This window comes from Zea mays, chromosome 4, assembly GCF_902167145.1.
Source record: "Zea mays cultivar B73 chromosome 4, Zm-B73-REFERENCE-NAM-5.0, whole genome shotgun sequence".
NCBI lineage: Eukaryota > Viridiplantae > Streptophyta > Magnoliopsida > Poales > Poaceae > Zea > Zea mays.
This window is the reverse complement of record NC_050099.1, coordinates 168951700-169023788: the sequence shown is the minus strand read 5'-3', so window position 1 is coordinate 169023788 and position 72089 is coordinate 168951700. Positions and strand designations below refer to the sequence as shown.

The 72089-nt window shown below is 48.9% G+C and overlaps 2 protein-coding genes across 8 annotated transcripts; both read right to left on the bottom strand.

The window, feature by feature from the left end:
• Positions 1-44495: 44495 nt before the first annotated feature.
• Positions 44496-45977, bottom strand: LOC100384163 (DUF506 family protein). The gene is given in 2 exon segments (NM_001176741.1): positions 44496-45329; positions 45436-45977. Coding segments are annotated over 2 exon segments (945 nt in total). The 5' UTR covers positions 45854-45977; the 3' UTR covers positions 44496-44802.
• A 1352-nt stretch (positions 45978-47329) lies between these two features.
• LOC100285969 (uncharacterized) lies at positions 47330-52051 on the bottom strand. 7 transcript variants are annotated; one of them, XR_002268620.3, is made up of 5 exons: positions 51388-52042; positions 50476-50785; positions 48274-49952; positions 47792-47964; positions 47330-47715 (listed from the first exon to the last, which is right to left on the bottom strand). XR_002268620.3 is itself a non-coding variant. In NM_001348351.1 (3 exons), the coding sequence occupies exons 1-3, from the start codon at positions 51760-51762 to the stop codon at positions 48310-48312; spliced, it is 2328 nt and encodes a 775-aa protein (NP_001335280.1). In that variant the 5' UTR covers positions 51763-52009; the 3' UTR covers positions 48306-48309. The 7 variants fall into 7 exon arrangements, 1 of the variants encoding a protein (NP_001335280.1); XR_002268621.3 differs by having other exon boundaries at positions 47342-47715; positions 47851-47964; positions 51388-52051; XR_002268623.3 differs by having other exon boundaries at positions 47342-47715; positions 47792-47889; positions 51388-52043.
• Positions 52052-72089: the final 20038 nt, after the last annotated feature.

Sequence of the window (72089 nt, the reverse complement as noted above, 5' to 3'; positions counted from 1 at the left end):
CGCCGCCCCTGCGCACGCGCGGACCGTCCGGCCTGTAGGCGCGGACCGTCCGGCCGTCAGGCAGGGAACGCCAGCCCCTATACCAGGTCGCGGACTGTCCGGCCCCTGGCCGCGGACCGTCCGCGCCTCTGCAGGGGGCACCGCCACCGGTTCTCACATAGTGTTTGGCGCCCGAAAAGGTGTCAACAGTCTGACTAGGGGTAGAGAGTTTCCCCCACCTGAACAATCCATTAACCATTCGCCAACGACGTAAAAGCGGTTTTTACATATGAGTTACATAGCTCAAAGTTCATGGGGCAGCAGTGAGGGGGAACGAGGGTATAGTGTACGGGGGACAGCAAGGGGATTATGTGATCAATATAGTGCACCATGCCTCCATCTGTGGCGTTTGTGGGTGGGGGGGGGGGGCGAATGCGGTGAGCCCATAGTCGGGTGTCCACTTTACGACGCACATGACATGTCGTGGGGAGTTTGGTTCATCCCTTAGACGTCGTTCGTTTCGGCCGAAACGGCCTATTCCCGGCCTCTTTCCGGGCGGGATGAATCAACCCGGTTTAGAATCTGGTCCAGTTTACTAGAGCCGTTCGTTTTAATCTGGATCAGAAACAGAACCACCTGATTTGAATTCCCTTCACTCAATTTTTGGTCTGGAACAAGTCCTGGTGAGCTACCTTCCGGATTGGTTCCTGGGCTAGTGACTAGGAATTAGTGACAACATATGTATCACTTGATCCTGGGCTGCTTTCGATCCAGACCTGGTTTGGACGCTGGTCTGCCGAACGGGGCCTTAAGACCTTTGCGTTCCGACGCTTTCATAGGTGCCAGCAGTAGAGCGGGACGAAGTCGTTGAAGCCCCTATCATGGAGGGCCGAAGGGCAGACGGGGTGGCGGAGGCGAGAGCAGTGCATATCGGGGATGTTGACGCCAACAGCTACCTAGAAAGCCCTGGCAAAGCTACAGTAGAATAGGATGTGGGAGTTAGTTTTCAGAGGCCAGGGCACAGACTTTACATGTTTGATCTTCGAGGATATTTTTCTTGCGCAAATTCACTCCGATTTGGAGTTTGTCTTTTGTAACAAGCCAAGTGAAGAATCAAATCTGGGGGATTATTTTTCCTGACAAATGTCGATATAGGGGAGCTCCTCCTGATTCTTCAGGAGTTTATAGAGGAGCCCAGAATGGAGCGAGCCGTCTGGCTAAATTGAATTTAATATTGGCTGAAATCCAGAATCAACACCTGATGCGAGCGTGTCGCGAGGCTGACATGCGCGCTCCTCGCGATTTGTTTTGCTGCTGCCATCGATCCGGTCAGTCTGCGGTCTGCATATGGTGGAGCAGGGCCAAACATATATGACGCACTTGAGCGTGGTTACTGGCCCTAAAACATCTGACGTGCTTAAGCCCAAAGTGGAGCGAGCACTAGCTAAGCATTCAGGTACGCACCCACGTTCGCCGTTTTGTTTGGTGCAGACAAGTGGTCTACTATCCGTCTATAGAGACTAGAGTCGTTAAGAGTCCAATTAACCAAATGTGTACTCGTGGTTGTCCGTTTCAGAGTGGACCAGTAAATTAAGCTTAACGCCCTCCAAAATGTGTGCATGCTAAAAACGGAGAGACAAGATTTAGACATCACTTGTTACGCTCCAACATGTGATGCTAGTGGTAGAAGAACCAGAGCAAGAAGCCCATGTGCCTATTTATCAAGGAAAAAGTATGAAAGAGTAGAGTGTGAGCAGCCCCGGTCCTATGATTTTTTAGGGCCCCCATACAAGCTCATTGTGATAGGCCTTCTATATTGTATAATTTTTTATGATATATAAATAATATGTGTTAATTTTATTTGCAAAAACATAAACGAATATATTTATATATATTTAATTTAATATGTCTGATAATTATCGAGAAATAAAGTCGACCAAAATAACAATATATTTTGTGTTAGTTTGGCAACCTCATTTTTCTAAGGGATTTCTATTTTTCCATTTGACCATTTGTTTCGTTGGAATTGAATTGCATTCTAATAATTATAATTTCGATAAAACTAATTAAGCTGCGAGCCTGTGACATGCGATCGACGACGACAGTGAGGACGAGACTGGTTCCATGCAGTGGTGTAGTAGGCATTCAACCGACGCTTTAGCCTGACGTATGCGCCATCTCTTTTGTTCCTATGTGATTCAACAAGACAATTATTTAACATCAACTCTACTATCCTACTAGATATTAGGCCCCTTTATTCGTAGGCCCCCGGCGGTCGCCTCCGCTGCATGGCCCTAGGGCCAGCCCTGAGTGTGAGGCTAGTTTGGAGCATTTGACCCTTATTATAGACCATCACATCTAGTGGTAGGTCCATGAATGGACCAAAGGAGAGGCTACTAAGCCAACCAACTGTAACATTAGTGGCCTCTTGACGATAGACGGTTGGTATCTTGCAGTGGGAACCTGGCTGATTAGCCACTTCTACCTGTCGATCTAGAGGGCAACCTTGCTGATTAGCCACTTCTCCTTGTCGATCTAGAGCCTGGACGCTGGCGCGGGTGTCCATTGGTCATGGTGCCATGGAGAAGATGGACGGCAACCACTACAGATACAACGACGAGCCAATGACTCACGAGTAGCACAGACGCCAAACGTCGGATGGCTAGGGTTAGGACACAAACTGATATAGAGACATTTAATCTTTTATCGTCTTTACTGCCAGTTGAGTCATTAAGATGGCATTTTATATGACATACATCCAAAAAAGATGACAAAAGATTAGATTGTCCTGTTAGATGCGATTGTGATGGAAAATAGTGGGTCACTGAGTGAGACATTTGGGATGGTCTGAATACCTACTACTATATCCACTAATCACAACAGCCCGAGCAGAATCTAGTCTATATTTATATTTTATTTATGAATTATGTAATTTCATTTATAAATTATGTATTTTTATTCTATGTTTGACTTATGTGATTTTTTTACTGATTTTATAAACTATATAATTTTATTTGCTAAATTACATATTTGTCGGGAACCATAATTAGGGGTACCCCCAAGGCTCCTAATCTCATCTGGTAACCCCCATCAGCACAAAGCTGCAAAGGCCTGATGGGTGCGATTAAGTCAAGGCTCGGTCCACTCAAGGGACACGATCTCGTCTCGCCCGAGCTTAGCCTCGGGCGAGTGCAGCCGACCCCGGAGGAATTACGTCTCGCCCGAGGACCCCCTCCAGCAACGGACACACCTTCGGTTCGCCCGAGGCCCAGTCTTCGCCAAGAAGCAACCTTGGCCAAGTCGCCACGCCGACCGACCGTATCGCAGGAGCATTTAATGCAAAGGTGGCCTGACACCTTATCCTGACGCGCGCCCTTCAGTCGACAGAGCCGAAGTGACCGCAGTCACTTCGCCGCTCCACTGACCGGCCTGACAAGAGGACAGCGCCGCCTGCGCCGCTCCGACTGCTGTGCCACTCGACAGAGTGAGGCTAGAGATGGCAATGGGTACCCGAAACCCGAATACCCGACGGGTTTTACCCGATATGAAGGCGGGTACGGGATGATTTCTCTACCCGCGGGTATGTTAATGGGTAAAAAACTCTACCCGTTGGGTAGACGGGTACGGGTATGGGTTGGTACTACCCATACCCGTCTACCCGTGGGTAAAATATACCCGCATCAATAGCACTATAAACATCTAATAGAGTCCAACTTAGCTAGAATAAAACCCTTCTCTAGTTATCATTTGTCTAGATACCAAGTTATGTAATCATATGATTTGTTATATGTGAAATTGAAGTTGTATTTATATGTTTATTTAATATTTTGAGTGATTGGTATATTGGAATTTAATTCTTTCCTAGCGGGTACGGGTTACCCGACGGGTAAAAATACCCGCGCGGGTACGGGTATGGGTAAGATTTTATACCCGCGGGTATATATGGGTAACCCGACGGGTAGAATTTTTTTTGATGGATACGGGTATGGAATGGTACTACCCGACGGGTATGTACCCGTTGACATCCCTAAGTGAGGCTGACAGCGGCCAAGCCCGGCCTCAGGCGCCATAAGAGACTCCGCCTCGCCCGACCCAGGGCTCGGACTCGGGCTCGGCTCTGGAAGACGACGAACTCCGCCTCGCCCGACCTAGGGCTCGGACTCGGGCTCGGCCCCGGAAGACGACGAACTCCGCCTCGCCCGACCCAGGGCTCGGACTCGGGCTCGGCCCCGGAAGACAACGAACTCCGCCTCGCCCGACCCAGGGCTCGGACTCGACCTCGGCCTCAACCGACGGTCTCCGTCTCGCCTGACCCAAGGGCTCGGACTCGACCTCGACCTCGGAAGACAGACTCGACCTCGACCTCGGAGGAGCCTCTGCCTCGCCCAACCCAGGGCTCGGACCGACCACGTCACGGGAGGGGCCATCATTACCCTACCCCTAGCTAGCTCAGGCTACGGGGAACAAGACCGGCGTCCCATCTAGCTCACCCCGGTAAACAAGTAATGATGGTGCCCCGCATGCTCCATGACGACGGTGGCTCTCAGCCCTCATACGGAAGCAAGGAGACATCAGCAAGGACTCGACAGCCCCGACAGTTGTCCTTCCGCCAGGCTCCAGCGCTCCTCCGACGGCCACGACATCACACGAACAGGGTGCCAAAACCTCTCCGGCTGCCACGACGGCATGTACTTAGGGCACTAGCTCCTCTCTGCTAGACACGTTAGCACATTGCTACATCTCCCAATTGTACACCTGGACCCCCTCCTTACGCCTATAAAAGGAAGGTCCAGGGCCCTCTTACATAGGGTTGGCCGCGCGCGGAAGGACGGGACGGCGCGCATAAGCCTCTCGCTCTCTCCCACGCGGACGCTTGTAACCCCCTACTACAAGCGCACCCGACCTGGGCGCGGGACAAACACGAAGGCCGCGGGTTTCCCCTTTTACGCCTGTCTCCCTCCGGCTCCATTTCCCCCCTTCGCGCTCCGTCTCGCGCCGACCCATCTGGGCTGGGGCACGCGGCGACAATTTACTCGTCGGTCCAGGGACCCCCCCAGTGTAACACCCGTGGTGTTACTATAACTAAAACTTGAGCATGGCATCATAAGCATTGGCATTGCATATGTTTGATACACCTAGAGTGCATTCACTAGGCAAAAATTTCAAACAAGTTGTATTGTTTTAATGTTTTGCAAATAGAACCCTGAATAGGAAGCTTTACCCTAAATAGGGATTAAAGGGATAAACCTAACCCAAATTGAGAAAACCTAAAGGCTTTAGGGAAATAGTTATAAAATATCCTCAAAAATAAAGTTGAACCACAATTATACCCCTGGGATACTAAAAACCCTAATTGGAACCCGTGAAAACCCTAAAACCAAACCCTAGGGACCTATGTGCAAAATTAGCCCACTTTTGGGCTAAAGTGCAAAAACCAAGTCAAATAAGTTTCTTAAGTCCTTTGGTTCACAAATGTGTGGACTTGAAAGCCAAACCCTAAGTTTTGGACTCATTTGCAAAATGGACCTCATTTGAGTTCTATACTAAGTCTGAAATTCAGTGTTGAAGGCTCAACTTTGGGGCTTTGTAACTTTCAAATTATAAGATCTTTGCCCTTGGTCACCACATCAAAATTGTAACCTGATTATAGAAGAACAACTTTGCTTAAGGTGGTAAGCTCACTTATTAAGAAAAATCCAGAGATAAGTAAGCCCAAAGTTGGACTGTCAGGCTGGTGGAATTCTGAAATTCAGAACTTCAGTGAAACAGAGCTAACTTTGGACTTGGATTTAAACATGATCCAGTGCAAGTTTGGGTATGATTCCCATAACAAATTTGTAGATGGTATATTACTCTACAAATTTGCTGCAGAGTGTGGATCACGTTGCCGTAGAAAATCTGGAGAAAAAGAGTTCTGAAGTTGCCCTGTCAGACATGTAGCAAGAAACTGAAACTGAACTTTTGATGGTACAGTAACCCGAGTGGATCAGGCCGCCAGCGCGGCAACTTCACCGCCGGCGACCGATTGCCGCCGTGATTCGTGCGGCAGCCGGTCCACGTTGTTCTCGGGTAAGTGGGTAACACTGGTGTACGCCGCCGTGGATAAGCTTCAACCGATAAAGAACTCCGGCCACCGTACTGTGTCACCACGGTAGAAGCCGATAAGAACGCCGATGATAGCCGTCGTCCGGCCTTGCGCCGCGTGTCTTAACCGCGCCATCGTGTCGCCGTGACTTCCTACCACTGTCTTGTCAACACCGGTGAGCTTGCCACGGCGTTAGCCACGAATTCACTGCGCCGCCTTCTTCTTCATCTCCGGCCGCCAGCACGGCTCGACCAAATTGGTCACCACCGCTCGCGGGCTCTATAAATTGACCGTGCCCCCAGCTCCGCCATGTATCCAAGCACCTACTGCACCCACCTGCATCTCAAATCCCTCACTAGCAAGCACGAATTTCGGATTCTCCCCAATCCGGTTCTAAAACACCGTGAACTCAACCCCGCCATGGTCAGCCCAACTCCGGTTAGCTCTTCCCCTCTGCTCCCTTGTTTAAGCATTCTTATGCGTCTGTGATGCTTGCCGACCCACACAATTGAGCTAGGAGCCCTTTGGTCGCCGGGAACGCGACTGTCTTGCCGCGATGCTCACGGCCACCGTGGCCAGAGCTCGGTAGTTGGTTAATTGTGCAATTAAGTTAGGGGAAACGTTCTCCAGGTAGTGAATTTGGTTTAGGCTGAAGCTGAGCGCCGGTCATAGCCCCAATCGGCCGGTCCAGGACCTCGCTGGAGCCTCTCCGCGCGTGAACGCCGTCGTGGACTTTGGTCTGCAAAGAGATAGAAGGTGGAGGGCTTATCTGCAAACTGTCAGTGACACGGTGAAACAGTAATAGGACTTATCTCCAATTAGCCGAGAACACGGGGGTCTCTGTGCAAAGCCGCCAGGGCGCGGGCGCGAGCGAGCGCTTTCTCCCTCTGAGCTGGGCCACTGGGCTGAAATCAGCCCAGTACTATTCATAAGTTTTTCTTTTTCTTTTTACTCCAGAGCTAAAACAATTTTAGAAATTGGTAGAAAAATGATAAAATTGTGAAACCAATTTTCCTAGGCTTGTTATTTTCCCTAGAATTTAATAAAAATAGTTTTGTGATTTTTAGTAGAAATAAGAAATTTTAGGGCATTTAAAGTAGTTAAAAGTATTAGTTAGAGATTTTTAGAAAATAATTGGTAAGTCCAAAAATGCCCAAACTTTTTATGGGAACTTAAAACAATATTTAGAAGCTTTGGGTAGAGTTTGAATTGGTTTGGACCTTGTTTGATCACCAAACCCCAAAACACCCCCCTGCCCTATGAACTCCTTTACCGACTCCAGAAACCCTAAGTTCTCGGAGTTCCGTGAAGGAAAGTTGTATTCAAGACTTAGATAATAAATCTTTATTATCTTCGCACTCTCATGCACATTACATGGCATTCATTCTTATATATGTATATATATGGTTATGTTAGAACGTGAAGAAGAAATAGAAGTCACCGAAGAAAGGACACCACCACCTTCGGATTCTCAAGCAGACAACTGCTTCTACTTCGATATTTGTGGATCCAAACCCGACTCACCTGTAAACGAAGGCAAGCCCCGGTGCATTTGCCACCTCCCTTGATGTTTTTAAAAATTCTTTCTCACTTGCTTGCTGCATTAGGTGATAGGAGTTGCTTGATAAAAACAATTCTTGCATTACCTTCCTTGATCTTGATTACCCTCCTTGAAACCCTGTTTTTACAAAAAGGTTTTACTATGCTTAGTATTGCTTTAGAAAAACAAAAGGATTTGTTTTACAAAAGATGTTTGGCAAAGTGGGAGGGTTGTTTTCGAAAATAAAACTTGATGGTGAATCCATCATGGCCATGATGGATTCAACATCGGAAAAGATGTACCTCTGCCAGGTACCAAGTTTTTGGGTTAAAAGATTAAGCTGAGACCGGGCGGGTGACTTGCACGAGAAAAGAGTCTCGGTGTAGTGTCTCCGTCTGGGTCGATTAAGGACCTTGTCGATGTAGGATTGATGATCGAGGACCCTTTAACTGGTCACATGCCTCGTCATGGGTAAGCCTTGCCTCGGGCAGACTAAGGCCAGAATAAGATAACACGAAATGGGCGTGGAGCGGTGGCGAGAGTAGCGTGTACCCTCCGTGGCAAGAGGCTGGACGGTGGTGTATCTGTGCTCTCGGTTTGCGTGAACCTGATCTGGTCTTAAGAACCCCGGTGGCGGGTTGACATATGCAAGGGTTAAGTGCTACATATGTCGTGTGATTGGAGATCCTCAGTTGAGTATAATCGATTCGGATCGCCGTACCTTCGCGGTTATGAAGACTTGGTCACTGACCTACACGTAGCATCCCACTAAAGATGACGGGTTTTTGTTAAGAAATTGGCTAATGCAGGACCAGTGATTGAACTAGGGTAGAAAGAACTCTAGTTGCAGGTAATTGTACTTAACTTGACAAATAAAATTGGATTTTTAAGGATCCACTTTAGTAAGCATTTCTGCAAAACAGAGTCTTTGATCATTGAAAAGCCTTACCTTGACTCCCATATAACCAGCATACCCTTGAGAGTCTTTTCTTTAGTCGGGTAAGACTTGCTGAGTAATTCCATACTCAGGGTTTATCCCTTCGTTGTTTTAGGTGAGGAAGTAGCAGATTTCTGCTGCTTCTGTGCCAAGGTGGTTCCCCATGATGAAAAACAAGACTGAAGTGCGGGAGGACTTGGTCCTCCACATAGGTTCTTTTGCTTAAAGCTTATCGGGAGGAGTTTGTGCCCCCCTTGGTTTGTATAATATTACTTTTCAGCACTCGCTTTTAGTACTGGTCTATAATAAAACAACTTGAGCTGTTTTTTTTAATAAATGTAAGTTATGTAATCGCTTCCGCAATTCTTTATCTCCGATGTTCTGTAATGTCTGCAAGACGGGTGAATCGTTCCTGGTAAGGTAAGGAAAGATACCGAACTTGTCAAGTGACTTAGGAACATCTACAGGGTGTCTGATGTCTGTTGGACAAGGACAACTGTAGGTGGGCCTAATTACTTGGGAGGTTCCGTCACAGCTGGTATCGGAGCGTAGCCCTTCTTTGCAGATATTATGAGGCATCTTCAAAAGGATTTTCAAAAGTCTTACCTAAAAACTCTTTTCTCTTCTTACCTAAGTATTCTGAAGAGTCTATCTTAAAGACCAGATAGGAAGAGTGCAATGTATAGAAGGTTGAATCGACTAAGGTTGATTCTGTACTTACACATGCATCATGCTAAGAATCATACTAATAACATTTTCCCCCTTAGAAAGATGCCGCCACGCACAAGGCTAACGGCACGCAAGTCAACTGGACCGATTGGTGTGCCCCGGCGTCAACTGGCCCCTCGACATGAAAGCAGCAGCAGTGGAAGTAATGACCCCATAGGAGATCTTGAAGCCCGAGTGAGTCGACTTCAAGCAGCGCTGCAACACAGGACCGATGCTTGGGTCGCAGACGGAGATAGAATAAATGAACTAAGAAGGGACATCCGTCACCTGCAGGATCAGCTTGCTGATCGGGACTTAGCACTTGACTGGGCAGTACAGTCCCGTTTGCTGGCATGTGCTAAGGAAGCAAGGGCTCAGGCCCGAATTAAGGAACTTAGCTCAACTGTCGATGACCTGCAGATCTATTGCAATACGTTGCATGAGGAAGTCCATGTACTATACTCGCAATTACACCCTAGTGCACCTGCACACCCTGCTGAGGCGGAAGCCGGACCCTCTCACCTTGCGGGACGCGCGCTGGGTGGGGAGTTAGACCTTTTTGAGCCCCCTCCTTCCTTGAGGTTGGTTGATGTCTGGACTCCCACACCTGACGATGAGGCCGCCAAGAGTAATGGGCAGCAGGACTAATGGTGTAATAGAAGTAGAGTAGTGTATTGTAGATTGTACTGTTGTATAATAGGTTGGACTTTTGTATAATGGGTAATGTATCCTGTTATGTAGTATCGAGTCTGTATCATTACTTTTTATAGTAATGTAAAATGGAAGGTTTCTCTGGCATATTATGTTTACTTCAAATGTTCTTTGCCACAAATGCCGACCAGGACTCGAGGACAGGACGCAGCAGGAACTTCTGGGGGAAGGGATGTTACCCCAAACCCACCTCCGGTTCCTCCCACATTGGCCGAGGCGATTGCCGCCTTGGTGAATGCCACCGCAGACAATACCCGCTTTCTTAGGGAAATGGCGGGTCAACAGCAATTCTAGCAGCAGGCAGGAAGGGGTTATCAGCAAGGCCCCCGTGAAACCACCTATCTAGACTTCTCTGAAACCCGTCCACCCCTATTCGTCAAAGCTGAAGATCCACTAGAAGCCGATGAGTGGATACGGGTTATTGAACAAAAGTTTGGTCTTCTCTGCTGTTCAGAAACGCAGAAGCCGTTATTCGCAGCACAACAACTACGTGGTCCTGCCAGTACCTGGTGGGGAAATTTTGTGGCTATTCAACCTGTCAACCATCAAGTCACCTGGGAAGAGTTTAAAGCAGCCTTCTGTGAGCACTACATACCCGAAGGAGTGCTGCATATGAAACAAGAAGAATTCATGAAGTTAAAACAAGGGGGAGATATTGTCAATCAGTATCTCAACAAGTTTAATCACCTGTCACAGTATGCCATCGACCAGGTGAATACTGATTTAAAGAAAAAGAACTGTTTTATGAGAGGACTAAATGATCGGCTACAGAGGAAAATGGCCACATGCATAGATCTCACGTATGGAAAGGCTGTCAGCACAGCCTTATCTGTTGAAGCAAAGTACGCAAGTTCTGGGAAAAACAAGGGATTCGGTGGTGAGAGGCCTAATCAGGGCCAGGCGAAGAAGCAACGGTTTGTGCTCCGGCCCTCAAGCCAAAATCGCACTTTTTCTCGTCCACCCTCATTCCCTTTCAAACAGCCAATCATTATTCGCCCCAACAATACCCCCACTACCCCAAATCAGCCGGGTGCCCCAGGCACTCGATTCCCTGCCTTGCCCAGCTCTTCAACTGGGTGTTTCAATTGCGGCAAGTCGGGACATTTCATCAAAGACTGCCCATATCCTAAGCAAAATCAATCAAATGCTCCGCAAGGATCTGGGAGATCAGTTCAGCCCAAAGGAAATGCTGTGGGGAAAAGTACAAAGAAGACGGGGCGTGTATACTACACCCAAGTGGCCACTACACCGGAAGGAGAGCCGGTGATGATGGGTACGTTTCCCGTGGCCAGTCACCCTGCAATTATTCTGTTTGATTCTGGTGCTTCGCATACGTTCATTAGCAAGAAATTTGTGGAGCAACATCATATTGCATGCCATGAATCAAAAGAGGGATTTAAAATTCATTCACCTGGGGGACACATTTTTACTAGAGAAGTGGCCTATGAAGTGCCAGTAACAATGGCCGGACGGAACTTTCCTGCTAACATGATTGTTCTGAAAGGCCAGGATATAGATGTAATTTTGGGTATGAATTGGTTAACCCAACACAAGGCAATTCTCAACACTGAACTCAGAACCGTCAGGTTGAGCTATAATCAAGAAGAGATTCTTTTGTCTCTCCCCGTAACCAATCCAGCCAAAGCTTCTGGTAGAGTATATGAAGCCATTGTACCGGAGATCAAGAACATTTTGGTAGTATGTGAGTTTCCAGATGTATTTCCGGAAGATTTGCCTGGACTGCCCCCTGAAAGAGATGTAGAATTCGTAATTGAGCTAAAGCCCGGTACGGCTCCCATCTCCCGAAGATCGTACCGTATGCCCCCTAATGAGTTGGCGGAATTGAAGATTCAATTACAAGATCTACTGAATAAGAAATTCATCCGGCCAAGCTCGTCCCCATGGGGTTGCCCCGCCATTTTTGTTAAGAAGAAGGATCAAACCTTGCGAATGTGCGTGGATTATCGACCCCTAAATGAGGTAACCATCAAGAATAAGTACCCTCTTCCAAGGATCGACATCTTATTTGATCAACTGACTGGGGCGAGGGTATTTTCCAAAATTGATCTCAGGTCGGGCTATCACCAAATCCGTATTCGGCCCGAGGATATACCGAAGACCGCGTTTACTACGCGGTACGGATTGTTTGAATACCTGGTAATGTCTTTCGGGCTCACAAATGCTCCTGCCCATTTCACCTATTTGATGAACTCGGTGTTCATGCCCGAGTTGGACAAGTTCGTGGTAGTCTTTATCGACGATATCTTGATATATTCTAAAAATGAAGAGGACCATGCTCAGCATCTATGGATCGTATTGACGCGCCTGAGGGAACATCAGCTGTATGCCAAGTTCAGCAAGTGCGCGTTCTGGCTGGAGGAAATTCAATTTCTGGGGCACGTGTTATCAGCTAAAGGAATTGCGGTAGATCCTAGCAAGGTCAAAGATATTCTGGAGTGGAAACCCCCAACCACTGTTCACCAAGTCCGGAGTTTTCTTGGACTAGCTGGATATTATCGCAGATTCATACCAGATTTTTCTAAGCTTGTGAAGCCAATCACAAGTTTATTGAAGAATGACATTAAGTTCAATTGGTCTTCTAAGTGTAATGAAGCCTTTGAGCAATTGAAGACATTATTAACCACTGCTCCGGTATTAGCTCAACCGGACATCACTAAGCCTTTTGATGTATATTGTGATGCGTCAGGCAGTGGACTCGGCTGTGTATTAATGCAAGAGGGCCGAGTAATTGCATATGCTTCAAGGCAGTTGCGCCGACATGAGGAGCATTACCCAACTCATGATCTGGAGCTAGCTGCTGTGGTTCATGCCCTGAAAGTTTGGCGTCACTATCTGCTGGGAAATATCTGTCACATATATACAGATCATAAAAGTTTGAAGTACATCTTCACCCAGTCAGAATTAAATATGAGGCAAAGACGATGGCTTGAACTTATTAAGGACTATGAACTGGAGATCCATTATCACCCAGGCAAAGCCAATGTGGTGGCAGATGCACTGAGCCGTAAGGCTTCCTGCCACTGTCTTATGGTGAAGACCTCTGACAACACTTTGTGTCAAGAGATGGAAAAGCTAAACCTGGGGATAATCCAACAAGGGACTCTAAATCAGCTAAAGCTTGAGTCAATCATTTTGCAAAGGATAATTGATGCTCAAAAAGATAATCTGGGTATGAAGCACATACGAGAGAAGATAAGGGCTGGAGTAGCCAAATGTTTCAAGGAAGACGATCAAGGTGTGATATGGTTTAAAAACCGCATAGTAGTGCCAAAGAACGAAGAACTCCGCCAGCAAATTCTTGATGAAGCACATCTTAGTCGTTATTCTATTCATCCCAGAAGCACTAAGATGTACCAAGACTTAAAGCAACATTACTGGTGGACAAAGATGAAGATCGAAATTGCACGCTATGTGGCTAAGTGTGACACTTGCAGACGTGTCAAGACCATACACATGAAAATTGCTGGTCCATTACAGTCGCTACCAATACCAACATGGAAATGGGAAGACATAAGTATGGACTTCATTGTGGGATTGCCCAGGACCGCGAAAGGGTATGACTCTATCTGGGTGATTGTTGATCGACTTACAAAGGTTGCTCATTTTCTGCCGGTCAAGACATATTACCCGGTACTTACCTATGCGGAATTATATATTGCTCGTATTCTCAGTTTGCATGGTGTTCCGAAGACTATAGTGTCGGATCGTGGACCACAATTTGTATCCAAATTCTAGGAAGAACTCCATAAATCCCTGGGTACTAAGCTGCTCCACAGTTCGGCCTATCATCCACAAACCAGTGGTCAGACTGAGAGGGTTAATCAGATACTTGAAGATATGTTGCGAGCATGTGTTCTGGACTTCTCACAGAAATGGGATGAATGTTTACCCTTGGCGGAGTTTTCATATAATAATAGCTATCAAGAAAGTATCAAGATGGCACCCTTCGAAGCTTTATATGGGCGACGATGTCGTACTCCGCTAAATTGGTCTGAACCTGGAGAAAGGCATTTCTTTAGGCCTGATATGGTGAAAGAGGCCGAGGATAAGATTCAGAAAATTATTTATAATATGAAGAAGGCACAAACTCGTCAGAAGAGTTATGCAGACACACGGCGAATGCCCTTATATTTCCTGGAAGGAGACTATGTTTACCTGAAAGTTTCACCAATGAAGGGAGTATCGCGTTTCGGGGTTAAAGGGAAGCTTGCACCTAGGTATATTGGTCCATTCTTGGTACTTGAGCAATGTGGACCAGTGGCATATCGACTTCAGTTACCCGAAACATTGTCTGCCGTGCATAATGTGTTCCACGTGTCACAATTGAAGAAGTGTCTTCGGGTTCCCAATCGAACCATTGAAGTAACAGATGTTGTCCTTGAACCGGACTTGACATACTCTGAGCACCCTATTCGAGTCTTGGATCAAAAGGACAGTATTACCCGGAGAAAAACTCTCAAGTTTTATAAGATACAGTGGAACCAGCATTCTGAAGATGAAGCTACTTGGGAAACTCAAGACTTCTTGAATAAGAATTTCCCAGGCTTTCTAGCCTCATGTAATTTGTAAAGTGTATATAGTTATTGCAATAAAGGAATGAACCCCCACATCACCCCTGCCTTGTACCAGAAATAAGGAAATAAAAGTATTCCGCGTTTCCTTTTCCATTACTTACCCTAGGACTTTTAATCTCGGGACGAGATTCTTTTATGGGGGGAAGGATGTAACACCCCTGGTGTTACTATAACTAAAACTTGAGCATGGCATCATAAGCATTGGCATTGCATATGTTTGATACACCTAGAGTGCATTCACTAGGCAAAAATTTCAAACAAGTTGTATTGTTTTAATGTTTTGCAAATAGAACCCTGAATAGGAAGCTTTACCCTAAATAGGGATTAAAGGGGTAAAACCTAACCCAAATTGAGAAAACCTAAAGGCTTTAGGGAAATAGTTATAAAATATCCTCAAAAATAAAGTTGAACCACAATTATACCCCTGGGATACTAAAAACCCTAATTGGAACCCGTGAAAACCCTAAAACCAAACCCTAGGGACCTATGTGCAAAATTAGCCCACTTTTGGGCTAAAGTGCAAAAACCAAGTCAAATAAGTTTCTTAAGTCCTTTGGTTCACAAATGTGTGGACTTGAAAGCCAAACCCTAAGTTTTGGACTCATTTGCAAAATGGACCTCATTTGAGTTCTATACTAAGTCTGAAATTCAGTGTTGAAGGCTCAACTTTGGGGCTTTGTAACTTTCAAATTATAAGATCTTTGCCCTTGGTCACCACATCAAAATTGTAACCTGATTATAGAAGAACAACTTTGCTTAAGGTGGTAAGCTCACTTGTTAAGAAAAATCCAGAGATAAGTAAGCCCAAAGTTGGACTGTCAGGCTGGTGGAATTCTGAAATTCAGAACTTCAGGGAAACAGAGCTAACTTTGGACTTGGATTTAAACATGATCCAGTGCAAGTTTGGGTATGATTCCCATAACAAATTTGTAGATGGTATATTACTCTACAAATTTGCTGCAGAGTGTGGATCACGTTGCCGTAGAAAATCTGGAGAAAAAGAGTTCTGAAGTTGCCCTGTCAGACATGTAGCAAGAAACTGAAACTGAACTTTTGATGGTACAGTAACCCGAGTGGATCAGGCCGCCAGCGCGGCAACTTCACCGCCGGCGACCGATTGCCGCCGTGATTCGTGCGGCAGCCGGTCCACGTTGTTCTCGGGTAAGTGGGTAACACTGGTGTACGCCGCCGTGGATAAGCTTCAACCGATAAAGAACTCCGGCCACCGTACTGTTCTAAAACACCGTGAACTCAACCCCGCCGTGGTCAGCCCAACTCCGGTTAGCTCTTCCCCTCTGCTCCCTTGTTTAAGCATTCTTATGCGTCTGTGATGCTTGCCGACCCACACAATTGAGCTAGGAGCCCTTTGGTCGCCGGGAACGCGACTGTCTTGCCGCGATGCTCACGGCCACCGTGGCCAGAGCTCGGTAGTTGGTTAATTGTGCAATTAAGTTAGGGGAAACGTTCTCCAGGTAGTGAATTTGGTTTAGGCTGAAGCTGAGCGCCGGTCATAGCCCCAATCGGCCGGTCCAGGACCTCGTCGGAGCCTCTCCGCGCGTGAACGCCGTCGTGGACTTTGGTCTGCGAAGAGATAGAAGGTGGAGGGCTTATCTGCAAACTGTCAGTGACACGGTGAAACAGTAATAGGACTTATCTCCAGTTAGCCGAGAACACGGGGGTCTCTGTGCAAAGCCGCCAGGGCGCGGGCGCGCGCGAGCGCTTTCTCCCTCTGAGCTGGGCCACTGGGCTGAAATCAGCCCAGTACTATTCATAAGTTTTTCTTTTTCTTTTTACTCCAGAGCTAAAACAATTTTAGAAATTGGTAGAAAAATGATAAAATTGTGAAACCAATTTTCCTAGGCTTATTATTTTCCCTAGAATTTAATAAAAATAGTTTTGTGATTTTTAGTAGAAATAAGAAATTTTAGGGCATTTAAAGTAGTTAAAAGTATTAGTTAGAGATTTTTAGAAAATAATTGGTAAGTCCAAAAATGCCCAAACTTTTTATGGGAACTTAAAACAATATTTAGAAGCTTTGGGTAGAGTTTGAATTGATTTGGACCTTGTTTGATCACCAAACCCCAAAACACCCCCCCTGCCCTATGAACTCCTTTACCGACTCCAGAAACCCTAAGTTCTCGGAGTTCCGTGAAGGAAAGTTGTATTCAAGACTTAGATAATAAATCTTTATTATCTTCGCACTCTCATGCACATTACATGGCATTCATTCTTATATATGTATATATATGGTTATGTTAGAACGTGAAGAAGAAATAGAAGTCACCGAAGAAAGGACACCACCACCTTCGGATTCTCAAGCAGGCAACTGCTTCTACTTCGATATTTGTGGATCCGAACCCGACTCACCTGTAAACGAAGGCAAGCCCCGGTGCATTTGCCACCTCCCTTGATGTTTTTAAAAATTCTTTCTCACTTGCTTGCTGCATTAGGTGATAGGAGTTGCTTGATAAAACAATTCTTGCATTACCTTCCTTGATCTTGATTACCCTCCTTGAAACCCTGTTTTTACAAAAAGGTTTTACTATGCTTAGTATTGCTTTAGAAAAACAAAAGGATTTGTTTTACAAAAGATGTTTGGCAAAGTGGGAGGGTTGTTTTCGAAAATAAAACTTGATGGTGAATCCATCATGGCCATGATGGATTCAACATCGGAAAAGATGTACCTCTGCCAGGTACCAAGTTTTTGGGTTAAAAGATTAAGCTGAGACCGGGCGGGTGACTTGCACGAGAAAAGAGTCTCGGTGTAGTGTCTCCGTCTGAGTCGATTAAGGACCTTGTCGATGTAGGCTTGATGATCGAGGACCCTTTAACTGGTCACATGCCTCGTCATGGGTAAGCCTTGCCTCGGGCAGACTAAGGCCAGAATAAGATAACACGAAATGGGCGTGGAGCGGTGGCGAGAGTAGCGTGTACCCTCCGTGGCAAGAGGCTGGACGGTGGTGTATCTGTGCTCTCGGTTTGCGTGAACCTGATCTGGTCTTAAGAACCCCGGTGGCGGGTTGACATATGCAAGGGTTAAGTGCTACATATGTCGTGTGATTGGAGATCCTCAGCTGAGTATAATCGATTCGGATCGCCGTACCTTCGCGGTTATGAAGACTTGGTCACTGACCTACACGTAGCATCCCACTAAAGATGACGGGTTTTTGTTAAGAAATTGGCTAGTGCAGGACCAGTGATTGAACTAGGGTAGAAAGAACTCTAGTTGCAGGTAATTGTACTTAACTTGACAAATAAAATTGGATTTTTAAGGATCCACTTTAGTAAGCATTTCTGCAAAACAGAGTCTTTGATCATTGAAAAGCCTTACCTTGACTCCCATATAACCAGCATACCCTTGAGAGTCTTTTCTTTAGTCGGGTAAGACTTGCTGAGTAATTCCATACTCAGGGTTTATCCCTTCGTTGTTTTAGGTGAGGAAGTAGCAGATTTCTGCTGCTTCTGTGCCAAGGTGGTTCCCCATGATGAAAAACAAGACTAAAGTGCGGGAGGACTTGGTCCTCCACATAGGTTCTTTTGCTTAAAGCTTTTCGGGAGGAGTTTGTGCCCCCCTTGGTTTGTATAATATTACTTTTCAGCACTCGCTTTTTGTACTGGTCTGTAATAAAACAACTTGAGCTGTTTTTTTGATAAATGTAAGTTATGTAATCTCTTCCGCAATTCTTTATCTCCGATGTTCTGTAATGTCTGCAAGACGGGTGAATCGTTCCTGGTAAGGTAAGGAAAGATACCGAACTTGTCAAGTGACTTAGGAACATCTACAGGGTGTCTGATGTCTGTTGGACAAGGACAACTGTAGGTGGGCCTAATTACTTGGGAGGTTCCGTCACACCCGGGGTCAAAATGCCGACAGTTGGCGCGCCAGGTAGGGGCCTGCTGCGTGTTGACGAACAGCTTCCCATCAAGCTCCAGATGGGTAGTCTCCAGCAACCTTTCCAGCCCGGGACGGTGCTCCGTTTCGGGAGTCTTCAGTTCATGTCCCTCGACGGTAGCTACGACATGATACTCCTTCCCCCGCCGCGCGACGGCAACGATGGCGGCCGACAACCCGCCCGCCGGCGGCGGAATCGACGACGTCTTCCTCACGTGGCGGAAGAACAACATTCGGGTTTATCACGTCGCCTCCCCCGCCGACGGAGGAGGAGGTGGGGCAACCAGGGCCAAGCAGGAGGTGGCACCTCGTCGGCTGTCGAGCGAGTCGACGGCGCCGGCGCCCTAATGGGGGACAAGCCGGGCATCGACCTCGCGTCTGAGATGAAGACGAGCGCAGTTTCCCCGCAACACGCCAACTCCAAGCAAATGAGCGACACCAGCATGCTCGCAAGGGACCTGATGGGCGTCACCCTTGTACCTGAGACGACGGTGCAGTCTACCCCTGACGTGACTTCGTCACCGCCCGTCGACCAAGAGGTACCGACCGATTCCCATCTCGTGCCTTTTGGATTCAGCCTCAACCCGCCAAGCAACTTTGCTTTGGTGGACGCTTTCATAGAGGCGAGTCCAAACCCTCCGGGGTATCGTATGCGGTCGCCGTGGGACCGGCTGACAGCCGTCTCGACCTACGGGCCCTCGGGTTCCGAGGAAGATGATGAGCCCGACTTTTGTTGGGATTTCTCCGGACTTGGTAACCCCAGTGCCATGCGGGACTTCATGACCGCATGTGACTACTGCCTCTCCGATTGTTCCGACGGTAGCCGCAGCTTCGGCGACGAGGACCGCGGCCCAAGTCGTGAATGTTTCCACGTCGATCTAGGGGGTCCCGGCGAAGGCAACCATCTTGGTATACTGGAAAACGGTGATCCCCCTAGGCCTACGCCTCGCGTTGACATCCTACGGGAGCTAGCTGTGATCCCCGTCCCGGCGGGGGGTCATGACTCACAGCTCGAGCAAATCCGCGAGATGCAGGTCAGGCTCGACGAGGGAGCAGGAACGCTTGAGCCGTTCCGCCGGGACATCGGGCAGGAATCGACGGGCCGACCTCCGGCCGGAGAAGCGCGTCATCTACCCTAGGGCATCCAGCACCGCATCACCGACGATGTCAGGGCAAGGCCGCCACCGGTTTCCAGTGGGGTCGGCCAGAACCTGGCTGCAGCGGCAATACTTCTCCGCGCGATGCCGGAGCCATCAACCACCGAAGGGAGGCGTATCCAGGGAGAGCTCAAGAACCTCCTGGAGAATGTCGCGGTCCGACGGGCCGAAAGCTCTGCCTCCCGAAGGCAGGGCTACCCCTCGGAGCATCGCGCCGCGACTTCCCGATTCACGCGGGAAGCCTCGGTCCATACCGGGCGCACACGCAACATAGTGCCTGCGGCTCCAGGTCGCCTCGGCAACGAGCACCATCACCGCAACCGTCGAACCCACCTCGACGAGAAGGTGCGCCGAGGCTACCACCCCAGGCGTGGGGGACGCTACGACAGCGGGGAGGATCGGATTCCCTCGCCCGAACCACCCGGTCCGCAGGCTTTCAGCCGGGCCATACGACGGGCGCCGTTCCCGACCCGATTCCGAACCCCGACTACTATCACAAAGTACTCGAGGGAGACGAGACCGGAACTGTGGCACACGGACTACCGGCTGGCCTGCCACCTGGGTGGAATGGACGATGACAACCTCATCATCCGCAACCTCCCCCTGTTCCTCTCCGACACCGCTCGAGCCTGGCTGGAGCACCTGCCTCTGGGGCAGATCTCCAACTGGGACGACCTGGTCCAAGCCTTCACCGGCAACTTCCAGGGCACGTACGTGCGCCCTGGGAACTCCTGGGATCTCCGAAGTTGCCGCCAGCAGCTGGGAGAGTCTCTCCGGGACTACATCCGGCGATTCTCGAAGCAGCGCACCGAGCTACCCAACATCACCAACTCGGATGTCATCGGCGCGTTCCTCGCCGACACCACCTGCCATGACCTGGTGAGCAAGCTGGGTCGCAAGACCCCCACCAGGGCGAGCGAGCTGATGGACATCACCACCAAGTTCGCCTCTGGCCAGGAGGCAGTTGAGGCCATCTTCTGGAAGGATAAGCAGCCCCAGGGCCGCCAGCCGGAAGATGTCCCCGAGGCGTCTACTCAGCGCGGCACCAAGAAGAAAGGCAAGAAGAAGTCGCAAGCGAAACGCGACGCCGCCGACGCGGACCTTGTCGCCGCCGCCGAGTATAAGAACCCTCGGAAACCTCCCGGAGGTGCCAACCTCTTCGACAAGATGCTCAAGGAGCCGTGCCCCTACCATCAGGGGTCCGTCAAGCACACCCTTGAGGAGTGCGCCATGCTTCGGCGCCACTTTCACAAGGCTGGGCCACCTGTAGAAGGTGGCAGGGCCCACGACGACGATAAGAAGGAGGATCACAAGGCAGGAGAGTTCCCCGAGGTCCACGACTGCTTCATGATCTACGGTGGGCAAGTGGCGAACGCCTCGGCTCGGCACCGCAAGCAAGAGCGTCGGGAGCTCTGAGCCGTTTCATCTCGCGCCTCGGCGAAAGAGGCCTGCCTCTGTACCGCCTCTTAAGAAAGGCCGAGTGCTTCACTTGGACCCCTGAGGCCGAGGAAGCCCTCGGGAACCTGAAGGCGCTCCTCACGAACGCGCCCATCTTGGTGCCCCCCGCTGCCGGAGAAGCCCTCTTGATCTACGTCGCCGCTACCACTCAGGTGGTCAGCGCCGCGATCATGGTTGAGAGACGAGAAGAGGGGCATGCATTGCCTGTCCAGAGGCCAGTCTACTTCATCAGTGAGGTACTGCCCGAGACCAACATCCGCTACCCACAAATTTAGAAGTTGTTGTACGCGGTGATCCTGACGCGGCGGAAGTTGCGACACTACTTCGAGTCTCATCCGGTAACTGTGGTGTCATCCTTCCCCCTGGGGGAGATCATCCAGTGCCGAGAGGCCTCGGGTAGGATTGCAAAGTGGGCGGTGGAAATCATGGGCGAGACAATCTCGTTCGCCCCTCGGAAGGCCATCAAGTCCCAAGTCTTGGCGGACTTTGTGGTTGAATGGGTCGATACCCAGCTCCCAACAGCTCCGATCCAACCGGAACTCTGGACCATGTTTTTCGACGGGTCGCTGATGAAGACAGGGGCAGGCGCGGGCCTGCTCTTCATCTCGCCCCTCGGGAAGCACCTACGCTACGTGCTACGCCTCCACTTCCCGGCGTCCAACGATGTGGCTGAGTACGAGGCTCTGGTCAACGGGTTGCGCATCGCCATCGAGCTAGGGGTTCGACGCCTCGACGCTCGTGGTGACTCGCAGCTCGTCATCGACCAAGTCATGAAGAACTCCCACTGTCGCGACCCGAAGATGGAAGCCTACTGCGATGAGGTTCGGCGCCTGGAAGACAAGTTCTACGGGCTCGAGCTCAACCACACCGCCTGACGATACAACGAGACTGTGGACGAGCTGGCTAAGATAGCCTCGGGGCGGATAACGGTTCCCCCGGACGTCTTCTCCCGAGACCTACATCAGCCCTCAATCAAGACCGACGACACGCCCGAGGCACCCTCGGCTCGGCCCGAGGCACCCTTGGCCCCCGAGGGTGAGGCACTGCGCGTCGAGAAGGAGCAGAGCGGGGTCACGCCTAATCAAAACTGGCAGACCCCGTACCTGCAATATCTCCATCGAGGAGAGCTACCCCTCGACCGAGCCGAAGCTCGACAGTTGGCGCGGCGCGCCAAGTCGTTCGTCTTGCTGGGGGACGGGAAGGAGCTCTACCACCGCAGCCCCTCAGGCATCCTCCAGCGATGCATATCCATCGCCGAAGGCCAGGAGCTCTTACAAGAAATACACTCGGGGGCTTGTGGCCACCACGCAGCGCCCCGAGCCCTTGTTGGAAACGCCTTCCGGCAAGGTTTCTACTGGCCGACCGCGGTGGCCGACGCCACTAGAATTGTCCGCACCTGCGAAGGGTGTCAGTTCTATGCGAAGCAGACACACCTGCCCGCTTAGGCTCTGCAGACCATACCCATCACCTGGCCGTTTTCTGTGTGGGGTCTGGACCTCGTTGGCCCTTTGCAGAAGGCACCCGGGGGCTACACGCACCTACTGGTCGCCATCGAATAATTCTCGAAGTGGATCGAGGTTCGACCCCTAAGCAGCATCAGGTCCGAACAGGCAGTGGCGTTCTTCACCAACATCATCCACCGCTTTGGGGTTCCGAACTCTATCATCACCGACAACGGCACCCAGTTCACCGATAGAAAGTTCCTGGACTTCTGCGAGGATCACCACATCCGGGTGGACTGGGCCGTCGTGGCTCACCCCATGACGAATGGGCAAGTAGAGCGTGCCAATGGCATGATTCTGCAAGGACTCAAGCCGCGGATCCACAACGACCTCAACAAGTTCGGCAGGCGATGGATGAAGGAAATCCCCTCGGTGGTCTGGAGTCTGAGGACAACGCCAAGCCGAGCCACGGGCTTCACACCGTTCTTTCTAGTCTATGGGGCCGAGGCTATCTTGCCCACAGACTTAGAATACGGTTCCCCGAGGACGAGGGCCTACGACGACCAAAGCAATCGAGCTAACCGAGAAGACTCACTGGACCAGCTGGAAGAGGCTCGGGACATGGCCTTACTACACTCGGCGCGGTACCAGCAGTCCCTGCGACGCTACCACGCCCGAGGGGTTCGGTCCCGAGACCTCCAGGTGGGCGACTTGGTGCTTCGGCTACGGCAAGACGCTCGAGGGCGGCACAAGCTCACGCCTCCCTGGGAGGGGCCGTTCGTCATCCCCAAGGTTCTGAAGCCCGGGACGTACAAGCTGGCCAACAGTCAAGGCGAGGTCTACAGCAACGCTTGGAACATCCGACAGCTACGTCGCTTCTACCCTTAAGATGCTTTCAAGTCGTTCATACACCTCGTTCACACACAAAGTCTAACCATCAAGGAAGGGTCAGCCTTGCCTCGGCAAAGCCCGACCCTCCCTCGGGGGCTAGAAGGGGGGAACCCCCTCTGCGTCAAAAATTTTCCTCGGAAAAGATCTTTTCTGCCGGAACGTCTTTCGTGCTTTTCGACTGCTTCGAAAGTGGGATCCTAAAAACGACGGAGTACACGTAAGCAGCCAAGGCTGACCGAGCCGAGGGATTCCTACGCCTCCGGGATACGGATACCTCACTCATCACCTTCTGCGATAAGTAACTCACGCTCGGATAGGTGACTCCGCGGACCGAACAAGTCTTCACGCTCGAAAACTCTTCTGCCGAAACGATTTTTCGGGCCTTCTAAACTATATCGATAACAGAATCCTACGGACGAGTAAGAGTACACGTAAGCGGCAAGGCCGACCGAGCCGAGGGACTCCTATGCTGTGGGGGATAGATATCCCCCGGGTCCACTAAAGAAATAAAAGATCTCCCGAAAGGCCCAAGGGCCCAATAAATCGTAAGATCGTTCTTTCGTGGGCCTGGGGAAAAACGATCAACAAAGCAGAGAAGACGTAAGGCTGGATTGGAGCAAACCCGGACGGCCCACAACGTCGAACAAGTAAATCCCAACGGAGACCCGACTTTCCCGCGCTGAAGCCCCCATGCAATGGAGCCATGCGAGGATAAGTCGGCGAGGGTTACGTAGGGATAAACTCAAGAGATTCACTACCTTTCAGCTACTTGTTGTTATCATATCCACGTGTACTGCCCCACGGTCGAGTATATAAGGCCTAGGGGGCACCCCTTCAGAAGGATCGACCCTATTTTTGACCAAGCCACTTACGTAAACTCTATGTGCCTTCAATCCAGAGAGCCTTCTTGTAACCACACTCGAATACTCACCAGGACGTAGGGTGTTACGCATCTCTAAGCGGCCTGAACCTGCAAATCTTGTCCACTGTCCCTCGTGCAATCAGGCACGAACCATTTTGCTACAGTCGTTGACACCGTCCTACTCCTAAAAACACCTTGAGGGGTAACCCCGGGTGTGCGGTCGGACCCAAAACACCGACAGCTGGCGCGCCAGGTAGGGGGTGTGTCGACGATCCAAGCTAGCTCAATGGCCGTCACCTTCCACAGCAAGATCATCATGTGTCCCGGATCCATATTCTGCTTCGGGACAATCTCATCTATAGCGGATGAAGAGGGAATTCTACACCGCATCGTGGACCCGCCGGAAAAGAAGTCTCCTCCAACGAACTCCGAAAAAGCTGGAGAAACGCAACTTCCGACCCTTCGGAAAAAGATCGTCTCTGGAAAGGCTGGAGCTGGAAGCTCGCCGACCCGGGAGACTCCGCTGTCTACTTCCCCGACAAATGAATGGACACGGATCGCGAGGAAGAAGGAGACCAGGGAAAGGCAAGTCGTTCTTTCCGTTACTCCGGCCTCAAAGGAGAACGGAAAGAAAGTCGCCACGACAGCAGCACCATTCTACCCCGACGTCCTCTTCATCGGGAGAGTGGAGTCGCCCGTCGTCTCTGACGATAAACCGACCGCACCTGGAGAAGAACCACCCCAACGAGAATCCCGCCGACGGAGGAACCGACGCATGAACATTCGACGACATCATGCGGCCGGAGAACGGGATCCGGAGCAGCCTGTCTCGCGAGACGAGGTCTCGGAGATAGGAGAAACTCCAGAGGAACGCGCCTTCAGAGAGCGAAGGAATTCCCGACGACGTGATCGCCGACGGACTCAGGAGCAAGCCGAACAAGATGCAAGGCAACGCCGGGAGAATCTGCTCTTCGGGCGCAACCTGAACCCCGACTTCGCCCGAGCTATGAACACGCCAAGCAAAGTCGGAGGCGTACTAGCTCGGATAGCTGATGGACTTCCTCGGACTCCCGACGCCAAAGGATACCGACGACTATTTTCTCAGGCGGCCAACCATCTTCTACCGCTCGCTCACCCGCCGAACGACCTACGACACGCCATCAACAGTCGCCGAGACGCGCGAAGCTCTATCAATGCTTCGCGCGAACGGCGGCATGAAAACGAAATTCGCCGTCGGGAGGAGTATGATCGAGATCATGGCTTTCCGACTCAAAGCCAGGCCACCAGGACTGAGTCGGCAACAGCTTCAACTGGCGGTACCACCCGGGGACGGTCGAGGAACCACCATCGCCACTCCCCTCCCCGGGATAAACATCGTCCCCGACGACAGGAGGACACGTGCGGAGTATCCGCTCTTACTCCGCGCCTTAGGGCCATCCAATGGCCTCCCAACTTCAAGGTATCCAATGTCGACAAATATGAACCGAAGCAGGATCCAGGGGGTTGGCTAGCCGTCTACACCACAGCTGCTCGGGCTGCCGGGGCATCTGAGGACGTCATGACCGCGTATCTGCCCATTGTCCTTGGGCAAGATGCGCTGCAGTGGCTACGACATCTACCCCGACATTGCATCGACGACTGGGGAGACTTCAGTCGACGTTTCACCGCCAACTTCCAGTCCCTCTCCGACAAGCCAGCGCAACCATGGGACCTCAAATCCATCAAGCGCCGAGGGGACGAGACTCTCCGGCCCAGGATCTCATTGGAGGAGCAAAGCCCGCACCGGCAGCACCACGACGTGACGCGAACCAACCGCCCGACAAACGCTGGGAGAAGAGGCCTCGTGAAGAAGTACACGCCGCCGGACCACCCGCCTCTCGCGCCCGAGGAGGACCTCGTGGAGGCGAGCGCACGCTCGACGACATCCTCGACGCCCAGTGCCCGTACCACAAGGACATGCGCCACACTCTTCGTAACTGCCGGGACTTCAAGCACTCCGTCGGGCACGGCCGACCCGTCCAACCTCTACCGCCTCCTCCGCCGAGGGGAGGACCAGATGAACCACGACAGCCCCATCAGCAGGAGGAGGGGGGAGGAGGAGCCTTCCCACGCGTCGACAGGGAGGTCAACGTCATCTTCGGCGGACATGGGTCGCAGGAGAACAAAAGACAACAAAAGCTCAACGACCGCCAGATACTGGTGGCGACCACCGGTCCTCCCGCCCCATACCGGTGGTCGGAGCACCCAATCACTTTCACTCGGGAGGATCAATGGCTCAACTTCGACCATCCAGGCAAATACCCGCTCCTCGTCGATCCGGTGATCCGAGAGAGCCGGGTAAAGAAGGTGCTAGTGGACGGGGGGAGCAGCATCAACGTCACTTTCCCCCGGACACTCCAAGGCTTGGGAGTTCACCTCAAAGAGCTCCACGAGTCGGACACTCCTTTCTTCGGCATCGTGCCGACGGAAGGGGAATACCCGCTGGGCCACATCTACATGCCAGTCACCTTCGGAACTCCGGAGAACTACAGAACCGAGTTCCTGAGGTTCGAGGTGGCGAACTTCGACTGCGGGTACAACGCCATCATTGGGAGGCCGGGGCTGGCTAAGTTCATGGCCATTCCACACTATACATACATGATACTGAAGATGCCAGGACCGCAGGGAATCATAACTGTGCGCGCCGACTTCCAAGGCGCCGCAGAATGTTTCCGAGTGGCCATCCAAGCAGCCCTCACCACCAAGCCGTCAACGGTTCCTTCTACACCGGCGAACTCTAAGCCTGAGGAAGACCTCGTTGTACCGGCAAACGAAGCTCAGGCTGCGACCTCTATGCGGCCGACTGAAGAAACCAAGCGGATCAACCTGGGGTTCGCTGATGAGCGCAAGATGGCCACCATCAGCTCCAGTTTGAATGACAAATAGGAAAGCGCGCTCGTCCAGTTCCTGCAAGATAACCGAGACGTATTCGCATGGCAACCTGCGGATATGCCGGGAGTCCCAAGAGAACTGGCCGAGCACAAATTGAAGGTCTATCCCCAGGCGAGGCCGATCCGGCAAAAGCTACGTCGTTTCACGCCCGACAAGAGAGAGGCCATTCGTGCCGAGTTAGCTCGCTTGGTCACGGCGGGATTTATTAGAGAAGTATTACACCCCGAGTGGCTAGCCAACCCTGTTCTTGTACTCAAAAAGAATAAAGTGGATTGGCGCATGTGCGTCGACTATACTGATCTCAACAAACACTGTCCGAAGGATCCCTTCGGGCTCCCGAGGATAGATCAGGTGGTGGATTCCACCGCTGGGTGTTCTGTGCTGTCTTTCTTAGATTGCTATTTCGGGTATCATCATATTAGTTTGGCAAAGGAAGACGAGGAGAAAACGGCGTTCATCACTCCGTTTGGTGCTTTCTGTTATACCTCCATGCCGTTCGGCCTCAAAAACGCTGGAGCGACTTATCAGAGAGCCATTCAAACATGCTTAGCCGATCACTGGGGCAAGCGGGTGGAGGCTTACGTAGATGATGTGGTAATCAAAACAGAGAATTCGGAAAACTTCATCGAAGATTTACAGCTAGTTTTCAACAGCCTGAGAAGATATAGATGGAAGCTCAATCCTGAAAAATGTGTTTTCGGGGTACCAGCAGGAAAGTTGCTCGGGTTCATCGTCAGCAACCGGGGAATTGAGGCTAATCCGGATAAGATTGAAGCTATCATGAAGATGGAAGCTCCCCGTTCACAAAAGAAAGTTCAGCGACTCACTGGATGTATGGCAGCTCTGAGCAGATTTATATCCAGGCTGGGAGAAAAAGGTTTGCCATTTTACAAGCTACTCAAGAAGGTGGATAAATTTCAATGGACTTCAGAAGCACAAGAAGCTCTAGACGCACTGAAGAAATTCTTGACAACACCACCAGTATTGAAACCACCCCGGCGAGCTACGCCGATTCAACCGGCTGAAGATTTGTTGTTGTATATCTCTTGCACGACTCACGTGGTAAGCACCGCGTTGGTAGTCGAGCGAGTAGAAGAGGGACATGCCTATCCAGTACAACATCCTGTTTACTTTATCAGTGAAGTTCTAGGCCCCTCGAAGAAAAAGTATCCTCAGGTTCAGAAGCTAGTATATGCAGTACTTCTAACTGCCCGCAAGCTGCGTCACTACTTTGACGACCACAAAGTCATAGTAGTCACTGGTTTTCCAATAGGGGACATTCTTCGCAACAAGGAAGCCATTGGCCGAATAGCCAAGTGGGCTTGCGAGTTGGGATCCCACGATATCGAGTTCCGACCTCGCACTGCCATCAAAACTCAAGCACTGGTTGACTTCGTATCAGAGTGGACAGAGCAGCAAGTACCAGACAATCCAGAAACTGCAGAAGTATGGCGAATGTATTTCGATGGCTCGCTGAAGCTGCAGGGAGCAGGAGCAGGGATTCTCTTCACTGCACCTGGAGGCGAGCACCTCAAGTACGCTCTCCAGTTGCTATTCCCGGCCTCTAACAATGCAGCCGAGTATGAAGCTTTGATACACGGATTGAACATCGCCATGTCACTGGGCGTCAAGAGATTGATGGTATACGGAGATTCTCTGGTAGTCATCAGCCAGACAAACAAGGAATGGGATTGTTCAAGTGATTCAATGGGAAAATATTGCGCTGCCATCCGAAAGCTGGAAGATAAATTCGAGGGTCTGGAGTTTCATCATATAGAAAGAGATCGGAACACGGCGGCCGATGTACTGTCCAAGCTCGGATCCAGTCGGACTCAGGTCCCGCCCGGGGTCTTCGTGCAAGAAATTCTCCAGCCGAGTATCTCAATGGATCAAACAGAAGAATGCAACATCATAGATCAACCCGAGTCAGACTCTGATGACTGGAGACGGCCGATTATTAAGTATATAAGGAATGAAGAAGAACCAGATGACAAGAACTCGGCAGAGCGCATTGCCAGACAATCAGCTCACTATACACTCATTGGGGAGGTATTGTACAGGAGGGGCGCGTCAGGCGTCCTCATGAAGTGCGTTCTCCCGTCCACCGGAAAGCAACTTCTGGAGGAAGTCCATGCAGGGCAGTGTGGAGTACATGCAGCATCCAGAACACTAGTCGGGAAGGTCTTCAGGTCAGGATTCTATTGGCCGACGGCGAAGAACGATGCAGCCGAGTTAGTTCAGAGATGCGAAGCTTGCCAATACCTGTCAAAGCAACAGCACATGCCAGCACAGCAGCTACAGACCATACCAGTAACTTGGCCTTTCGCATGCTGGGGACTGGATATGATTGGACCTTTCAAGAAAGCTCAAGGAGGATATACCCATGTATTGGTGGCGATTGACAAATTCACTAAATGGATAGAGTTCCAGCCCATTGCTTCTTTAACCTCTGCTAAAGCCGTGGAATTCATACAAAGCATAATATTCAGATTCGGGATACCAAACAGTATCATCACTGACTTGGGATCCAACTTCACCAGTTCAGAATTCTTTGACTTCTGCGAGCAAAAGAGCATTCAGATCAGGTACGCATCTGTAGCGCATCCAAGAGCCAACGGGCAGGTTGAGCGAGCCAACGGAATGATATTGGAGGCACTCAGGAAAAGGGTCTTCGATAAGAATGAAAAATTCGCAGAAAATGGATAAGAGAACTGCCTTATGTCGTTTGGAGCTTGAGAACCCAACCTAGCCGAGCCCTGCATGGAAACACTCCTTTCTTCATGGTCTATGTGTCGGAGGCAGTGCTACCTGCTGATCTCAAGTTTGGGGCGCCAAGATGGATCTTTGAAAGCATAGCAGAAGCCGAGGCCACCAGGCTGGAGGATATTGATATACTTGAGGAAGAACGACTGAATGCAGTGATCCAATCAGCACGGTACCAGCAAACTCTAAGGCGCTATCACGACAAGGCTGTGCGACAACGCTTCTTTTCGATAGGAGACCTCGTCTTCCGCCGAATTCTAACGGGGGAGGGACGGCACAAGTTATCACCCTTATGGGAAGGGCCTTTCATAGTAGCAGAGGTTACTCGGCCCGGATCGTATCGCCTCACCCAGATGGATGGCACAGAAGTTGGGAACTCCTGGAACATAGAGCACCTCAGAAAGTTTTACCCCTAGCTGTATTTCAAAACAGCTGGGGCGACCATGTATTCTGTAAAATGGAAATACGTCATCAATAAAGAGAGATTTCAAAGATACTCGGCTCGTTTACGACTGACTTGCATTCTTACTTAACTCGGGGTGACCACTATGCCCTACAAACGGAGCAATCGACTTAAGTCGGCAACGACTTAAGGCGGTGCAACATGCTCACGCTTACTTAACTCGGGGTGACCACTATGCCCTACAAACGGAGCAATCGACTTAAGTCGGCAACGACTTAAGGCGGTGCAACATGCTCACGCTTACTTAACTCGGGGTGACCACTATGCCCTACAAACGGAGCAATCGACTTAAGTCGGCAACGACTTAAGGCGGTGCAACATGCTCACGCTTACTTAATTCGGGGTGACCACTATGCCCTACAAACGGAGCAATCGACTTAAGTCGGCAACGACTTAAGGCGGTGCAACATGCTCATGCTTACTTAACCCAGGGTGACCACTATACCCTACTAACGGAGCTATCGGCTAAAGTCAGTGGTGGCTTAAGCCGGTGCAGCTTACTCGCGCTTACGCAATTCAGGGGATGACCCCCATGTCCCGCAAACAAACTTCATAATCATCATGCAGCGTTACCACAAACTTGCGAATTAATAAATTCTGATACGATAAGAGAGTGATCATGTCATTCGAATGATAGGCTGATATCCTCTAACGAGTACTTGATCATACTAACCGCGCGCTCATAGCACACAAAATGTTTCTCTATTTTCCAATGTCTTTCTCAGGAACGATTGACGAAGAAGGGCGATTCGAAGAATCGGGGGCAGCATTCACATCGGCTTTTATGTCTTCAGGGACAACCACGCCGGGTCTCCTCATCAAGATTCGTCCCGCCCGAATAGCCTTGTCCATGGCTTTATCGCGCTGGTCTTTGAGAGTAGCAGCAGTCTCTTCGGCAATTTTAGCAGCCAACTGAGCAGCTTCTAACTCCTGGGCAATGGTTTTCTTGGAAGCTCGGAGTTCTTTGATGGTGGCATCCTTCGCTGATAGCAATCGCCTAAGACTGGTCACTTCATCCACGGATTCTTGCAACCTACAACGCTGATTGTCCAGTTCCTCCATTGTGAAGCGGTGACTCCTCTCTAAGATGGTCAGCGAGTTGTTAGAATCTCGATACAATCTGTCCAGATTGTCGCGAGAAGCAGCAAGGATACGTTTTTCTTCCTACAAGCAAAAATCAACTCCTTCAGAATCCAAGCAAGTAATAAGAGCATAGCAAGACGAGGCACGGTTTTGTAAGTTACCTTTTCAGAGTCAAGCCGAGCATGAAGAGAAGAACTCAGAGCGTTGGCGTCATCCAAAGCAGCGGAGACCTGATTCAGTTCAGTCTGGCTCTGAGAATACTTCTCCTCGAAGTCAGCACACCGTTGAGCCATTTCAGCTTGATCTCGGGAATGTTTTTCCTCAAGAACTGCAATCTGTCGAGTCATTCCTATCAAGAGGTAATCAAACGAAAGGAGGTCAGAAGGTAAAACAATCTACGAATAAAGGCAAGGAAGAAGAAGAAGGGCACTAACCAGCATTAGTTGCCTCCAACTCGGATACACGACGATGAAGCGACTCCGGATTCCAACGCTCAAGAGATGAAGCCACTTCTGGGATGGAAGCACCCTGCGATCTCAGCTGGCTGGCCATCCCATCCACCAAAGCCTAATGAGAAGAGCGGATGAACATAATGACAAAAATTCATGCAACGTAAAGATCAAGCTAAAGTACAGCACAGTACCTGGAGGATGGAAAAGAACGAAGGGATCCCCAAGTCAGGAGAAATCAGCTGATAACCAGGTGCCAGACCACCACCCGAAGCAGTTTGCAACAGACCAGCAGGAACGAGCTCAGTACATTCAACAGAGCCTAATGCCAGACCAGCGGGGATGATGCCCTCTAAAGCGACTCCCTGATCCAGAGTTTGGGCCACCACCATACCGCCAGAGTGTGGAGGTGAACCCGCATGAACATCCATGGAAGTGCAGGAAGGAGACCTTGCTCGGACACCCTCGGGGGCTGGGTCACAGTTGGCACTGCCCACTTGAGCCGGATCATCTCCGGCAACACCCTCGGGGGCTGGGCAGTGGCTTATACTCTTCACCCGAGCTAAGTCTTCCCCGGCGACATCCTCGGGGGCTGGGCACGTGTCAGCACTATTCAAGGGGTCCAAGCTCTCTGCCGTAACCACCTCTAAGGTTGACGGGCCTTCAGCTACTTCCATGGGACCAGAACAATCCAAGTCAGCATCCCGACCCTCGAGATCGTGCTCTAAGGTCGACGAGGCACGGGATGACCTCAATCCGGCATCTGGCACGGCAGCACAAGTCTCTGTTGCGTCATCATCCACAGGTTCTGATAGCAAGTCCTCTGGGACCATATCCTCTAGAGTTTGATCAAAGTTGGCCATGGACAGTTCTTGCAGACCAATAAGGGCAGACAAAGCAGGAGAAGGAACTCCACTACTTCCACCGCTGGCGATGAACTGCCGACTGTTTTTCCGAGTTAAAGGAGCTTCATCTTCTTCCCCTTCATCCTCCACAGCGGCGACGCAAGCAGCACTCCCATTGGGATCAGCAACAGTTTGGGCACACCCATTGGGATCAGTGTCAGTAAGACCAGTTGTAGGCACTTCTTCAGCAGCAGGAGCTAAGGTACCGGCGTCCTCATCAAAACTGGATACTCGCCGGAGGCGTCTTCTCTTCTTCTTTTGCTCATCAGCAGAAGGCTCGGGCTGACTGGTTCGGCTAGGGCGTCTCAGGCAAGTACTGACAGGTTTCGGGACATCCAAAGTTGTATCAACCTCTGGAAGGGGCACCACTGCCAACGTACCATCAGGAGCAGCATCGGACGAATCCTCAGCTAACAGATCAAGCATGTCATTTATGTCTGCATCACTAGGGTTCAGAGGCACTTCAAAATAAACCTGCCGTTCATCATCAGGAATCGCCCCGAGCGAAGCAACCAAAGTACTGACTTCTTCAGCAGAGGGTCGCACTCTAAGGCCCAAATTGCTATCAGTCACAGGCGGATTTGACACAAAAAGTGTGAAAGCTTTGGGAGGAGGTAGGTTCCAAGCCGAGTATGCCACTGGAGCACCAACATTTGAAACTTTACCCCTGAGGATCATTTCAAGTCGGCTTACCAAGTCAACAGAAGGAATTCTCCTATTGGTAACCCGAGTTGAGTCGGCCAGCCCTCGATACATATATGCCGGATAGGCCCTGTCTTTCAGTGGCTGAATGTTCTTGAAAACAAAATCAGTGACCACAGCTTCGGCAGTCAGACCTCTCTCTTTCAGTAATCCGACTTCAGTAAGCAACACGCCTGCCTCGGCCACTTCCTGATCTGTGGGAGACTCAGTCCAACTCGGAGTGCGAACGTCTGGCTGTCTTCCTGACCGGGAGGGGAGAGAATTTCCATAATTATCAACTATAAACCACTCCAGACGCCACCCTTTAATGCTATCTTTGAGGGGAATCTCAAGGTACTCGGTCTTCCGCCCACGGCGCATCTCCAAACTGGCACCTCCGACCAGCTGATGTTGCCCCCCGGCCATCCCAGGGCGACAATGATACAGATACTTCCATAAACCGAAATGCGGCAGCACACCGAGGAAGGCTTCGCATAGGTGAACGAAAATGGAGATTTGGAGAATGGAATTAGGGTTCAAATGGGTCAAGTTGATATGATAGAAGTCAAGGAGGCCACGGAAAAAAGGAGAGATGGGAAGGCCGAGGCCGCGGAGAAGAAAAGGAGCGTAAACTACAGACTCGTGGGTATCCTCTGTTGGGACAGTTGTCCCGTGGAAAATCCGCTAAGAACAGAGCTCCCGCGGAGGAAGAACCCCGATGGAGACGAGGCGGAGAAGTTCAACTTCGGAAATAACAGACATATGGTTACCTGCGAAGGGTAACTAACTGTTGGGGTCGATTGCGGGGATCACCGCAGCAGACGAGTTCGCAGTTTTCCTCTTGGGCGCCATCTTGCTTCTCACTGGTGAACAGAGTAGGAGGCGAGTGGCAGAGAAGATTCAGATGCGGAAATGCAAGAATTAGGGCACGGAAAGCAAAGGCGGCTAAAAGCGAAACTCTTATGGGATATTCTTGAGCCAGATACCGCTTCAAAAAGTGCCCAGTCATCACCCGGCAGTTATTTCTGAAACCTCAGCATGCCACGTGGACATCTGGCAGTTATTTCCGAAAAAGCCGACGTGCCACTTCATCACTCGGTTATTATCCTCAAAATAACTCGCGTGGCCGGCTATTGCTCAGCGTTGCCTCTAAAACGCTGACCCCGTATTCAATCGCTCGGCATTACTTCTAAAATGCCGACGCCGACCTTCAATCACTCGGCGTTGCTTCCCAAACGCTGATCTCGTATTCTATCGCTCGGCATTACTTCTAAAATGCCGACGCTGACCTTCTATCACTCGGCGTTGCCTCTAAAACGCTGACCTCGTATTCAATCGCTCGGCATTACTTCTAAAATGCCGACGCCGACCTTCAGTCACTTGGCGTTGCCTCTAAAACGCTGGTCTCGTGTTCTATCGCTCGGCATTACTTCTAAAATGCCGACGCCGACCTTCTATCACTCGGCGTTGCCTCTAAAACGCTGACCTCGTATTCAATCGCTCGGCATTACTTCTAAAATACCGACGCCGACCTTCAGTCACTCGGCGTGGCTTCTAAAACGCCGATCTCGTGTTCCATCGCTCGATGTTACTTCTAAAACGCTGACGCCGACCTTCGCTGACTTGGTGTTGCCTCTAAAACGCTGGTCTCGTGTTCTATCGCTCGGCATTACTTCTAAAATGCCGACGCCGACCTTCAGTCACTCGGCATGGCCTCTAAAACGCCGATCGCGTGTTCAATCGCTCGGCGTCGCTTCTAAAATGCTGATGTCGACCTTCACTGACTCAGCGTTGCCTCTAAAACGCCGGTCTCGTGTTCGATTGCCCGATGTTACTTCTAAAACGCTGACGTCAACCTTCAATCGCTCGGCGTTGCTTCTAAAACGCCGACACCGACTACAATATTACTCGGCAGCTACTTCTGGAAGCGTCAATGTGATGCGCAAGTTATTCATCTACTATATAAAAAAAAATCAGTTCGACAAACAGAGAAAGCGAGTCATCGAGAAGGGGCCAACGACAGTTCTTCATTAAGGGGAAGTTAATAAGTTTACAAACCAACTCTTCGCGAGTTGGTGCCTCCCTACTTCTACTCTACATTACTACTACTACTAAAACTACACTACACTACTCTACATTACTACTACATTATTCTAACTACACTATACTAATATCTAATGACCAGTGGCGTTTAGCCACTGGCCTTGCTACTGCTGCCCTTGCCGCCGCCGCCCCTGGTGCTGCCCTTGCCGCCGCCGCCCCTGGTGCTGCCCTTGCTGCTGCCGCCTCTGGTGCTCCCCGTGCTGCTGCCGCCTCTGGTGTTGCCCTTGCCGCCGTTGCCCCCGCCGCCGTTGCTGCCGTCACCGTCGCCATCGCCACCGTCGTCGTCGTCGTCGTCATCTTCGTCCTCGCCGCCGTCCGAGTCCTCCTCGTCCGAGGAGAACTCGGACTCATCCGAGCCCTCGAGCCCGGAGCGCTCGACAGCCCGGATGTACATCCAGACCTCCGCGGCAATCCCCTGGGAGTCGTCTGAATCATCAGACGACGCCGGGGGAGAGACGGGAGCCGGGGATCCCTCGGACTCGGAGGAGAACTCCTCCTCCGAGTATTCCGAGTCACCGAAATCCTCCGACGGAGGAGTCGGCTCGCGCTTGCGCTTAGTACCCTTGCCCATGGTGGAAGCAGACAGAGGGGAGAAGAAGGACGCAGTAAAGAACAGCGAAGAGATGTGAAAAAACCAGAGGAGCAAGGGCGTTATTTATAGAAAGGAAAGGCAACCGCTCACTTCCAACCGCGGTCACTGAACAGTCGCAAAGCATTCAATAAGCACTCCCACCCATCTGAAGACACGTCAGACAGCAGACGCCGTTTCATGCAACACTATACCCATTGGGACTCCAGTCAACAGCGCAAAGGATATGATTACACTAGCCGTCCCATCACATTACTACTAAGAAGCAGCCGGCTAAAACACTCAGCGTACCAAGCCGTCCCTTGCCCACACCCATTGGGGGGGACGCCCAGGAATTATCAGTATATTTTCCAAAACGATCACATCCGTGCAGGGCACGCAGTAAATACCTCAAGACAAAAATGAGATATCAGTAAGGATCAGAGGAAAGCCAAATATAGCCAGCAAAGTACAAGATATGGCCGACAGAAGCGATGTGAAGACTAGACAGAGAACGTTCATCAAACGTCCAATCAAGTCGCAGAAGCAAATAAATTGCATTACCTAGCAAGATATGGATGGATTGCAAACTCGGCTGCTAAAGACAAAATATATGCTGACCTCTGCAGCAAAATTTTGATGACATAATGCTGACCTCCAAAGCATAATGCGAATAGCTTCGTGCCAGTTTTTACAAGCAAAAGGAAGACCTTCGAATGGATTATCCTTAAAAAATCCATTTGAAGGTCGGGGGCTACACCCATTGGGTGCACCTTCGGTGCACCCCATGGATTATCATTCTAAACCGATATAGTGCCGACTTCTAAGGCGTGGGACAAGATTGAAAAGACCAATCCTCAACCGAGGTACAGGAGCGCACATGGAGATAATTTTTGGGGAAGACCTTCGAGTAGATTACCTTCTAAAATCTACTCAAAGGTCGGGGGCTACACCCATTGGGTGCACCTCCGGTGCACCCAATGAAGTTCAGAATCCTACGAGTCAAAATGCCGACCTCTAAGGCACAAGCACAGAACTAAACTTCGGTCGAACGAGTGATCGGAGCAAGAGAAGACAGCAGGAAGTCATTTTCCTGGACCTTGGATCTTTGGGTTGATTACCTCTAAATCAACCCAAAGATCGGGGGCTTGTGGGGGATAGATATCCCCCGGGTCCACTAAAGAAATAAAAGATCTCCCGAAAGGCCCAAGGGCCCAATAAATCGTAAGATCGTTCTTTCGTGGGTCTGGGGAAAAACGATCAACAAAGCAGAGAAGACGTAAGGCTGGATTGGAGCAAACCCGGACGGCCCACAACGTCGAACAAGTAAATCCCAACGGAGACCCGACTTTCCCGCGCTGAAGCCCCCATGCAATGGAGCCATGCGAGGATAAGTCGGCGAGGGTTACGTAGGGATAAACTCAAGAGATTCACTACCTTTCAGCTACTTGTTGTTATCATATCCACGTGTACTGCCCCACGGTCGAGTATATAAGGCCTAGGGGGCACCCCTTCAGAAGGATCGACCCTATTTTTGACCAAGCCACTTACGTAAACTCTCTGTGCCTTCAATCCAGAGAGCCTTCTTGTAACCACACTCGAATACTCACCAGGACGTAGGGTGTTACGCATCTCTAAGCGGCCCGAACCTGCAAATCTTGTCCACTGTCCCTCGTGCAATCAGGCACGAACCATTTTGCTACAGTCGTTGACACCGTCCTACTCCTAAAAACACCTTGAGGGGTAACCCCGGGTGTGCGGTCGGACCCAAAACACCGACATACGCCTCCGGGATACGGATACCTCACTCATCACCTTCCGTGAAAAGTAACTCTCGTTCGGACAAACAATTATGTTACCGACAAATAAGTCCAGACACTCGAAACAAGAGGAAAAGAAACACAACTTTACAACACGACGACAGTGTGTTTGGGCCTCGGCGGCCGCAGAAAACATACACACACTACAAGGTAAACCGATCCTGCAGGCTCGGACCTTGACGGAGGGGGAGCAGCAGCACCCTCGGCGTCAACTACACCTTCGGCGAAGTCCGACCGAGCCTCGGACGGCGACACGGTCGGAGGATCTCCACTCCGAAGGACGACATCAGCACCACGCCCGGGCCGTCGCCGCCAGGGTCTTCTCCAGGAATCCGGCCCGAGCAGACGGTTCGGCCGGCCACCCCGAGGCCTCAGCCAGCTGTCCCCCGAGGACATCAGCCCGGCTCGTGGCCTCGGCAACTCGACTCCTGCGTCGGTCCTGCCAGTGGACAGCCCAGCCAGGCTCCGGCCGACGAAGTCTTCTTTTCGAGCCAACTCTGCCTCTGTCCATGCTGACACTGTTGCCTCCGGTTTCGGCTCATCGAAGAGCAGCCGATGATTTCCTTTAACTAAGCAAGAGAAGCCTCGGGCGGCAAGGCCGACCGAGCCGAGGGACTCCTACGCCTCCGGGATACGGATACCTCACTCGTCACCTTCGCACGAGGCAACTCACACTTGGTTAAGCAGTCCAGTTAGCCGACAGGCGAGTCCTAGTGCTCGAAATGAGGAAAAAACACGGCTCCGTGCTGAAAATACATACATGTTCAGGCCCCGACAACCACAATGAACGAGACACCGGCACTCAAGGTGCCATTACAAACGGAACTCCGGTTCCGTCCCCGCGGGTATGAACAACCTCCACACCGGGGAGCCCGCGGCGACAAGCTCCGGGCGGCTCGCCAGCGACCTCTGCAGCAGCAGCCATGGTCCCAGGACAGACGCAGCCACCGGAAGGCTCTCGTTCGCGTCCCCACTCAAGGGACGCAAACCAGACATTAAAGCCAAAGAGCCGGAGGTCGGTCCGTAGGCGGCACTGACGGCCTCGACGGTGGGGAAGCTTCCTCCAGCTGCCACCACGTCAGCACCGACGGCGGCGTCTGCCTCTCCACCAATGCCGCACCGGCGAACACGGGCCGCTCCAAAGCGCACCGGCAGGTCCTCGCTCCCGTCCTTGCCACGAAAGCGAGGAGGAGGACGGAATGTTGCATCCTAGCTGGGCAGCAACAGTTCGCCTTCCCCGACATGGCTGGAGGACGCCTCCTCCGCAGAGCTGGAGGATGGTTTCCACCACCAGAAGCTGGAAGAGGAGGTGGCCAGCCGACCCGTGCGGGAGGTAGAGCCCCGGCTCACCTCGCTCTCCGCCCCAGCAAGGATGATGAACATCCTTGAAGCTGAGGGCGGGACCAAGATCGCAGCCCGGCATGCTTCTCCCCACCCAGGGGCTGGTGGTCACCGTCTTGGGTGACCACCGGCGAGGGGATGCGGCTGGGCTGCCTGATGAAAATCCTTGAAGCCGAACGATGGCTGAAAGGTACCAACTTCCGTGGAGTTGCGTTCCTCCAACGACAAGGCGGAAGGACTGCGAGTGTTCCCCATCCGGGGGCTCAGAAGGTGGAAAGACGCGATGCATAAGGGGAGCGCGAAGACATGGTTGCCTTTCAAGGGGGTCACCCTCCTTTTAAAGGCAACTCTCCCCACTTGCGTCCTCAACCATCGTGGGCTGAGTCTTCTCCAACACGCTCCAAGGTCCTCCCCCTACGACACGGGGGCTGGGTCCCACGCGTCATGCAAGCTGGCCCAGGGCAGAAGAAGCCAAACCGCCACGCGCGGTGCGCGCAACTGCCCAGCGGTTACAAGCATTCCTCCACTTTCGCCCAGACCAGCGGGTGAAAGGGCGGACCGCCATGCAGGCGGCATGCAACCGCACCAAGTGAGCGTGCCCTTTCGACTCCAACGCGTCCAGCATGGGGGCCCAGGCCCACACGTCATGCAACCGGCGCACCGGTTGCTACGTGCAAGCAACTGCACCGCCACTCGCGCCACTACCGTGCCTCCTCGACTGCGGAACCAGTACCGCGACTCGAGGCAACCCTGCGTATGACCCAACAGTGCTAGCCAGGCACATCGGTCATGGGTCAGTCAGCTGCGGGAGAAGGCGCGACGGTCGATACGGCCAAAAATGGGCCGGCAGTAATGGCGGTGGCAGGCGGGCGGAAGCAACGGTCACGTCGTTAGCCAAGCTCACGTCCCCTCCTGGGACAGAGAGAGAACCCTCTCCCACGGCGTGAAGACGGCGCGCCCGCGTTCCGTTCCTCGAACGGCTCGCGCAAGCGCAACGGCTGCCCCGCGAACCACTCGTCCCGTCGCATTAACTCCGCGGCGGGACAGGCGGCACCTTTGGCAGGAGAAGGGGGCGACGCTTCACCTTCGCCATAATGACTGCGTCAAAAAAGGTGCGCCACGTCATTCGATTTCATATCCTTTTCCTTTTCCTCTTTCTCTCTCTTACAACAGGGACCGGGAAAGGGGGATACCCCGAAAGGGATCCTTCTCCGCGAAGGAAACGGGCCCCGAGCCCCCCTACTGATAGAGGTTCGAAGGCTGGCCCCTCGGAGGGGTTCAACAGCCGCCTCAGAGCGCTCGGGCTCCGCGCCCACTACTGATCAGAGGTTCGAAGGCCGGCCCCTCGGAAGGGTTCAACGGCCGCCTCAGGCCACTCGGGCTCCGCGCCCACTACTGATCAGGGGTTCGTAGGCTGGCCCTCGAAGGGTTCACATCCGCCCCAGACGCAGAGCGAGGGATGACCCTGGGTACGTTTGATACATAACCAAGGCTCGGGCTACGCTCCCGAGGTACCCTAGGGCATTTCCGAGACCAGTGGGAACGATCTTGTAACGGAATCCCATCAGAGGGAGGCATCGAGCCCTCGGACCCCGTCAAAAGGGGACCGGGTCCGGCAAATCACCCGCAGGTACTTTTGGAGCGCGCCTCCGGGCCTCTAGCCGACCCCTAACAAATGGGGCACGGGCGTCCACTCGGATTACCCGTTAGCAGCTCACTGGAGACACCATGTTCGGCGCCCTCCAAGGGCAACATGGCGCTTTTCCCCCTCCTCCTTGCGGAAAGGCGACGCAGGGGCGTACGTAAAAAAGTCAAGTCTATCCTTGACCGTCCTCTCGCTCTGTGCGGAGGCTCGGGGGCTGCTCTCGCAAACCCGGCTTCGGCCAAACCGTTGACAGCGTCAACATACCAGCCCGAGAACTTGGGATCCGACCCTGCACCGGGCTACGGCCAGCTCGCATGAGGGAACAACCAAACCGGCCGAAGCATCGCGAAACGCATTAAGACCTCGAAGGAGTCAAACCACTCCTCCGAGGCCTCGGGGGCTACACCCGGCGGGTGCGCTCGTGCGCACCCACCGGAACAAAATGCAACCGAGAAAGGCCGGTCCCCTTGCAAAAAAAGTGCGACAAAAGCCTCCAAGCGAGTATTAACACTCCCTTTGAGGCTCGGGGGCTACTGTCGGGGACCATAATTAGGGGTACCCCAAGGCTCCTAATCTCAGCTGGTAACACCCATCAGCACAAAGCTGCAAAGGCCTGATGGGTGCGATTAAGTCAAGGCTCGGTCCACTCAAGGGACACGATCTCGCCTTGCCCGAGCCCAGCCTCGGGCGAGTGCAGCTGACCCCGGAGGATTTACGTCTCGCCCGAGGACCCCCTCCAGCAACGGACACACCTTCGGTTCGCCCGAGGTCCAGTCTTTGCCAAGAAGCAACCTTGGCCAAGTCGCCATGCCGACCGACCGTATCGCAGGAGCATTTAATGCAAAGGTGGCCTGACACCTTATCCTGACGCACGCCCTTCAGTCAACAGAGCCGAAGTGACTGCAGTCACTTCGCCGCTCCACTGACCGGCCTGACAAGAGGACAGCGCCGCCTGCGCCGCTCCGACTGTTGTGCCACTCGACAGAGTGAGGCTGACAGCGGCCAAGCCCGGCCTCAGACGCCATAAGAAACTCCGCCTCGCCCGACCCAGGGCTCGGACTTGGGCTCGGCCCCAGAAGACGACGAACTCCGCCTCGCCCGACCGAGGGCTCGGACTCGGGCTCGGCCGCCGAAGACGACGAACTCCGCCTCGCCCGACCCAGGGCTCGAACTCGGGCTCGGCCCCGGAACACGACGAACTCTGCCTCGCCCGACCTAGGGCTCGGACTCGGGCTCGGCCTCGGAAGACGCCGAACTCCGCCTCGCCCGACCCAGGGCTCGGACTCGACCTCGGCCTCAGCCGACGGTCTCCGTCTCGCCCGACCCAAGGGCTCGGACTCGACCTCGACCTCGGAAGACAGACTCGACCTCGACCTCGGAGGAGCCTCCGCCTCGCCCAACCCAGGGCTCGGACCGACCACGTCACGGGAGGGGCCATCATTACCCTACCCCTAGCTAGCTCAGGCTACGGGGAACAAGACCGGCGTCCCATCTGGCTCGCCCCGGTAAACAAGTAATGATGGCGCCCCGCATGCTCCATGACGACGACGGCTCTCAGCCCTCTTACGGAAGCAAGGAGACGTCAGCAAGGACTCGACAACCCCGACAGCTGTCCTTCTGCCAGGCTCCAGCGCTCCTCCGACGGCCACGACATCACACGAACAGGGTGCCAAAACCTCTCCGGCTGCCACGCCGGCATGTACTTAGGGCACTAGCTCCTCTCTGCTAGACACGTTAGCACATTGCTACATCTCCCAATTGTACACCTGGACCCCCTCCTTACGCCTATAAAAGGAAGGTCCAGGGCCCTCTTACAGAGGGTTGGCCGCGCGGGGAAGGACGGGACGGCGCGCATAAGCCTCTCGCTCTCTCCCACGCGGACGCTTGTAACCCCCTACTGCAAGCGCACCCAACCTGGGCGCGGGACAAACACGAAGGTCGCGGGTTTCCCCTTTTACGCATGTCTCCCTCCTGCTCCATTTCCCCCCTTCGCGCTCCGTCTCGCGCCGACCCTGGGGCACGCGGCGACAATTTACTCGTCGGTCCAGGGACCCCCCTGGGGTCAAAACGCCGACAATATTAGATATGTTTTTATTTCAATAAAACACTATGTTTTATATCAACTAACTGTCTCTCAAAAAACAGATGTGGCACTGAAGTGGCTATAGGGTGTCGGTAAAGGTTGTACACTGGAGCATATTGTGGTAGATAAGAGCTATCGATAATCGATACAGACTGATCGATAACTGATGTGTCGTTTGATATAACCCGAAGAGGTTGGAATTCGCCTTAGCCTGGATCCAATCCTAGCAGTCTATAGCGTCTGCCATGTCAGCTACCGACCACACCACCGATTATGCTATCGACCATCGTCGGTCCTTATCTACCATAATGCTCTAGTGCACATCCTTTATCGTCGGACTACATCCACATCATCACCGTATCAGCTTTTCATTTACATAATATAATTTAAAACAAAACACAAAACACGATGTTTTTCTTAGAAAAAAACACATATGTTTTATGTTTTATATTCTATACCCAACCATAATATAGATATTTTTATTGAAAACGGGGGAATAAAGTTGGGTCATGTCAGGCCTAACTCGTTGTGCCGCACCTAAGGCCCAAATACGGTACGGTGTTGATACGGGCCCGGTAAACAATGTGTCGGACTGAGCTCTGGCCAAGCTACAGCGTGCTGGGGTCATCTAGCAGGTCTTGCCCATTTGCACATGTACACTCGTACACCAATGATATGCCCGTGCAAACAGGCATCGACACAAGTAAGGCTATGCGCAACGCTACCCCCTTGGCAGCCCCCTCCCCTTGCATGTGGCGCGTAGGGGACACTCTACGGCCGCAGCGGTGCCTCCTACGGCGCCCCCTACGTGCCGGCCCCCTTCTCTCTCCCCCCAGATATAGCGTGTCACTGTTCATCCCCCAAACACTATGCTGTAGATCCACGAGTAATTGTTAGTAGATAAAAAATTGATAGTTGGTATAGAAAATGATATTTTATAGTGGTAGTGGGATATAGAGGGAGTATTTAGGGGGAACTGTTGTGGGAGATAAAAAAATAGGGAGAAAAATAGGGGGAAAAGTGATATAGGGGAAAAAATTTAGGGGTAACGGTTACGAATAGTCTAAGACAATAGCCTATGCAAGCAACGCTACCAGGTGTGAGTGCAACGCGGTTGTCATGTCATTGATTGAAGTATATGATCCTCGTACGCCGTTCAAGTCTTTCGGCTGCTTATGGTAAAGGTTTAAACCATGTTTGAACAACTATCACATTTTAATAAAATCTACTTATATAATTTATAGGAAATGTAGCAACTTACGAGTACTCGGTGAAATAGAAAGAGAGAGACTTGACAGTTGTATGACTTATTGTGCTAATTTATTGTTGAGCTGACTTGGTTTTATGTTTATTAATTAGAATGGTAACTAAGAAAAAGATAACATGATACTGTAATTGAAATAACATAATAGAAAATAGTATCATTAGTTTTTTTTATCACAGCATCTGTTACAATTTAATAGGATGACATAAAGATGTCTTACCATATCCCATATACATGTTGGTACTACCTACGAATTCAATCATGGAACCAAAATGTACAGCCATATACAGTAAGTTCAATATGATTTTTTAACCCTCACGCCAAAATATGAGTCATACGAATTCTACATAATTCATGGCCCAAGAGAATACTGCTACCGAAAACAAAGAGGCCTCTGAAAGCCTGAACAATCCTCCCTCCCGCGATCCTTCCTGCCACGTCACAACTCAGAATCCTCTGAACAAGGGCCTCACTCTCACCAGTGCCTCCCGCCCCATGACCCCCTGCCGGCGTCCCATCTCCATTCCGCAATTCTTCCCCACGCCAGGCCGCCGGGCACGCGCTGCTGCCCTCGGTCCTCCTTCAGCGCGTGGCCCCGTCGCCGCCGCCACCGGTGCCGCGGCTTCCGTTCTCTCGAACCGCGCGGACCATTTGGCCTGCACGTACGACGCGCGCCTCCACGGCGGCACGTGCATGCCCGCGCCGCGGATGGACTCCGCCGCTGCGGCGCACATTGCCGCGGCGAGTTCCTTCAGAGCTGGTGGACTCGACACGAGCACTGGCGGCAGGGAGGAGAGGAGGTCCTGGTACTCGGCGCTCGGCCTCGCGACCTCGAATTCGGCTGCCACGTTTACCTCCACGATGTAGCGAGCTGACGGCAGCGGCGGCGGCGAGCCCACTGTCACGTCCACGTACTCGTACGTGCCCGGCGCGGCGATGCTGCTGGTTCTTCCCCACGACGATCTGCAGAGACCTGCTTGAATGAATGCCCGAGCCGAGCACAAAAAGGAATGTTAATGTCCCGTGTTGTATATATGATATTGAAAAATGAGAACTGCAGAGCAGTAGAGCATTATTACGGGCGTCGTAACCCCTCGCACGGAGCCGCTCCACAAGGTGCTTCCTAATCCCGCCGCCGCCGCCAACGGCGGCTGGCCCGGCGTCTCGGACAATGCGCTCCGCCTCGGCGCGGATCCGTACGGCTGCCGCGTCGGCCGCCGCATCCGCCAGCGTCAATCGCAAAGCTTCCTTCCACTCCGTAGCCCGGGACGCCACGGCATCCTTGGCGACGGCGCCGCCGTCCGTGCCGTGCTCGCCGTATCCGTTGTAGAACTCGTCGACCGAATCCATCAGATCGTCGTCGGCGTCCGCAGCGCCGCCGGACGGCGCCGGCGATGGCGCGACGGTGTCGCTGATGAACGGGCCCCGTAGCCGCGCCCTCGCCGCCTCGTCGAGCGCCGCTGTTGCCTTCTTGTACGCACCCGGGAAGAACTCCATTGTCACCACGCCGATTGCTGCGCTGATCAAGGCCTCGGTTGGTGGAACGTGAAGCACCAATTGTATGGGTGTGTGGGTGGTTGTTTGTGCCGGCTGTTGCAAACTCGGCCTGCCCTACTTGGCGATTGGCGTGTAGTTCCACGACGGTTGTGCTGTTATGTATGTTTCGGTGGGCGTGCGGACTGGGCGGAGATAGAGCCTGACTGTAAACGTGTCCAGGTTCATCGTATACAGCTTCCATATGTCCAGGTGCGATGAATTGGACGCATCATGTAAAATCCGTGTTGTGTATGAGCGCTCGTCACCGTACTCCAGTTGTATGATGAAGAAGTCACACTGCTCACTGGTCACTTCACGTACACTGTCACTATCACTGTCATAGTAGTGTCATGATTCATGAACAAAGGGTTGCTTTGTTTCCCCCCAAGGAAATTTGCAATGAACGTTCAATCAAACACAATGCGTCCAGGTACATCGCTCATGATTGTAAGGTACTAGTACATTGCTCCGCAGAAATTCTAGAGCAGTCTCCATATTATAGGGGTGTTTGAATGCACTAGCTAATAGTTAGTGGCTAAAATTAGTTAAAGACATCCAAACACCCTAGCAATTATTAGCTATTTTTAGTAAATTAGTTAATATTTAGTTAGTTATTTGTTAGCTAGCTAATTCCACTAGCATTTTTTAGTCAACTAATTATTAGCTCTAATACATTCAAACACTCCCTATATCGAGAATATAAAAGAGTAAAATGTGCCCGACTAAGACCCTGTTCGAAAGCAACCCACTAAGGCCCTATTCCGAAGCAACCTAATTTTTAAGTATCTTTTAGGTAGAAGAGACCAATTTTTAAGAAACTGAAAATATAATTTCTATAATCTAAGTCATAAACTGATTTGTTTGAAACCATCTCAATTTCTATAAACCAAATTGTTAAAAACTGGGCCTAAAGGTCTTGAATTTTTTATTGTTTCTCAGTTGAGTTCTCGAAGGTTTAGGGTTGCAGGTCCAAATCTTCAAAAATACTAAGTGATGTGGCAGTCCTCACAATGGAGGAACAAATATCAACAGGTGTTGCTACGTTCTTCACCACCACACCTTCGGAGCATGCCCAGCCCACGGAATGCGCCACAAGCAGTACAGCAACCGCGCCGAGTCCTGGACATGTCAACGGTACGTCGCAGTGCACGCCTCGCCAAAAATCGACCCAAGACACATGTTGAAATTGCGTTGCAGGAGTCTGTTGCCATGCTCGATGGACCTCTGCCGGCGCAGCCGCCCAGGTGGTTGCTGCGGCTGCGCTAGCTCGGCAAGACGGCAATGGAGATAAATGATGTTCTCATCAAAATGGCGGGAGAACTAATCGCCGACCTCCAGGACGCGTTGGTGCCTACGGAAACCTGAACTCGCCCCACCTGATGGCCATGAACCAAACAATCGTCCCATCCCATCCCATCATTTCAACCAAACACACCATTAGATTGGACATAGGAAGTGTAAATTGAAACGGATGAAGTAGCTGCAAACATTACAAACTGACAGAAGGATTGGAAACTTAAAGCTAGTGGCGTGCGTTAGCAGGCTGATGGTGATATATTGCATGGTAGTAGATTGTATCACATTGGAACATGGTCCGAAGGGATGGCGAAGGCACGTATCATTATTATGACTTGATAATCCAGTCCTAACTCAGCTAAACCCTATCTAGTTACAGCATTCCAGATGAGCACGGAACAAATAAAGGGGGAAATGGAATTCAATAGTCAGGAACTCAAGATTATCAATCTACATAAAGTACAACATCACGATTATATTTCCTGTGTTCTGGGATTCTCTAAACTACACCAGGAGGCAATGGATACCTGCAGAGTTTAGTAAACCTCATGTCAGCAGGAACACCAATATTATTTTTATTTTTTTTGTAAAAATGTGGTGTACCAGTAAATTACGAATGGAGTAAGCCTGGTGAGCATGTTTCCAAGGGGCACAGAACAAACCTCCTGGAAAAATGGTTGGCAATGGCTAAATGTATAATGCTGTCCAAGAGAATGTAGAGAACACAGTCAATCACTGACGTTGGTAAAATAATGGTAGATTCAGAACAGTTCCATCTGTGGAAAGATTTAAGGTAAGGTAAGATACAAATGTTCAATCCAAAAGGCCATACAAGGTTTCAGTTTCCAGAGTTGGGGGAAAAGCATGTGCTGCAATAAAATACAGGCCTTAAAGGTCACTTAAGCATACTTATTACCATGAGTTCAAATAAGCTAATGTGATTGACATATCTATAATAAGTAAAGAATAACTACAAACATCAGTTTCAAATAATGTACTTTAAAAGAATCACTATCAGCATAAATCAAAATAGGCAAGATTTTCAGACATAAGACTTCTAATAACTAGTTTGATTACAAACACACCTGGAAAATGAAAATTGGATGCAACCTGCTACTAAATTAGTTTTCTTCTTTTGCTTCTGTGTCACAACCCACTGCTTTATCTTCATGAACACATAAAGTTTTGTCCTCAGGGCACATGATGCCATTTGAAGTTACTTTTTGGGTAATATCTGAGGTTATGTTGCAGCCCGGTTTTTCTTTATATAGTTCTCTGTTGGGAGATTTCTTTACTGCATTTTCAGTTGACTCATTTGGATGCTGTGTTTGATCTGTTGGTATTCCAGTATTAGCAGTGACACACGCATCAGCAATTGAAGAGGATTGTCCAGGGGGGTTTTCTTCAACAAGACTGCTTGTTTGATCTATGGGTGGTCCATTGTTGGTGCCCATTTCCATATCTTGAATATCTTGGATTGCATGTGGATGTGGATCAGACACTGCATCAATCTGGGTCTTCTCTTCAATAGTAGCAATGTTGTGTTGCTGTACTGGTATTCCTGTATTGCTAGTCATCTTCACGTCAGTGATTGTGTGTGCCTCAGAAGTTGCTAAACTGGGGAGCTTTTCTTCAGTATTGATGCATTGATCTGTTGTTCCTGTGTTGATAGTTGTTTCCCCAACTTTCATTTTATCTGTCTCAAAGGTTGATTGTGCCCTGTTTTCTTCAATAGCGACAACCTTGGCTCGTTCAGTTTCGATTGATGTTCCACTGCTATGAACCAATTCCTCATCTGTACTCACAACAACCTCAGAGTTTGCTTCAGACTTGACCTTTGCTTCAACACCAGAAATTTCTGCAGCATGCTTACCATGCATGATTTCATTTGCTGAATCAGCAGGGTTCAAACAGGAATCACTTCTCAATCTGTTGTTAAGAGAAGATGATCGCACATTAGGTTGTATTGCAGTATTGCATGGTTGCCCAGTTCCTTCCTTTCCATTAGAGGGTGTTTCAGCTTTAACGACTATTGATGGTCTCAAGGTAGAAACTAATTGTGATTGTGAACCAGCCATGACAGCACTCAGTGCCAATACATTACTGTCGGGTACTGTGCTGCCACCATGAATGGAGAATGGCTTCATAAGATTTCCATTTGCAGCCAACTTTTGGTGATTTTCCTTTGCAGCCATGTTTTCTGCTGATTCCTGCAAAGAAAGCTGTGCTCCACCACCAGGTGGAGCAGTCTTTGATGCAACTACAGTCCTTGTAACCTTGCCATATTTTGGTGGCAAGGGTTTTCCCTTACTCTGAGTCAGGCATGCAGAACAATGCCACTCAGCTTTGGGGACGCCCTTATTGCCATACTGATGAAGGCATTTCAAGTGTACTCCCCTCTCGCAAGCATCACAAACAAGTAAATTGTCTGTACCAATGATATCAACTTTGCATATTTGACAGCACAAACGAGAATGCATGTACTCAGTTGATGGTGGAGTCCAGCTAGGATGGTTTGCAGGTTGGTGAAGAAATTGTAGAACATTCTTTGCTATCTCATTGTGATTGATGAAAGTAGGTTTTGGTGGAGCAAATGCCACGCCTGGTGTAGCACGATGACCCATAACAGGGTTACCTGTCGCGGCTTGAACTGCCACTGGTTTTGTGTCATGGTTTTTCACCGTCTGATTGGAACTCTGTACAGCATTTACATCGGGCCTAGCAGATGTGTCTAAAGTTGACTTGTTTGAGTGGACGACCGTTGCTGCAGCAGTAATCAAGACAGACAAATTAGTTTGTGAGAAAGGATAATGAAAAAGGAAACCATCTGCAATTCTATAATGAGGGATATATAATACCCCTCCACCTCTTGTGCATGGGGATATGCAAAGGTTGGAACTAACAAGTGGCAGTTTGATAAATTAAGCACAATGTTCAGAGAAAAAGAAATAGATGCTATGGTAAAAGACTAAAAGTCAGACAGCTTGACTGTTTATTAGCCACAGCAGTATACAACTCTTGTACTTAATATTATGTGTTTTTCTCACTCCTGATCCTGAACAATAAAAATTTTAGTCCATCTTATTTGCAGCTTTGAACAGTGTACAGACTCAGGATTAAGATGTGCAGTGAGATCATATCCAAAAGCTATCAACATGCATCCAGAGCCAAGTAAACATCTTATTTACAATAAGCTAAAGTAAGAAGTGCCTACTTTTACCCAGAAGGAAAATAAATAAATAAATAAATAAATAAGAGATGCTGCGAACAGGAAGACTAGGAAATACCTCCACTGAATGCTAAATTCAGAGGACCACTAACATTTTTGTCCAATTTAAGGTTTGATGGACCAGTATTGACTAGAGGAACAACTGATGAGTTGGCAACTGGTTTTACAGGAGATGATCCTGGTGGCTTCAAGGTAACTGGGGATGTAGAGGTTAATGGGCCAGTAGCAGCTAAAGATGGAACTGGTGGGTTCCTAGGAACTCCAACACCAAACTTGGTAGCCCCATTCAAACCATGGAACTCAGACGTTCCACTTGAGACGACTGTTTGAGGTGCGCTAACCACTGGAGCTTCCTTGACTTCTTCCATCTGTAAATAAATGAAACAGTCAGACGGTATACATACATAGTGTTTTGCACAGCCGCTATTTTTTAAGTTCATAATTTGTAACCGGAAACACACGTAGAAACCGCCTGAGACGGAAAAAGCCATGACAAGACAATAATCAATTGTTCAAAGGGATCTACGGACACAAATAGTAAGTTTAGCATACACAAGACGAAGGCGACACTCAAGTTGCAGACAGGCTAATTCTACAATAACAAGTAACCAAAACATAAACATTTGCTCGAAGCATGTACATGATAAGTAAATATTATGAGACACTGCCAGAAACTCTCCAAGGGCAAATAAAATGTGCCAAATTAGAATACGACAAGAAGAACAGAGCATATCCATATACAAGCAGTGTGATACAAGAATCCCTGGGAATCATTATTCGCTAATGTATCATTCAGAAGCAATACCTTGTGCCATGCAAACAGCAGTGTCATACCATACAAACTAATACAGTCCAATAGTCACACAAGCGTTCTCACATCACATTTATCACCCCAGTTAAGAATTTCAAAGCCACCACAATGGCTAGTAAACTGTGCGGGAATGGGTGCAAACGAGAGAGTTGGCAAAACCTTGCGCTTAGTAAGCATGAGCCTATCGGCGATGGAGGCCTTGGGCGGGCGAAACCCCATGGCAGCTGGGTCCTTGGAGCGGTTGAGCCCGAGATCCTCGACGACCGCGCGCACCGCTTCCCCCGGGAACAGATCCTTGGGCCGCACGGCCCTCTCGGCGACGGCGGTGGCCAGAGTCTCCCGCGCCTCGGCCGCCAGCGCGCGCTCCGCGGCCGTGGGCTGCCTCCCGCCGCGTACCTCCCCGGCCGCGGCCAGGACCATCACGATCTCCGCCACCCGCCTCAGCCCCGCGCTGTCGTCGCCGCGCCGCCGCTTCCGCGCGGCGCAAGCGGGCGACGCTGCCGCCGCCGCTGCGGCGGTGGCGGCGTCCCCCATCCCCGAGGGGAACGCGAAACCCTAGGGGGGCAAGGGGATGGAGCCGGGGTCGATCGGCGGCGCCTCCGGAAGGTTCGAGAAGCCGCTGGAAGCGGAAGTTGCGGGGAATTCAAATGTTCTGGCGCTAAATTAGACGCGGGAAGCAAAGGAAGGGGGGTTCGGGAGTGAGATGGCGGTGAGATGCGCGAAGGAGAGACGAGACCAGGGGGGGCGGGCGATGAGGGGGATTGTCGCAGCTGGGAGTGAGTAGAACACCGCAGGGCACGGGCGATGAGCGATGGGAGAGTCCTGGGTCGGGTTGGTGGGTGGGAGAGCCCCAGCTGTGGGCTGGATGGACGTCGAGGATACGAGGGGATGTGTCATGGATGCCGTTGGTTAGTTGGGTATTGGGTTCTTCGGCCTGCGTGACGCAATTGGGGATTGGGCCTGGTAGGCTTGATGACGGATGAAGGTTGTGATGCTAGATGTGTCTATCCCGTGTGGGCTTGGTCGGCAATAGTACCAGCTCGCGTCACATGGTCCTCTCACTCCCATCAAAAAGAAAACTCGCTCCACATCGTGTTTGTTTCACCTTAAATACGATTCTTGCCGCCACTAAATATCTAGTTTTTCAGCTTATTTTTATAAAAATAGTTTTAGTCAAAATCATTAACATACAATCGATCAAGTCATCATGACAGAAGGCATCTGTCACTTCCTACATACTAAACTCATGTACCCATTCATATTCCTTCGCGCATGTTGGGGACTTGTTCTCAAATGCTAAGAGTTAAGAATAAGGCAACATAAAAAGTGTTAAATGTTAAAGTCCTTCGTCCTTCGAAGCATTATCTCGCTTCGGATATAATGAATCCAGGACGAAGGTTACGAAAGTTACGAAGAAAGAAACCTTCGTAGAATTGACAGATGATAAGGAAAGATATATCTACGAAATACAAGTAATAATGTAGATGTTATCATCAAATTATTTCTTATTTTCATTATCATATCCATAATAACAAATTACAGATGTACCTTCGAATTGATGGAAAGTAAAGGTACAGGCGTAATGCGGAAAGCGAATGCCAAGTCAAAGTGAACAGTACGGGAGTACTGTTCATCTATTTATAGGCACGGGACGCAGCCCGTGTAAAATTACATTAATGCCCTTTACATTTATCAATAACTCTATAGTAATTCTTCGAGGTCTAATTTGGCTTTTCATCTTTAAGTCGGTTCCCCTTTTCTGCTACCATGCCGAAGCTTTTCTGCGCATAGCTTCATGATTATCTTAACCTTCGTCATGATCGCCTTTCATTCCATTCAAGCTTCGTCCTGACCATATTCTTGTATACCCGTAACCCGATTCTGAAGATACCTGTTCACATATTTCACTTGGAAAACATTGTCAAATTATGTTTTTGAGGACCTTCGGATGCCGAAGGCCCCCAACAGTAGCCCCTCGCAATATTAATTTGCTGGAGTGATAAATTCATATTGCGACATGGACGAAGGCTTTAAGCCGAAGGTCCGAAAAAACATCTTCCCTTTGCTAGAATAGCAACAGTCATTGACAAGCGGGACCCTCCAGTTTTCAACGCACTAGGCGTATAAATACGAGCTCACCACGAGTTTATTTGGCACACATTCTTGCCATCTGCTTTTGTTCACTCAACTTTTAGCCTGTGTGCAACAACATTTGTTTGACTTCTTTAGTTTTTTAAGCTTCGGTTTGGAGAGCACTTTCTCAGTGTTTGCGAAGATGTCTGAGGATAAAAAAGCTGTTGGTGATTTGAAGCTGAGCCTTTCTGAGGAGATGCATCTGGGCTTTCTTCAATCAATGTCAAAGACCAATACAGAGAAGATTACTAGGGAGATTTTGGAGGGTTTATCTGAAGATACTGGTGACAGTGACAGTTATGATGTGGATAGTGGTGGTGAAGACTCCGAAGATCGACCTTGGCGACCAAGCCATGCGGTTTTTGGTAAATCAAGTATTAAAGAAAATCATCTTGTCAATATGAGGGGTAGATATTTTCGAGACTTGTCCGTTGTGAGGGCTGACGAAGGAGAGAAGACTTGTCCGACTCCTGAGGAAAATGAAGTCGTGGTATTCCGAAGCTTCTTGAAAGCTGGACTACGATTTCCCTTAAGCAGTTTTGTTGTAGAAATACTGAAGATATTTGAAATCTACCTTCACCAACTTACCCCTGAAGCAATCATAAGGATGAGCATCTTTGTGTGGGCCGTGAGAAGCCAAGGTTTGGAACCTAATGCGAAAAGTTTCTGCAACATACATGAGCTATTGTATGAGACAAAACCCTGGGGTAAAGAGCAGTATCACAACAATTTTGGCTGCTACAGCTTCGGCTCCCGGTCTGGGTCAAGCTGCCCCGTGCCAACCTTTCGAAAGAGGTGGCCCGGCGACTGGATGACGGAATGGTTTTACGTGAAGAATGACTTGAAATCACGGGAAGATATAAAAAGTATCATTATGCGTCCCATCTGGCAACGCTTCGGCCTGCGGAGGCCGAATGTGGTAATGGATGAAGCAGCCGAAGAATGTCAGAGAGCCTTCGGCGTGGTTTGCTCTTTTATTGGGACAAGGGATTTGGTCCAACAACATATTGCCTTCGGAGTATGGCCACTTGTGGAAAAATGGGAAATGTCGAAGGAGACCATTAAAGAAACTGACGAAGGTGGACTAGTCAGGCTGAAATACACATTTAAATACGGAGATAAATTCGTTGAGTCAGATGATGATTGGTTGAAAAGTATTGAGGCCATCAGTGATGAATTACTTGGTGTATACTCAAAGGCCGAAGATACTGCATTATCGGCGGCCTTCGGAGGCCGAAAGAGGAAAAGGCTCAACCGAGTATTTGATGCAATTGGGTTTGTCTACCCCGACTACCGTTATCCAGCGCGGGGTCAAAAAAGAAAGAATACCTCTTCTGCGAAGGAAACTGCTTCAGCCGCTCCTAGCGAGCCGGCGCCGAAGAGGAAAAGGGTAAAGGTTCTCACGCACCGGCCACGTTATATTGAACCGGCCACAGTGCCTGCGTTTGCCGGTGAGACTTCTTCGGCCACCGAAGCTAAAGAGCCAACTCCCCTGCCAAATATTGAAGCGCTGGCCGAAGTGCCGCGAGTGAAAAAATAGAAGAAACGAGGGCTGAAGAAGTAAAGACATCAGAAGTCTTGAGTCCTCCGGCAAAAACTAATGCAACAAAAAGCCATAAGGGTCCATCAGTGACCCCTAAAAGAAAAAGGATGGTTAATGTGCTAGATGTTTTGGAGACAATTAAGTCTTCTAGCACAACTCCAAAGAAAATTGTTAAAACTTCCGAAGTATACTCTGAAGCCTTTGTTGCCGAAGCTTCAAAACAACAGTCTGAAACCGAAGCCGGGCCTTCAGAGCCCGCCAAGGTGAAATCCTTGGAAGCCGAAAAAAACAGAAGTAACAGAACAAATTTTGGCTGAAGAAACTGGCACTGCTGCCCCCGAAGCATCTTCCAAAGTACTTGATTATATTGTACGACATGCCTCGGGGAAGAAATTATCTGAAGAAGAGATTTTTTGAAGCTAATCACTATGCCCGAGAACTGAAGTATCCGAAGGGGGCCTTAGTATTCAATGGCACAGACGAAGATGACTTCTTATACTGCCTCCCAGACAACAAAGAATTATTTGTCTGCCGGGAGATGGCTAGAAGTATGGGGTTTCCGAAGCTTGAAGCTCGACTCTGCGCTATGACGAAGGACGATCTTGCGGATAGCCTTGCATATAATAGTCTGAAGGTATGAAAATTGTATATTTGGAAATTTATAATTTTTGAATCATTCTTTTATTCTTATACTAATTCTTTTCATATAGGGTTTAATACCGAGCAACGCTTTGAGAGCGCAAAAGAATGCCGAAGACGAGAGCTATAATATTGCTTTCAACAACCTACGAACAGAGGTTATTAAGCTGAGGAACGAAGCTTTGGAAAAAGATAAAATTCTGCTTACATTGGTGGATAAAATAAAGGAAGACGAAGCTACTTCTAAGGCTCAAGCTGAAGCCCAAAAACGCGAAATTGAGAATCTTCGGAAACAGCTAGCCAGAGCTAAAGAAGAACGTATACTTGAAGAGACGAAACGAGAACTTAGTGATCAATGGGCAAATCATTTAGAAAGAAATGTTAAAGAGCTTCGCGCATCCAAGAAAAGGTGCTATGACAAATCCATAGAATGTGCTAAGAAAATAAAATCCAGCTTCGCCAGCGTTGGCGCATTTTCTAACGAAGAAAACTTCACAAGGGGTGACCCCGAAGGCCCGATTGAATGGATCAGTCATGAAGCTGAGGCCTTTGAGGAAATCTTGAATAGCCGCGGAGACATATGTGCTTTTTCGGGCGCCAGGGGGATTGCTACTGTTTTGGAGAGGAAAGGCTGTGAGCACGTGAAATCTTTAGCACAATCTGAAACTGCCTTGTCCTCCGAAGATATAAAAGACCTCTCGGCCGAAGCAAGTCTGGTCGGTGGAAAAAAAATTCACCGACATCTGGGACAATGGTGGCCGAGAAATGGCCAAAGAAATTATTCAAAAAAGCGAAAAAGTCATCCATGACGCTAGAAAGGTAGCAGAGGCTGCTGAGAAAAGTGCAGAGCCCGAAGGGCAAATATGTATTAATTAGTGGTTTTTGTACTCTTCGTTGTAACTTTTTGATTTCGAACTTGTTCACGGTTTGTAATAGTAATATAGTCGTATCTTCTCTTCCCTCAGAACTTGCTGAGGCATCTCCGGGCCCCCACACGAAGGGGGATGACGAAATTAGACAAATGGCCGAAGCCATCATGGATAAAGTTGTTGATCAGCTTTTAAACGAAGCTGCAGAAGTAGTCCTAAGGGAAGATTAGATGCTGTTGTAAAAACATTTAGAATGTAATGTTTGTTGAGAATAATGTGTAATATTGTGTAACTCTAGATGTAGTATATTAGTTGTTTATAGTTCTATTCTTTACGATGCATGAAACATCATATACATACTGTTTTTGAGCCTTCGGCGAAAAAACACATTCCCTTCTTTTCATGCTTCGTAAATAACATCCGTCTTCTCATAAAATCAGTAACCAATCCTCGTGAAATCAATAATGAATAGATCTTTCCATTTCAGAGTTTGACGAAGGTATAATTCTTCAATGGCTATTCTTTGTGTCGTGTCACTATTTCTTCAAAACAATCTTCGAATATCAATATCGAGGCCCCCCTTCTTGTGTTATTAATGCATTATGATGTATGATGTTATGCTATGCAAATGATGTAATGATGTGATGTTATGCAAAATGATATTTGCCGAAAGTTGACATCTGTTTTTCACTGTAAGCCTCCCTTAGGAGCTTCTTCGCCTTTTACTTCAGCGGAATCAGCGTTTATTTTTCGCTATAAGCCTCCCTTAGGAGCTTCTTCGCCTTTTACTTTCAGCGGAATCAGCGCTTATTTTTCGCTGTAAGCCTCCCTTAGGAGCTTCTTCGCCTTTTACTTTCAGCAGAATCAGCGCTTATTTTTCGCTGTAGGCTCAGAAAACTTACACTGCGCTCCCTTAGGAACGACTTTTTGCTGCTTCGAAAAAATTACAATGCGTTCCTTAGAACAAATTTTTGATAATTCGAAGGTCCTCCTTGCCATCATAAATTCTCATGCTTCGGCAACTGTTACAAGAGATTAAAAAACGATAAAAAGCACTTAAACTTCCCACAATTGTTCCTTATTAAAAAGAAAGTAATACTGAATGCAAAAATGCGAAAAGCTGCTGTCGAGGTAGGATATTTGTCAATAAATATGCTTCGACTCTGGCACAGTGCTATCGGACTCCTCTCTGAAGTCCCGCTGAAGGTGAGTGTGCTGACTCCCTTCTGGCTGCTGACCTCGTTGCGTTGGTGGTGGTGGCGGAGGTTGTTGCCAAGATGCTTGGTGTTGACTTGCCGAAGCAACAGAAGTTGCAGGGTGATTGCCTACATATTCTGGAATGTAAGGCGAATGGTACGAAGCAGTATGCATGACCTGTTTTGGCTAACTCTGTTGTGCTGCAGCTTCTGCTATCTCCTTTTGCTTCTGGATGGTAACATGGCACATCCTGGTGGTATGGCCCTTGTCTTCGCCACAGAATATGCAGTAAATTTTTCTTGGCTAATCCCCAAATCTTCCCCCGAAGCCCCTGGCGCCTCTGCCCCTTGGCGCTGGCGGCCGAAAAGAGCTTTGCTGCTGCCCCGAAGCTTGCGAGGAATATTGTGGCCTTTGTTGTTGGCTCCCTCTATCATCACTTTGAGTAGAGTTGTGAATTGACCTGACGTGTCTCGGATGAAATCTTCCTCCGAAGCCCCTAGTCATTTCAGAGAACCTGAATGCTTCCTCCCTTCTTTGGCGGAAGTCATTGTCAGCTCGAATATACTCGTCCATCTTCTGGAGCAGCTTCTCCAAAGTTTGAGGTGGCTTCCTGGCAAAGTATTGCGCTAAAGGTCCCGGCCGAAGTCCCTTAATCATGGCCTCAATGACAATTTCATTGGGCACTGTTGGCGCCTGTGCCCTCAGACGCAGAAACCTTCGGACATACGCCTGAAGGTATTCTTCGTGGTCCTGGGTGCACTGTAATAAAGCTTGAGCAGTAACCGGCTTCGTCTGAAACCCTTGGAAGCTGGTTATCAGCATGTCCTTCAGCTTTTGCCATGAAGTGATTGTCCCTGGCCGAAGAGAGGAGTACCAGGTTTTGAAAGGGAAATGTGCCCTTGGGCCATTTCTAAGTACTTTTGGTGATTGAGTGCCAACACAAGTGCTTTTGTGTTGATCTATGCAATGTGGTGGACAAAGTGAAAATCATGTCAAAAGGTATGTTTCTAGACTTAGTACATTATTTTATGTACTAATGTATTATGTCTAAGTGCTGGAAACAGGAAAAATCGAATTGGAAATGAGATGGCTTTGTTCAGCCAAGTCTGCTCAGTCTGGGAGCACCGGACTGTCCGGTGGTGCACCGGACAGTGTCCGGTGCGCCAGGCTGGCTCGAGCGAACTGGCCGCTCTCGGGAATTCACCGGCGACGTACGGCTATAATTCACCGGACTGTCCGGTGTGCACCGGACTGTCCGGTGAGCCAACGGTCGGCCGGGCCAACGGTCGGCCGCGCGATCTGCGCGGGACACGTGGCCGAGCCAACGGCTAGAAGGGGGCACCGGACTGTCCGGTGCGCCAACGGCTCCAAGTCAGCCAACGGTCGGCTTCGCCATTTAAGGAAGGAAATCGGGCACCGGACAGTGTCCGGTGTGCACCGGACTGTCCGGTGCGCCACGCGACAGAAGGCAAGAATTGCCTTCCCTGTTTGCTCTCAACGGCTCCTAGCTGCCTTGGGGCTATAAAAGGGACCCCTAGGCGCATGGAGGAGAATAGCAAGCAACCTAAGAGCATTCTTGATCATCCACACTCAGTCTTTGCGCATTCGTTTGTCATTCTCAGTGATTCGAGCTCCGTTCTAGTGAGAACTTTGAGATAGTCATTTGAGCTCGATTCTTGGCCGTGTGTGTGCGTATTTTGCTGTGGATTTGTGTGTGTTGCTTCCCTCCCTTACTCCGTACTTCTTTGTGAACTTCAATTGTAAGGGCGAGAGACTCCAAGTTGTGGAGATTCCTCGCAAACGGGAAAAGATTAAAGTAAAGAAGAACACCGTGGTATTCAAGTTGATCATTGGATCACTTGAGAGGAGTTGAGTGCAACTCTCGTCCGTTGGGACGCCACAACGTGGAGTAGGCAAGTTTTGTACTTGGTCGAACCACGGGATAACCACCGTGCCATCTCTGTGATTGATTTCTTGTGGTTATTGTGTTTTGACTCCTCTCTAGCCACTTGGCAATTATTGTGCTAACGATTAACCAAGTTTTTGTGGCTTAAGTTTTCAAGTTTCACAGGATCACCTATTCACCCCCCCCCTCTAGGTGCTCTCAATTGGTATCAGAGCCGTTCTCTTCAAGAAGGGACTAATCGCCCGAAGAGATGGATCCTAAGGGGAAGGGAATCGTGATCAACGACAAGGAGAAGGAGTCCTTCGTCAACGAGCCGAAGGATGACAAGCCTACTAACTCGGGCTCGGGCCACAAGCGCAAAGATGGGAAGAAGAAGAAGACAAGGCGCATCAAGGAGATCGTCTACTACGACGATAGCGATGAGTCTACTTCTTCCCAAAAGGACGACGACAACGACTACAGGAAGACGATCAATTCGAACTTTTCATTTGATTATTCTCATATTCCACATAGTTCGAATTCGCATTTGCTTTCCATTCCTCTTGGCAAACCTCCACACTTCGATGGGGAGGACTACGGATTTTGGAGTCACAAAATGCGTAGTCACTTATTCTCTCTCCATCCAAGCATATGGGAGATTGTAGAGAATGGAATGAAATTTGATAGCTCGGATAGCCCTATGCTTATAAATGAACAAATCCATAGAAATGCACAAGCTACTACTGTTCTATTAGCATCTTTGTGCAGGGAAGAGTACAATAAGGTGAGCGGCTTGGACAATGCCAAGCAGATATGGGACACCCTCAAGATCTCTCACGAGGAGAACGACATCACCATGCTCACTAAAATGGAGTTGGTGGAGGGCGAGCTTGGACGATTCGCAATGATAAGGGGAGAGGAGCCAACCCAAACTTACAACCGGCTCAAGACCCTTATCAACAAAATAAGGAGCTACGGAAGCACGCGATGGACGGACCACGACGTCGTCCGCCTAATGCTAAGGTCCTTTACCGTTCTTGATCCTCATCTCGTAAACAATATTCGTGAGAATCCCAGGTACACGACGATGACGCCCGAGGAGGTACTCGGAAAATTCGTAAGCGGGCGGATGATGATCAAGGAGGCGAGATACGTCGACGACGCTCTAAACGGTCCAATCAATGAGCCTCAACCTCTTGCTCTCAAGGCAACAAGAAGCAAGGAGATGCTACCTAGCAAGGTGGCACAAATTGAGGCCGCCGGACTTAATGATGAAGAGATGGCCCTCATCATCAAGAGATTCAAGACGGCGCTTAAGGGTCGCAAGGGACAGCCAAGCAAGACCAAAGCCAAGGGGAAGCGCTCATGCTTCAAATGCGGTAAGATTGGTCATTTTATTGCTAACTGTCCCGATAATGAAAGTGACCAGGAACAAGGGAGCAAGAGGGAAAAGAAGAAAAACTACAAGAAGGCCAAGGGCGAGGCACATCTAGGAAAGGAGTGGGACTCGAATTGCTCCTCCTCCGACTCCGACAATGAAGGACTCGCTGCCACCGCCTTCAACAAGTCATCCCTCTTCCCCAACGAACATCACACATGCCTTATGGCAAGGGAGAAGAAGGTATGTAGTCAAAACTCTACTTATGCTTCTTCAAGTGAGAACGAATCTAGTGATGAGGATGAAATAGATTATTCATGTTTATTCAAGGGCCTAGATAGAACCAAGGTAGATAAAATTAACGAATTGATTGATGCCTTGAATGATAAAAATAGGCTTTTAGAAAAACAAGAGGACTTGTTGTATGAAGAACATGACAAATTTGTAGAAGCTCAAAAATCTCATGCCTTAGAAGTTAAGAGAAATGAAATGCTTTCTTGTGAATTATCTTCTTGCCATGAGACAATTTCTAGCTTAAAAAGCATTAATGATGATTTGAATGCTAAGTTAGAAATAGCTAGTAAATCAACAACTTGTGTAGAAAATGTTGTTATTTGCAATAGATGTAAAGATTTTGATATTGATGCTTGTAGTGAACACATAGCTTCTATTGCAAAGTTAAATGATGAAATGGCTAGTCTTAATGCCCAACTTAAGGCTAGCAAAAGTGATTTTGATAAACTAAAATTTGCTAGGGATGCCTACACGATTGGTAGACACCCCTCAATTAAGGATGGGCTTGGCTTCAAGAGGGAAGCCAAGAACTTAACAAGCCATAAGGCTCTCATCTCCGCCAAGGAGAAAGGGAAGGCCCCTATGGCAAGTAGTACTAAAAAGAACCATGCTTTTATGTACAATGATAGAAGACAGTCTCATAGGAGGTGTAATACTTTTGATTCACATGCCTATGACTCTTATACTATGTATGCTTCCAGTTCTTCCTATATGCATGGTAGAGATATGCCTAGGAAAAATATTCATCATGTGGCTAGGAAAAATATTGTTCATGTTCCTAGAAAAGTTATGAATGGTCCCTCTACAATTTATCATGCTTGTGATGCTTCATTTGCAATTTGTAGAAAGGATAGAAAGGTGATTGCTAGGAAATTAGGGGCAAAATGCAAGGGAGATAAAACTTGCATTTGGGCCCCTAAGACAATTGTGACTAACCTTGTAGGACCCAACAAGAGTTGGGTACCTAAGTCCCAAGCCTAAATTTTCCTTGCAGGTTTATGCATCCGGGGGTTCAAGCTGGATTATCGACAGCGGATGCACAAATCATATGACGGGGGAGAAGAAGATGTTCACCTCCTACGTCAAGAATAAGGATTCCCAAGATTCAATCATATTCGGTGATGGGAACCAAGGCAAGGTGAAAGGTTTAGGCAAGATTGCAATATCCAATGAGCACTCTATCTCCAATGTGTTTTTAGTTGAGTCTCTTGGATATAATTTACTATCTGTCAGTCAATTATGTAATATGGGATATAATTGTCTATTTACAAATGTAGATGTGTCTGTCTTTAGAAGAAGTGATGGTTCACTAGCATTTAAGGGTGTACTAGACGACAAACTTTATTTAGTTGATTTTGCAAAAGAGGAGGCCGGTCTAGATGCATGCTTAATCGCTAAGACTAGCATGGGCTGGCTGTGGCATCGCCGCTTAGCACATGTGGGGATGAAGAACCTTCACAAGCTTCTAAAGGGAGAACACGTGATAGGTTTGACTAACGTGCAATTCGAAAAAGATAGACCTTGTGCAGCTTGTCAAGCAGGTAAACAAGTGGGAGGAGCACATCACAACAAGAATGTGATGACCACTTCAAGACCTCTGGAGCTGTTGCACATGGACCTCTTCGGACCTGTCGCCTATCTGAGCATAGGAGGAAGTAAGTATGGTCTAGTTATTGTTGATGACTTTTCCCGCTTCACTTGGGTGTTCTTTTTGCAGGATAAGTCTGAAACCCAAGGGACCCTCAAGCGCTTCCTCAGGAGAGCTCAAAATGAGTTTGAGCTCAAGGTGAAGAAGATAAGGAGCGACAACGGGTCCGAATTCAAGAACCTTCAAGTGGAGGAATTCCTTGAGGAGGAAGGGATCAAGCACGAGTTTTCCGCTCCCTACACACCACAACAAAATGGTGTGGTAGAGAGGAAGAACAAGACGCTCATCGATATGGCGAGGACGATGCTAGGAGAGTTCAAGACCCCCGAGTGTTTTTGGTCGGAAGCTGTGAACACGGCTTGCCACGCCATCAACAGGGTCTACCTTCATCGCCTCCTCAAGAAGACTTCGTATGAGCTACTAACCGGTAACAAACCCAATGTATCTTACTTTCGTGTATTTGGGAGCAAGTGCTACATTCTAGTGAAGAAGGGTAGAAATTCTAAGTTTGCTCCCAAAGCTGTAGAAGGGTTTTTGTTAGGTTATGACTCAAATACAAAGGCGTATAGAGTCTTCAACAAATCATCGGGTTTGGTTGAAGTCTCTAGCGACGTTGTATTTGATGAGACTAATGGCTCTCCAAGAGAGCAAGTTGTTGATTGTGATGATGTAGATGAAGAAGATGTTCCGACGGCTGCTATACGAACCATGGCGATTGGTGATGTGCGACCACAGGAACAAAAGGAGCAAGAACAACCCTCTTCCTCAACTATGGTGCATCCCCCAACTCAAGATGATGAACAGGTTCATCAACAGGAGGCGTGTGATCAAGGGGGAGCACAAGATGATCATGTGATGGAGGAAGAAGCGCAACCAGCACCTCCAACTCAAGTTCGAGTGATGATTCAAAGGGATCATCCCGTCGATCAAATTCTTGGTGATATTAGCAAGGGAGTAACTACTCAATCTCGATTAGTTAATTTTTGTGAGCATTACTCCTTTGTCTCTTCTATTGAGCCTTTCAGGGTAGAAGAGGCCTTGCTAGATCCGGACTGGGTGTTGGCCATGCAGGAGGAACTCAACAACTTCAAGCGCAATGAAGTTTGGACACTGGTGCCTCGTCCTAAGCAAAATGTTGTGGGAACCAAGTGGGTGTTCCGCAACAAACAAGACGAGCACGGGGTGGTGACAAGGAACAAGGCGCGACTTGTGGCAAAAGGTTATGCCCAAGTCGCAGGTTTGGACTTTGAGGAGACTTTTGCTCCTGTGGCTAGGCTAGAGTCCATTCGTATTTTGCTAGCATATGCCGCTCACCATTCTTTCAGGTTGTTCCAAATGGATGTGAAGAGCGCCTTCCTCAACGGGCCAATCAAGGAGGAGGTGTACGTGGAGCAACCCCCTGGCTTCGAGGATGAACGGTACCCCGACCACGTGTGTAAGCTCTCCAAGGCGCTCTATGGACTTAAGCAAGCCCCAAGAGCATGGTACGAATGCCTTAGAGATTTCTTAATTGCTAATGCTTTCAAGGTTGGGAAAGCCGATCCAACCCTTTTCACTAAGACTTGTGACAGTGATCTTTTTGTGTGCCAAATTTATGTCGATGACATAATATTTGGTTCTACTAATAAAAAGTCTTGTGAAGAGTTTAGCAGGGTGATGACGCAGAAATTCGAGATGTCGATGATGGGCGAGTTGAACTACTTCCTTGGGTTCCAAGTGAAGCAACTCAAGGACGGCACCTTCATCTCTCAAACAAAGTACACGCAAGACTTGCTGAAGCGGTTTGGGATGAAGGACGCCAAGCCCGCAAAGGCTCCGATGGGGACCGACGGACACACTGACCTCAACAAAGGAGGTAAGTCCGTTGATCAAAAGGCATACCGGTCAATGATAGGGTCGTTACTTTACTTATGTGCTAGTAGACCGGATATTATGCTTAGCGTATGCATGTGTGCTAGATTTCAATCCGATCCTAAGGAGTGTCATTTAGTGGCAGTGAAGCGAATCCTTAGATATTTAGTTGCTACGCCTTGCTTCGGGCTCTGGTATCCAAAGGGGTCTACCTTTGACTTGATTGGATATTCAGACTCCGACTATGCTGGATGTAAGGTCGATAGGAAGAGTACATCGGGGACGTGCCAATTCTTAGGAAGGTCCCTGGTGTCATGGAACTCTAAGAAACAAACTTCCGTTGCCCTATCCACCGCTGAGGCCGAGTACGTTGCCGCAGGACAGTGTTGCGCGCAACTACTTTGGATGAGGCAAACCCTCCGGGATTTTGGCTACAATCTGAGCAAAGTCCCACTCCTATGTGATAATGAGAGTGCTATCCGCATGGAAGAAAATCCTGTTGAGCACAGCCGCACAAAGCACATAGACATCCGGCATCACTTTTTGAGAGACCAGCAGCAAAAGGGAGATATCAAAGTGTTTCATGTTAGCACCGAGAACCAGCTAGCCGATATCTTTACCAAGCCTCTCGATGAGAAGACCTTTTGCAGGTTGCGTAGTGAGCTAAATGTCTTAGATTCGCGGAACCTGGATTGATTTATAGCATACATGTGTTTATGCCTTTGATCATGTTCCTTATGCATTTTGTTGCTTATTTATGGTGATCAAGTTGTACAAACACTCCCCGGACCTCACAAGTCCATTGCAAAGTGATGCACATATTTAGGGGGAGCTGTGCTACAACTTGACCCCTTAAGACTAACCATGAGCTTGAGTTTGCTTGTTCTAGTCTCAAAGGGTGGTTTGAAAGGGAAAAGGTGGACTTGGACCATGAAAGACTTCCACTGCACTCTGATGAGAGGGTAACTTATTCCAAGTTCATCTCATGTACTCTTATTGCCTTTATATTCTTGTTGAAGATTTTGGTGAGGCAATGGGGTTAAAGGGCCAAAATTGATCCTGTTTTGGTGCTTGATGCAAAAGGGGGAGAAAATAAAGGCCAAAGCGATAAATGGATCAGCTACCACTTGAGAGATTTTGAAAATAGTAGAATAGAGCTTTTGGTTTGTCAAAACTCTTTTGTTGCATCTCTTGTCAAAAGTTGGCTTCTTGTGGGGAGAAATGTTGATTATGGGAAAAGGGGAGTTTTTGAAATCTTGAATCAATTTCTCCTGGAATGACTCTCTTTATGTCTTAACATGTGTGTTTGACTTAGAGATAGAAATTTGAGTTTGATTTGCAAAAACAAACCAAAGTGGTGGCAAAGAATGATCCATATATGCCAAATCTGATTCAAAACAAATTTGAGTTTTATTTGAAGTGATTTTGCACTTGTTCTACTTGCTTTATGTTATGTTGGCATAAATCACCAAAAAGGGGGAGATTGAAAGGGAAATGTGCCCTTGGGCCATTTCTAAGTACTTTTGGTGATTGAGTGCTAACACACGTGCTTTTGTGTTGATCTATGCAATGTGGTGGACAAAGTGAAAATCATGTCAAAAGGTATGTTTCTAGACTTAGTACATTATTTTATGGACTAATGTATTGTGTCTAAGTGCTGGAAACAGGAAAAATCGAATTGGAAATGAGATGACTTTGTTCAGCCAAGTCTGCTCAGTCTGGGAGCACCGGACTGTCCGGTGGTGCACCGGACAGTGTCCGGTGCGCCAGGCTGGCTCGAGCGAACTGGCCGCTCTCGGGAATTCACCGGCGACGTACGACTATAATTCACCGGACTGTCCGGTGTGCACCGGACTGTCCGGTGAGCCAACGGTCGGCCGCGCGATCTGCGCGTGACACGTGGCCGAGCCAACGGCTAGAAGGGGGCACCGGACTGTCCGGTGTGCACCGGACTGTCCGGTGTGCACCGGACATGTCCGGTGCGCCAACGGCTCCAAGTCAGCCAACGGTCGGCTTCGCCATTTAAGGAAGGAAATCGGGCACCGGACAGTGTCCGGTGTGCACCGGACTGTCCGGTGCGCCACGCGACAGAAGGCAAGAATTGCCTTCCCTGTTTGCTCTCAACGGCTCCTAGCTGCCTTGGGGCTATAAAAGGGACCCCTAGGCGCATGGAGGAGAATAGCAAGCAACCTAAGAGCATTCTTGATCATCCACACTCAGTCTTTGCGCATTCGTTTGTCATTCTCAGTGATTCGAGCTCCGTTCTAGTGAGAACTTTGAGATAGTCATTTGAGCTCGATTCTTGGCCGTGTGTGTGCGTATTTTGCTGTGGATTTGTGTGTGTTGCTTCCCTCCCTTACTCCATACTTCTTTGTGAACTTCAATTGTAAGGGCAAGAGACTCCAAGTTGTGGAGATTCCTCGCAAACGGGAAAAGATTAAAGTAAAGAAGAACACTGTGGTATTCAAGTTGATCATTGGATCACTTGAGAGGAGTTGAGTGCAACTCTCGTCCGTTGGGACGCCACAACGTGGAGTAGGCAAGTTTTGTACTTGGCCGAACCACGGGATAACCACCGTGCCATCTCTGTGATTGATTTCTTGTGGTTATTGTGTTTTGACTCCTCTCTAGCCACTTGGCAATTATTGTGCTAACGATTAACCAAGTTTTTGTGGCTTAAGTTTTCAAGTTTCATAGGATCACCTATTCACCCCCCCTCTAGGTGCTCTCAGGTTTGAGCGACACTCTTGACAGCCATGACAAAAGACTTTGCCATGACTGCAGTATTGTCACCATACGAAGATATGATTGCTTCATAGCTCATCAAGAATTGCTTCGGGTCTGAATGACCGTCGTACATGGGGAGCTGGGGTGGCTTGTAAAACTGGGGCCATGGTGTAGCCTACAATTTTGTTGATAGAGGAGAAGCATCATCAAAAGCAAAATTTCCATGATGGAAATCTTCATACCAGTCATCCTCATTGTAGAAGCCCTCCTGATGAAGCTCTCTACGCGGAGGCCTTCGGTTCTGGTCATCTTGAGCAAGATGACGAACTTCTTCCGAAGCTTCATCTATCTGCCTCTGAAGGTCAGCTAGACGAGCCATCTTTTCCTTCTTTCGTTGCACCTGTTGATGGAGCATCTCCAGGTTTTAGATTTCTTGGTCCAAGTCGTCCTCCGGAGGCGTTGGACTGGTAGCCTTCCTCTTCTGGCTTCAGGCCTCCCTAAGAGAAAGGACATCCTGATTGGGGTTCAGCGGCTGCAGAGTGGCAGCCCCTGTTGCTGAAGCTTTTTTCGGCGGCATGACGAAGGTGATGCTTGTCGAATGTGTTCAAAGCTCAAGAAATGAAAGTAAGTTCACCGGAGGTGGGCGCCAATGTTGGGGACTTGTTCTCAAATGCTAAGAGTTAAGAACAAGGCAACATAAAAAGTGTTAAATGTTAAAGTCATTCGTCCTTCGAAGCATTGTCTCCCTTCGGATATAATGAATCCAGGACGAAGGTTACGAAAGTTACGAAGAAAGAAACCTTCGTAGAATTGACAGATGATAAGGAAAGATATATATACGAAATACAAGTAATAATGTAGATGTTATCATCAAATTATTTCTTATTTTCATTATCATATCCATAATAACAAATTACAGATGTACCTTCGAATTGATGGAAAGTAAAGGTACCGGCGTAATGCGGAAAGCGAATGCCAAGTCAGCGTGAATAGCACGGGAGTACTGTTCATCTATTTATAGGCACGGAACGCAGCCCGTGTAAAATTATATTAATGCTCTTTACATTTATCAATAACTCTATAGTAATTCTTCGAGGTCTAATTTGGCTTTTCATCTTTAAGTCAGTTCCCCTTTTCTGCTACCATGCCGAAGCTTTTCTGTGCATAGCTTCATGATTATCTTAACCTTCGTCATGATCGCCTTTCATCCCATTCAAGCTTCGTCCTGACCATATTCTTGTATACCCGTAACCCGATTCCGAAGATACCTGTTCACATATTTCACTTGGAAAACATTGTCAAATTATGTTTTTGAGGACCTTCGAATGCTGAAGGCCCCCAACAGCGCGTAATATCTGTGATACTCAAATTCTCTTCATAACTAGATTCTTCCCCACAACCATATTTTCGGAAAAGTTCGAAACCATATTTTAGGAAAAGTTCGACGGCTGAACCAAACAAGCTTATAGTCTGCACCTCCCCCAATTCTCCATGTTTGACATTTGCGAATTTTTTATTTGAACAACAACTCAAGAAGCTTGTCTCTGTTTGAATGGACTAGAGCTAATAGTTGACTGCTAAAATTAACTGGAGACCAACTCGAGAAGCTTGTTCCCTGTTTAAATACACTAGAGCTAATAGTTGACTGCTAAAATTAGCTAAAGACATCCAAACGATGTAACTAATAGTTTAGCTAGACATCAAAACACCTTACGTTTAGCTATATATTCAGCGGTGTTCTTCAGGAATTATAGAATGCAGCCTTGTACGCACGCGAGCAAAGTAAAATGCGCGGGACTGAGCAACGTTTTTAAACAAAGGAGGGGTACAATAGTCATTGTCTATGAAAAAGTTATAAACCAATTTTTTAAAACTAGTGGATCCAAACATCTCTATCCATTTTTTTTTCTAAAACTCAGTTTCCGAAAATCTAGAAACTAGTTTTAATAAACTAGAGTGGATTCAAACAGACCCTTAGAGGTACTTTGAAAACATCAAATCTCCTTCGGAATTGGAGGGAGTTGAACTGGAAATGGGCTAATTTCCTCTCTAATTCCCTCAATCCCGAAAGAGATTTCAATTTCGAAACTAGCCCTTAGTAAGCTAATTTTACTAGAAAATTTTTAGCCATCTAACTATTAGATATAGTACATTCGAACGGGCCTAACTTCAATCTTTATATTTTTATTTAAAAGTCATATCTTAAATATTATGTTTATATAGGTATCATTCGTATTCTTTATAAACAGCTTATATATTACAAAAAAGTTGGGACCCTTTAAATCGAAGGAATTCCAACGAAATCATACGAAAATTTTATAGAAATCGGTTTATTTTAAAAAATACAAAAAACGTAAAAAAAATCATCATTCCAGTGGGCCCTGAGGCTACAAATCTACCTTTTCCGGTCACGCTTCTACTTCTCATATAAGCTCTTTTACCACTTTACCACACATGGCCTGTATCTCTGCTTCTCTATTGAATGTTTAAGTTTTGTTCTCAATATTCCGGTGGTTTACTTTTATTTTCCTTGAGTAAAAGTTCGTGGGCGAACTAACATCTATTGAAATCTTGAGAACAGTAAGCCTCCCCACTAGTAAAAGGCTAAAAGCAATAAGTGTTATCTCAAGAATATTAAATTCCAAGCTAGATACTAATTTTAAAAAGTAAAAAAAACAAAATATTAAATTCTAAGCTAAATACTCCCTTCGTCACAATATATTAGTTGTTTAGATATCGGTTTTGTATCTATATTTAAATAAATAATGATAAATCAAGACACATATATAAAACACATATATCAAATATTATATAAATCTAATAATTATCTAAAACAAATTTTAATTTACAACAGGAGAGTACTATTTAGTTCGTAACATAAATTTTATTCCTCTATCTCCAAAACGAGGTCCTATTTTGGAGTAAAATGTATTTACGGTTTCTAGGTAATACTGTGGTTTTTAGTAATACTATAGTATTTTATGACATCAGGTGTTTGGTTGCATTCTTCAAAACAATGTGTTCAAAATCATATTACCTCTGTTTTCTAATTTTATCAACCGCTAGTTCATTTTTAACTAAATCCCGACAAAAAAACAGAGGGAGTAGTATTCTAAGGTCGAGTTTGTTTCTTTTTTTTTTGCTTCTAGTCACCCGAAGCTGTTGCAGACTATCAAATGGCTAGCTTTTCAGCCTGCTTATATGTGAGAGCACCTAGAGGGGGTGAATAGGTGATCCTGTAAAACTTAAAACTTAACACCACAAACTTGATTAAGAGTTAGAACAATGAAATCAAGTGAGTAGAGAGGAGAGCTCTTGTGAAGCACAATAGACACAATAAGGACAAACACAAGAGACACGAGGATTTATCCCGTGGTTCGGCCAAGTACCAAATTTGCATATTCCACGTTGTGGCGTCCCGACGGACGAGAGTTGCACTCAACTCCTCTCAAGTGATCCAATGATCAACTTGAATACCACGGTGTTCTTCTTTACTTTACTCTTTCCCGTTTGCGAGGAATCTCCACAACTTGGAGTCTCTCGCCCTTACAATAAGAATCACAATGAAGCACTAGAGTAAGGGAGGGAAGCAACACACTCAAATCCACAACAAATACGCACACACAAGACCAAGACTTGAGCTCAAAAGAGTATCACAAGGTTCTCACTAGAACGGAGCTCAAATCACTAAGAATGTCGAACAAGTGTGCAAGAATGAAGTGTGAATGATCAACAATGCTCAAAGGTTGCTTAGCATACACCTCCATGCGCCTAGGGGTCCCTTTTATAGCCCCAAGGCAGCTAGGAGCCGTTGAGAGCATTTCAAGAAGTCAATTCTTGCCTTCTGTCGCCTGGCGCATTTCTTTCCTTCTTTGGCGAAGCCGACCGTTGGCGGTTCAGAACCGTTGGCGCACCGGACACTTTCCGGTGCACACCGGACAGTGTGGTGCCCCCTTCTGACTGTTGGCTCTGCCACGCGTCGCGCGCGGATTATGCGGTCGACCGTTGGTCGGGCCGACTGTTGGCTCACCGGACAGTCCGGTGCACCACCGGACAGTCCGGTGATTTATAGTCGTACGACGTTAATTGCTTCCCGAGAGCAGCCAGTTGACAGACGTCGGCCTGGCGCACCGGACAGTCCGGTGCACCCAGACCGAGCTGTCTTTGGCTGAACAAAGCCATCTTCTTTTCCAACTTGATTTCTCCTATTTCCAACACTTAGACACAATACATTAGTCTCCAAAACAATGTACTAAGTCTTAGAAACATACCATTTTACTTGGTTTGCACTTTGTCCATCACTTTGCATAGATTAACATAAGTCCACTTGTGTTGGCACTCAATCACCAAAATACTTAGAAATGGCCCAAGGGCACATTTCCCTTTCAATCTCCCCCTTTTTGGTGATTTATGCCAACACAATAAAAAGCAACTAAAGGAAGTGCAACATCAATACAAATGAGAACTCAAAATTGTTTTGATTCAAATTTGGCATATATGGATCATTCTTTGCCACCACTTGGTTTGTTTTTGCAAATCAAATTCAATTTCCTATCTCTAAGTCAAACACACTTGTCGAAACATAAAGGTATAAATTTCAAGATAAATTGATCAAAGATTCAAGAACTCCCCCTTTTTCCCATAATCAAGCCTTCTCCCCACAAGAGATCAATGTTTTGACAATAAGAGACAAATTG

What these genes read in the sequence shown, in the direction of transcription:
- LOC100285969 (NM_001348351.1), bottom strand. Translation starts at nt 51,762, where the DNA reads ATGGGGGACGCCGCCACCGCCGCAGCGGCGGCGGCAGCGTCGCCCGCT. An exon ending in TCATGCTTACTAAGCGCAAG is followed by an intron (nt 50,786 to 51,387) that starts GTTTTGCCAACT and finishes ATTTATTTACAG; the next exon opens with ATGGAAGAAGTCAAGGAAGC. An exon ending in GAATTTAGCATTCAGTGGAG is followed by an intron (nt 49,953 to 50,475) that starts GTATTTCCTAGT and finishes TTACTGCTGCAG; the next exon opens with CAACGGTCGTCCACTCAAAC.